This window comes from Coptis chinensis, chromosome 7, assembly GCF_015680905.1.
Source record: "Coptis chinensis isolate HL-2020 chromosome 7, ASM1568090v1, whole genome shotgun sequence".
Classification (NCBI taxonomy): domain Eukaryota; kingdom Viridiplantae; phylum Streptophyta; class Magnoliopsida; order Ranunculales; family Ranunculaceae; genus Coptis; species Coptis chinensis.
In genome coordinates this window covers 32,506,701-32,578,789 of record NC_141462.1, presented here as the reverse complement: position 1 = coordinate 32,578,789, position 72,089 = coordinate 32,506,701, and the positions used below count along the sequence as shown (strand labels likewise).

Below are 72,089 nucleotides of genomic sequence, written 5' to 3'. Positions count from 1 at the left end.
ATAGCCTACCACTGTAGAGGTACCAGTTACAACACAACTTAAGAAACAGAAAGCCACGGTTAAACATCCAGGTGATACCATTGCTAAATATAAACAAAAACCACCGTTTCCACAAAAATTAGCTGTGTTAACTAGGGATACAAATTATGAGGAGATTAGGGATGTTTTCAAGAATCTAACTATAAACATTCCCTTCCTCGAAGCTATAAAAAAGCTACCACACCATGCTAAATTTCTTAAGGAATTGTGTACTACTAGGCGTAAGACCAATATACCAAAAGACGCCTTTTTAACAGAACAATTCCCAAGTCTATCTGAACATAATGGAATTGTTAAGTACAAGGACCCTGGTCGTCCTACTGTACAATGCACCTTAGGAGATTCCTATACGACGACCGCGTTATTAGACTTGGGGGTTAGTGTTAACTTACTCCCATTTTATTTGTATAGACAAATAGGTCTAGACGAGATGCAACCCACAAAAATGACATTGCAATTAGCTGATCGGTCTATTAAGTATCCTAAGGGTGTAAAGTCGAAAATGTTCCGGTAAAAATTCAGGATTTTTACTATCAGAATTTTGATTTTGTCATCCTCGATCACGAAGTGGATTAACGACTCGTCCCGATCATCTTAGGGCGTCCTTTTACGGCGGCTGCGCCAATGCGCGGCCATTCATTGCCGCGATGGTTCAATGTCCATGTCTTTTGGCCATCTTGCTGTTGAAGTCAATGTTTTTAAAACAAAGAACCGCAGTTACCCGATTCGATCTATGGATGGAGAGGTTAGCATGATCGAGCTTTGCTCGAGATTATTTCAACAACACGTTCCACGATAATCATATGCCCAAATTTCTTTCCTTTGGAAGTTCAGACTCCAACATTTCCATCCCTACACTAGTCGATACACATATTACGGATGAGGAGGAGATAGATGACTTTCTCAAAGATATAGAGGACTATCATAGTAACGTGGATATGACCAATCTAGATGAGCAATTCGATGAGTTTCTTAGGGCAGGTGATGATTCACCCTATCAAGAACTACTTTGCACAACATCCACCTCGACTTCCCTCTTTCCACCCTTTCAAAGGAATCTCGAGTTTGCACTCGATCTTTTTTTGTTTCTTTGTGCTTCATAAGTTTTAAATCCACCTAGTAAACAAATACTTCAGAAGACAAAAGCGTTTGACACCTTCATTTTCAGACTTGAAACAGTCCCTACACACACCATGAATGAGTTTTGTGCTAAAAGCACATCCTCATTGTTTACATGCTGTCCTTCTACAACTTATCCATATCCACCATATTCTCCACAACCATTCACTCTTCCACACTTATTCACTAGGACACCCTCTCGTTCAAAATGAAAAATAAGGTGCATGCTAGGTTCGTAATAGGGTTATCCGACTTCGCTTTCATTTCACTAGGTTGCGTCATAGGAAATCTTGGTGCTTGATTATGTTTGGATATGTTTTCTGTGATATTTATTTATGGAATGATCCACAACTATTTCGGTTGTTGATATATGATAAACTGCATGTTCATACATATGTTTAGATAAAGTCTCGAGTATCTGACTATAAATGACTCAACTTTTGTGTTTGGTGCATTTCCTTTCATTTCCATATATTGGTGAGTGCACCATTAAGGTAACGGGCCCTCCTACGAGTGTGTGGCTATAAGTACGGATCCTAAGTCCACGTTTAAACATAATTCACGTTTTCCACTCTTGCATGTTTTCTCGGATTTTTGAGTCATGTTTCTCTATGGGGTGAATTATGTCTTTCTTGTTTATTGTTTTTCTTTTTAAAATTAAAAATATATATATACATATTAAAGAATAAACATAGTAATATAGGAAGTCTCGGGAATCTGACTTTAAAAGACCATTTGCTAAAACAAATTTTCTAAGCTTCGTTGTAAAAAATTTGTTTTGGGGTCAGTGTTCGTTCATTTCCGTCCTAGAATGTTTATGTCCCATTACAGTTGCTTAGGCCGTTTAATTGTATTATGATTCGGGTTGACATATTCTATGAATTTAGAGTTCAATTGTTCGCATAACGTAAGTCATGCACGCACTTCGAGGCATTTTCCACTATCTTATATGTCATCCACTGTCGGAATAGAGTATTTTATGGATCATTAGATTGGAAATTCTCTCCTGATAATTTCCATATCTCATTCACAAAAATTGGACCGGTAACGAAGTGGCAATTTTGATTTGAAGTTTCGCGAAAAATCGAAAAAAAATCACAAATTTCGAATTGGGCTTGGGCCCAACCCGCACCCACAGGCAGCGTACTCGCGCCCTTACCTTAGCCCAACAATTGCGATCATCTTCTCAAAACCGCCATTAACGCCACCAAAGCTCCAAAAACCTAAAACAAAATAAAATTAAAAAGAAAACGAAATTTACCCACGCCCACAATCCAAGACCCAACCCAAATCTACTCCAACTGCACCGTCCACAACCTCCACCAATTTACATCAACAAAAACCACTGAAAATTTCAAATTTTGGTGCTGCCGCGCCACCACTCCACCACCACCATCGTTCTTTTTAGTGAGGTTCCCCTCATTGCTTCCCCCTACCTTCTACAAACCTCAAACCGTATTCAAACTTCCAATGGCTCAACAACGCCGAATTTTGCCGGAGCAAGCTTTTACTGGCGACCACTTCGTGCCGTTTTACGGTGACGAAATGATTAGTCGAGACTGGAATAGCTTGTGGTACTCGCCTGAAGCCTATTACCACGAAGACTTAGTCCGACGGTTCTACAATACGAGGGAGTTGGAGGGGACTAGGATTTTTGTAATGGTGGCGAAGAGGAGGAAGGAAGTGACGACTAGGTTGTTGGCTGAGATTATAGGCATCCCGCCTAGAATCCATCTGGATGTCACGTTGCAGGAGTCCCAATATAATGGGGTAGAGCCATTAATGAACGAGACAGTTACTGAAGGGAACTACAATGCGAGATCGCATTGTGTTCGTCAGGCATCCCTTAGGACCAACCAGCTGGCTGCAGCTCAGTGGATTGGTCGGAACGTCCTGGGAAAGGAGAAGGTCAATGACATCGGCCTAAACTGCCTCCACATCTTATGGATACTCCAGGAGCAGAAGTACGAGTTCTGTATCTTGGAGTTTCTGCTTAGCATGATTAGGGGAGTAGGGAAGTCTGTTGCACCTCTCCCTGTGTTGATAACCAAGATCATGCTGAAGTTGAGAGCAGATCAGGTGACTGATAGGACTTACATCACCCTTCACCGTAACCCTCGCATCTATAAGGATTGTGTCCAACGAGTTTGGAGGTTGCCTGAGGATCGGGTAGAGGACGAGGAGGTTAGGGGAAATGAGAATGCCGAGGAGGTTGGGGGAAACGAGAATGCCTAGGAGGTTGGGGGAAACGAGAATGCCGAGGAGGATGAGGAGGACTTGACTTGTTTTGACGCGGATGCCTTGGAGAGGTGCTGGTCAAATGCAGAACGCATGGCTGTGATTCATCGTGGCATGCATTCGCTCAACACTATCTGCGAAGACCTCCGGACTCAACAGCCAACGATTCATCATAACTTCGAGATCCGTACACAGAGAGAGGATGAGAGGTGGGAACAGATTAGGGCCGAGCTAGAAGCTCAGTGCCAGTTTCGGGAAGAGATGCTTACACGATTCCCACCTCACGGGGACTCTCCTTCTGAGGGCACATCATCGAGGCACGAGCGTTGTCGCCGAAGGACGAATGGTGCTGGCCCATCAGGAGCCCAGGAGCCATCTCCGGACCGTGTGCCCTCCGCTACCAGTACCGGAGTTGTTAGGGATAGCATCGTTTGATGTTTCTATGTTTATTTGTAGTTTCATTATTGTTATTTATTTTAATGAAAGTTTTATTTCCGTAATTTGAATTTTGTAGTGAAATGTACTTCGAATGAAATTTTTAATATAATGCGGTTATTTTCATTATGCGTGGTTGTTTAATATTGATCCCACCTTCCCAAATTGTTTGGGGGTGGTTTTATCTATTCCAGCATGATTTTTATATTACCCTCGTCTTAGAATTTATTAAGGAGTCAAGGTGAAAATATGGCCGTTTAGGCATATCTATGAATAAGTATCATGGTAGGATGAAATATCAATTAAATGGGTAGATTCTATCATAAATTCAACCTAAAAGATACTAGGTTTGATTTAGAATCAAGAAAATGATTTGTTTCCGTTTTTGGGTTTGGAAATTTTAGGATTTCTGGAAACTGCCATAAATACTTTTTGGCAACTTCCCGATCCGTTTTAGCAACTTAAAACCTATATAAACTTCATACATTCTACACTCACAACTCACACTACCCCTAACCTCCATCACTCACCTTTCACTCCCGCGATTCCCACGTTTCGGCTCATTTTCCGAGTTTCAACAACTCCGGCGCTTTTCGCTTCTCTACAGCGCTTTCGCTCTACAACTTTTCTGAATTTTTGTCGGGCGCTCAGCAAAGCTGGCTGGCGACCGCGCTCAAACACTGGATTTCCAAAACTTTAAAAGCGCTTTTCGGCATACGACTTCCCTAGACCAGAAAAATTCCGGTTTTCTGCGGGTAGTTTCGGATCATTCGCGGCTATTCAGGCGTAATTTTGAGATGACATCTCCAACATTGTTACGAAACGATCTTTTCGAAGATTTGTTCCAAAGCACTACTTATGGTGCTTGGTTTTATGAGGCGATCACATCGTTGGCTGGGAGCGCTTATGGTAAGACCTGATGCACTTTATTCTCCAACACTAGCATCTTATTTTTATGATAACTGCATTTTCTTTGAAAGACCAGATGGAGAACAAGTATTCTCCATCAACATTGATAATGAACCAATGGAAATTACCAGGTTCTTGCTAGCATTTGTTCTTGGACTTGCTATGCCCGCTGAAATACAAGACCCATGGTGCTATTGGGTCGATAATATGTTATGTCTACACTTACGAGTTTTTGCATGAGTCGTATGGCGCAGGCATTTTCCGTATAGAGGACCAAGGGGAATATAACATCGCCTTTGGTAGCCTGTCCATGAACATAGGAACTGTTATGTTTTGGATCATGCTAAATATTTTAGGGAATGGCGTTTTTCTTACGTGAATGATGCCACTTGCGGCGTCTTCCTTGCTTTAGCCACGGGGCGTATGTGTCATGACCTTCCCGAACCTTGATGTCTAGTTTAGCTCGATCCCATAGCATGAGGCATAAGTACCTTCTTATGCCTGTTCTAATTCCCGTATTATGCTATGTTTCTTTCCTGTTTTTGTACCGTTTCCGCGGATTGGATTACGATGCGACCGCATGCGACCGACCAATAGTATTATTCAATCTTTCCGTGCAATGACTTGGCAAGGGTGGAGGATACAACCTCATCAGGTTGCACCCTACACCCCGTCAGACCAAGTGGCTCTTAATAGGTTAGCAATAATAGATGATAAATGGCGGGAAGCCTGGCAAATTGTCATGGCATGGCAGGACGCGAAGGAACCTCACTTCTTTATGGAAGAAGAGAATGAGGAAGATAATGAGTAATGCGGGAGATAAGGTAAGTTTCATTCTAGTTAGTGTCTGCTTATGTCCCAAGCAATTTCATTCTTGTTAACCCCAAAATGGGTGGAACTCTTATAGAGTTGAGTCAGTTTTTATTTCCTATATTAGTACGTTCTAACTTTGTTTTGCAGATATCCCTGAATTTCACGTGTTTCAATGGTATTTTTCCTGCCCTCTTTATTTAAATGCTTTGAGGACAAAGCTTGCTTCTTGTTTGGGGGGGGGGCATAGAAACACGTGTAATTAAGGCATCTGTTAGGATATAGATAGGTATAATATGCATTTCTTTTCTAGTTAAAATTTAAAAAAATTCAAAAATATAAATAAATAAGTTATGATATACACTTAGGAATATTGGTATTGTTTTCTTTCTCTATGCTCTTAACAATCTAGAAATCTCACGTAGCTTTTGCATCAGAATAATTTTTAGAAACTTGGATTAATATGTAGGTAATAATCTTTGCATCTATCTATAAATATATTACATGAGTATCGATGATTGTTAGCAGTAAGTTTCTGAAATCTAGGCTAAAGTACTTATTCTACAAATCCTGTGAGAATATAGCCTAAAGCCTTATATGAGCGAAACATTTGAGAAATGACACAAGGGAGAAGTAAAGTCCGGATAGAGAAATCACACGTCCACTTGCTTGATCACTATGTCATATCCTAAGCGAGAATTTAGGCTCTCTTTGGATCGATATAGCCAAAAATTCAAACCTATGAATTATTTTCCGCTAGTCGCCCCTCTGAACCTTTCTTTAGCCTTTCATAAACCACAAATCTTTAACCCTGTACAAAACAAAACAAAAAAAAAAAAAAAAAAAAAAAAAAAAAAAATCAACCTACCCAATTTAGATAAGTCTGAGAATAGAATAAGGAAGAAAGAAGATGAGAAAAACCTGTGTAAACAAAAGTTAGTTAATTGCTTCAGAAAATAAAGAAAAGAAGTTTCCATCCAAAGAAAAAAAAAAAAAAAAAAAAAACTCCAAAAAATAAAAAAAAAGGAAGTAAAAACCCAAAAAAAAAAAAAAAATATGGCTAAGGATGGAAACAAAGTGTAGAAGCGCAAAAGTAAATAACAAGGTTTTCTCTAGTTACATAATATGAAGACTCTATTATCTCAGACTTGTCCTTTTTGAATATCCATTTCCTTCCACCTTAAACCATCTCCTAATCCCCGTAACACCTAATAAAGACCTCTAGCTCAATTAGGAATAGGCTAGTGTGATAGTAAGTGGCAGATGTGTTTGATCGACTCCGGCTTCCTTGTTGTCATTGAGATTGTAAGGTAAAGTGTGCCCACCGCATTAATCGGAGATATGAAAACTTGAGTGGAAAAATCAGAGTGTTGTATCTTGACTATTATTGTGAGAACCTACTTAAGGACGCTATTCCGAGTTTCAAAAACGAACCTGCTAGACATTTCATAGTATTACTCATTGTATATATGTTTATTGTAGATGATTGATTATTATGCAAATATTAGCTTAGGTTTCGACTTGATTACTCTATATGCATTGCTAGTGAGAGGTATAGTTAATTTAGAGCATGAATAAGAAAACAATAGTTTTATTTCTTAGTTGTTGTAGTATAGATGAAGTTTGTGAGTACCTTCACTGGAAAACTCTCATGAGGCTATAACTCATCTACTAGGAAATTCCTAGTGGTTTAAGGCCTTGTTGCATATGGTCAATCAATCGCTTTCAGTAAAGAAAGCAGTAGTTAAAACTCCATTTTTGGTCACTTATTCTAATTTCTCATCTCTGCTTGAGGACAAGCAAAATGCTGTTTGGGGGTGGTTTGATAAGAGCCCAAAACTGTAGTTTTAACCCCATGAATGAGACATACTTTTAGACCCGATTATGTGAGTAATAATTAAGAGTTAACACCGACGTGTTTTATGCATTTCGGACTTCAAAGTCCATTATGTGCGAGAAATGTGCCACTTTAGCGAGATAAAGGAGCAAAGGTCGGTTACTAAGGAGTTCCGTGATTAAAGGCCAAGATTCAAGAAGACAAAGCCTTTCTAAAGCCCGGTCAAAACCTGAAAAGTCGACGCGGGCAGAAACAGCACACAAAGTCAGCAGAACTTCCGAATGCCATATCTTTGGACTTAAACCTCGGAATGGGGCCTACCTTATGTCAAAACGACCGGCTTGGAAAGAGCTTTCCAATGGTATAAGCCTTGATCCAATCAGAGGAGTAGAAATGGACAAAAAGTCTGTTGAAGCCAACTGCAGCTGAAGAGGCCTTTTTGGACTGAAAGAATTGGGTTTTGGGCCTGATTCTCTGGCCCAAAACATGGCTTCAAGCCCATGCACGATTTTTGGATCTGAAAGTATAAAAACCAAAGCTTAACTCTTTGTTAATGGTAGATAGGTTAGAGTAAAAAGTAGCCATTAAAATAGCTTAAGTAGCCATTAAAAAAGTAGCCATTAAAAAGTAGCCATTAATGGTAGATCTAGTTTTTATTTAATTGTTTTTAATTAAGTGTAATTTCAAATCCAATTCTTGTCTTAGATTAAACTCTTAGAATCATTGTTCTTCATTAGTATTAATAAATAAATAGCTATTTGTCAATTTCGATTCTTGTCATTTACATTTGTGTTAGATCTGATTTCATTTATTACTTGTTATTCAATTCTTAGTTATTAATTAGATTTTAATTATTGTTTAATTTAGATTAGTAACTTTCAATTCTTTATATTATGTTTAGTTTTAATTTAATCGGAAATGATTGCATAATGATTCTCGGCTAAACCTCCATTAGAGGGGGTTGAGAAGCCTTGATGAAAGCTTTATTCCGATTATCGTAGAGTCGTCGTAATTTCCTTTCCACTCTAGAAACGATTAGTTCACCATGAGAATGGGTTTAATCGTTCACATGCTAATTATTAATTGGTAGAAATGTCATGTGTAATTAGGGATTAGGAAGAACCAATTGTTCTGCGAAGCAGTTCAATTCGGATTACGACGATTCGTCGTTAATAGGATTAAGTCGAGTTAAGGTGGAATCAATCCCCCTCTAACTCCTTATCATCAAATCAACGTAGCATTCCCTTAGTTATTCCCATAGTCGACTAGTTGCATCTTGTGTGTAGTTGCATCGTAGTCTAGTTGCCTTTTCGTAAATCTCTCATTAGATTATAGAGTTAAGTTTACTTATACGTAGAGAACACAACATGCGGAAGGACTTGGAGTGGAACGAATCATCTACTCCACTATATCTCATAGGATTGAGAGTATAAATCTTTGATAATATAGGCATGTAAGATAGTTTTATAAAAGTCTGTTTTCGCATTGTTATCAAATAACTTGATGATAACTTGTTACTGGTACACGAGCACTAGGAGTGGAATGAATTTGTTACTCCACTCTATTTCGATAGAATTGAGAGTAGAAAACTTTGATAAGCAATATAGCATCATAAATAGTTTTAGTTTTCTTACGTTTTGAGTTCATCGTTCATTTCATAGGTAAACTATTCAATTTTATGTTTTATCAGCGGCATACATGATTTGCCAAAAGTTACTGGTGCCTTGACACAGTGGAATGTTAAAGTGGTTACAGAATTCAACATCTAACAAAGACAAGGGGAAGCGGAGGCCAGCCACTATTTGCCCCACGGTTGCTACCAAAAACCCAGGCCGTGGTGGTACTAGATGGGAAAAATGAGTGACCTCAGGCATATGTTCTAAGACCACGTCCTCAAGGATATACATAGCCTGCACGGCGGCCAGATTGGGTCTGCGATAGTGAGATGGAGGGGGAGGCAGCGCGGAGGATCTATCAGAGGTTGATGGAGCAGCGACCACATAGGTTGACTCGGTGGAAAGGGGCTCTGGTTGGTCTGCGGAGAGGCCGGAAGATCCAGATTCGGCGGAAGAGTCGGCTGATCGGGAGGTCAAGGACGCAAATCTGGTAGATCTGGTAGCGGAGGAACCACCAAAACCGAAGCCAGACATGGTACTAAAATGGAATGGATATGACAAGGAGGGGGAGAAAAGTGATGATGAGTACCTAATGAAGGAGAGAACGAAGGAAAGACGAAAGAAAAGAGATAGACAAAAAAGAAAAAGAAATTTAAACTTGACCAGTGAACTTACACTAAAAAGGAGACTAAGGGGTGGAGATGCAAACCTGAACAAGGAGAGCAATCGCCAAGTGGAGCGAAAGCAGGGTATAAGGGTAGCTTCACCGGTGAGAGTACGACAGGAGCAAGATGCTCGCAAGGAAGGACACGAAAGGAAAAGGGAGTGATAGAAAATGAGAAGGCAGGGCGTGAAAGGAAAAGTGAAGAGTTGTGAAAATGGAAGAGTGCATAATAAGGGCGTTTGGGCGGGATTTGATAAGTCAAAGGAAAAATAGTAAAAGGGAGCACGCAGGTCGCAAAAAGGGCCAACCAGGGATAAACACGTGGCATCGCAAGAATCGAAGAGACAGGGCTAGTTAGCCGTGTGCTGCAGGGCACGTGCCTAGGGACGCATGGCAAAGGGCCTGAAGGTCTAAGCAGGAAATAACGTGGTTGTCAGAAAGGTTTGAATGGTTGATGGATGACAAGACAACTCGGTAGGCTGCCAGCTGTTGAGTCTCGGACCGCGAATTCGTGTAGATCCGTGGCCCGAGAGGGGGCATTTGTATCAACCCTTTTCCGGATCAGTGAGAGGGGAGGTTGCCCGGCCCGGTGTAAGGTAAGTAGATGGGAGCACAGAGTACGGTAGCATGGCTGCGGATCCCTAATGACATGGCACCCGGCAAGACCCCTGAGTCATACAGGAGGGGAGTATAGGATCACGGCCGTGGAACCCTAGAGGGACAGATGTCTCGGTAGCTGTTGTGTGATGAAAAGGGGATCAATGGTGTGTAGAGAGGGGAGAGAGATATAAACGGGAATAGTAGACTAAGAAAAAGAAGGAAGAAAGGGGGGAGAAGAAAAGTGAGGAAAACAAAGAGTGAAAACCAAGACTTGGGATTTTGGAGGGGGTAATTTCTGTTCATACAAAAAGAAGTCAAAGAAAAGCAGCTTATTCACTATTCGAGCCATTGGTATATGAATATACATGCCACCTTAAAAGCAGTTAGCTTCATAACCAATTACGCATAACTTAAGCTTCTAAACCTTAATTTCTCCTTTCAAACTCAAACTACATATGCATGATGATGAGAATAAATCAGTACGGTAATATAGTATGCATTCACAAATATTAAGCCAGTAACCCAATGTATTTATTGTATTTTACCGCTTTTTCATCTCATTTGATTGAGGTATATCCAAATTCAAGTATATTTGAGTTGCAGATGTGACTGTTGCTTTCAAAAGATCTACGAACACATATATGAAGAAATAATAACATTAGATAATAGTTAGTAATAAATCATTTAAATGGATCAAAATGGATATAAAAATATTTGCATACTTCCGATTTTTTTCATATATAGTGATGATAAAATAACAATGACAATTCCATTAGAATTCTTTAGGTTTGCAAATCTTTTGGAGTCTTCACCCCATAAAGCAATTTTGATTTCATAGTTCCTGTAAAAATAGTTAGTAATTAGAATTCATAGTCATAGCAAAAGAAAAAAATAAAGTAATTATATTTAAAAATTATTTTTAAAATTCACAAACATTGTGTGTTACCTCTCATTCATTAGTGTGACTTCCCTGAAACCATACGGGCTTTGTGCTGAAACTTTTGTCAAAAGTCTGGTAAAATCTGGTTTTTTCATGTTAATATTAGTACAGAATTTATTTTTTTGGAAAAATAATATTATTCAATCAATAACATACCAACTATGTTGAATGCCTTGACGTAGACTTCTTTCTTCTCCATGAGTTCTTCAAAATCAACAAATGAAAACTTGCATTGTCTGAATTTTTTTTCCATCTTCCTTTGAAGCAGTTACAACTGTATCTTTTTTGAAGGAAATTGTGAAGTTGGTCCTCACCGGCTGATATTGAAATTTGGCTGCCTTAACCTCAAAATTTTCAAAACAATAAATTTCTCCTTGTTTTATTATTTTTTCAAAGACGTTTTGGAATTCCTTGTCGATTTTAGCATGAATTTGGTTTTCCTGTAATGACATGGCTTTAATGCAAATATGTTAGATGATACAGGGGAAAAAAAACATGCTATTAATGGAATATTTATGGATAAATTTAAGAAATATAGTAAACTGTTTATGTTCAAGAACACATGTAAAAATGACAATAAATTGCAAACAATAATATATTGAAAACATATCATGACTTGAATCTAATAATAAAATTAGATCAAATAACTTTTACCTTTTCATCAATCAATATCATCTCAATTCCAAAAACTTTTTCTTTATACCTTGTTATTCACATTCTGCTTACTCGTGTTATTATTTTGCAAGATGGTGATTAAAGGTTAAGCTCGTCCAAAGTCTTGCACTTCCTCGCCATATCATCTAATCTCTATAGCATAAAGAGTACTTCTATATTAGTCCTTCATCCATATGTTTTTTCAAACATAGCTCAGGTACAAAACAATATTGCAAAAAAAAAAAAAAAAACTACGTATAGTAGATTAGTTGAGAATTTACCTTTGAATTTGTAGTGTAGGTTTTTTTTTTTTTGTGTGCTTTATGTTGTGTGTTAAAGCTCAAAAGCATATAATGACAAATTATATAATCGTGACCTATTTATATAGGTTTAGTATTAAGTTGATTTAGAAGTTTCCTTGTTATCCAAATCTTATGTTAAAGTAATTGTATGTTTAATAAAAGACTTCATTAGGGATTAGATTAGTCTTTCTAGTAGCTATCCTTAATTTTCTCATCTATTGAACCGATTTAGTAGAAAAACAGATAAACATTAATAGTGATAGAGTCCTACTAAAAAACAACATTAACACTAATAGAGTCCTATTAAAATTGTAAGATTTAGTTAGAGATTCTGTTGGTTAATTCTTAAATATAATAATTTTGTGCCCGATTGTATCTTCAAACATATAAACATTAATAGTAATATAGTCCTACTAAAAAACAACATTACCATTAATAGATGTAAGAACCGTTATGGTTTCATGTCATCGACTACAAACCGTGAAAACCCATGCGCAGTAGAATAAGGGTGTTCACGATTTAGTTTAGGAATCATACCTTTAAACAGCTGTGATATCTCTGAGAATCCAAGCTCTACGAATCAGCAACCTCTTGATCTTCTGTTATATTCCTATCCTTGGAATGGACGTTATGTGCAACGATCTACCAACCCTTTCTTCTCTCTTTGCCTCTCTTACTCACAAGGTCAGAACCGAATTTTTGGAACTAATCTTGCTTGAGCAATCACTGAATATTTTGGCCAAGAGAAAAGGGTTTCTTTATATAGGCTACAACAGGGACCATGAGGAGAAATTAGGGTTAGGTCTCTTGACAGGCTTGGGCTTCCCATGTTTGCCCATAACACACGACCCAAGTCCGTCAACAAATGGCTTATTCCACTAAAGGCCATTGTTGCAGTACCGCCCTAATCCCAAATTACGTGTCTTACGGTTATGGGCTCCATATTATATGCTCGTTGATCTCCCCGTGTTAAGATATCGAATGCCCGTTAATTAAGTCAAGTTACTGACAACTACATTAATCAACTTCTTATGTCCTTGAGTAGTACCACTCAACCTCATTGTCATGTCGAATTAAATCCACCTGCAGGGTTTACATGACAATCCTTATGAGCCCCTCAAGGGGACATCATCAACCCGACTACCTGCGGGTCATGGATTCCTTCTATAATCAACAGCACACCTTACATACAATGGCATTACCCAATCCATCGAGTTTGTTGATTCACAAATGAATCTCACTCATTGATGATTTAAAGCAATGTACAAAGCACGTAAGTGCCCGTTATTTTATCCGGATTAAGAGGACAAGCATCCATAATAACAGAGGTGTTTGTTTTCTTATATAGTCAGTATAAAGAGAAACAACCTCACTTGGTCATGTTCAATACACACAAAGTGTACTAGTGTAATCATGTAGTCAAGATAGACTAATACCAGATTATACTACAACCGTACCAATGGTTTGTCCAAATCCATCTAGGTTGTGAACGTTTACTTATACTTTATAAGGTAATGATGATATGATCTTCTGTGTATCACCACATAGGGGTGATAAAAGGGCCGGGCCGGGCTAGCCCGGCCCTCAAACCATAAAAGCCATCATGATTGAGGGCCGGGTCAGCCCGCCCCTATTTGATATTGAGGGCTGGGTCGAGTAGGGTCAAGCATGAAAACTCAAGCCTTTAACCAGCCCCTCGGCCCTCATTTTTTAGGGCCAAATGAGGGCCGGGTCGGGCCCGGTCTAATTATACTTCACTAGTTTACTATTTTTTTTGTAATATTTTTTTTTTTTTTGTAATTGATTTAATGATATGTATATAAGTATACAAAACTAATTCTTATATCTTTAGAAAAAAATAGATAGAGATGGTGGAAGAGATGATATTCTTAAAATATCTACATTTTTAATATTTAACTATGTTGTTAGGTTGGATTTGCTTTATGTATGACTTATATACATATCATTAAATCAATTACAAAAGTGCATATATTATATTATGTTATAATTTATCCCCTATTGAAAACTAATTTAATAATTTTTTTTATACAATTTAGATAATTATAGTATAATACATAAATATAATGTAAAATAACAAGAAAATATGGTTTTCTTTTAGGGTTTATACAAATATATAGTATAATACATAAATTATCACCTCTATTTTGGGTTTACACAAAATAATCATAATTCACTTTTCTTTTTATATGTGAACTCTTTTACTCAAATTACAAAATACCTCATATGATATGTGGTAAACTACTATTATTAAACATCATTTGTAGTGAAAATATTTAGTTCAAATAGGGATAATTGTGGTACCTTACATATATAATGTAAAAAAATAAAATATATCTTATCGAAAAAAAAAATACTGAGGGCCAAGTGAGGGCTTGGAAGGGCCAAATGCGGGCCGGGCCTATACTCCAGAACCTAGACCCTAGCCCGCCCCTAACAAGCATGAGGGCCGGGCCAGCCCGCCCCTCAAATCTGTGAGGGCCAACTTTTGAGGGTTTTGATGCGCATTTTTGAGGGCCGGGTTGAGGGCCTGAGGGCCAAATTATCACCCCTATCACCACACACCATATCATCTACAATATAAAGTATTAGACGTATGCATATAACTAATAGCATATATAATATGCATAACATTTGCCTATATGATTCTCATTCAAAAAATAAGGAATTAGAGTTAATACAAAAGTAATGCTTTTAGTATATAACCCTATCAATCTCCCACTTATACTCAAAGCATTACTTTTTAGTATACTACTAACAAATCTCCCACTTATACTTAAAGCTATGTTACCAAGCATCTGATTCCCATCCCCTCAACATGCCTGTCAAAAGACTTAGCCGGTAAGCTCTTGGTAACAGTAACATGCCTGGCAAAAGATTTAGATGCCAGATTGATCATCATATCATAAGCCGTGGTCATGGCCTGATGCTGATGTTGTAGCACACCTGACATAGATGCCAGAATATAACACCGCGACATCTCATCTTCCTTGATCCACTTCTTATATGTTCCTTTCTCCTTTTCTCCAGCATTAGCTTTAGACTTAGGTGGGCATTCCTCATTGAGTACAAATTGGTACTCTTCAGCAGTCAACACGATATCCAAGTTGCGTTTCCAGTCTATGTAATTAAGGCCAAAGAGTTTGTTTTCCTTAATAATAGTTGCTAGTGGGTTAAAAGTAACCATTTTGAAAACCTGATAATCACATAAAATTAACTATTATGTAGGGCAAAAACTTTTTGAGTTAATAACTATTATGTAGGCTTTTGCTAGTATTCCTACACACATTCATCAGATACTTTCTCATCTATTTCTTGAGTCGTTCAGAAACTCCTTCTACCCTGTAGCAAAATGAACAATATCGATACTTTTAATTGCTCTCAGGGCCCAGCCAGTCCTATCCCACCCGGTTTTGTTGTATTTGCCTAAATGAATATGTAGCTCATGGAGCATGTCCTCAAGATTTATATACTTCTTAACTATTGCAGGCCTATCTATGCGAAGGTGATGCTTTCTTGGCCTTGGAGGAAGCCATTGCAGCTGAAAATTCATACACAGTAGCTTTGCAGATTGATCCATCTATTCGTCGATCTAAATCATTCAAGGTTATAGTCAATTTTTTTGCAGTAGATAAGTTCAGTTCAAGTGCATTTGTTGTTTAAGACATCTATCCAACAATATAGTTTGTATAATGGATAATCTAATTTTGGGAATTGATTATAATATGAAGTCATACACTTGTAGGGTGAATCTAGCCACATACTTTGCATCTTGCAAATACAATTTGTCTATTTGACAACTATCTTTTACCAAATAATTACTTGAAAGGTGATTTAGTTCTTATGACTATTTCTGCAAGCTCGGGTCACGAAGCTTCAAGATAAACTAACTACTGCAGATATGGCTTCTTAACTACGATATTAACTGAAACCTCTTTAAATACCTTTTAAGGATATTAGACAAAGGCAAGGCAAGATGCTGAATTTCCATTATCTAGGTATTTTTAGCTTTAATCTTGTTTAATTTTGGTATTCTTTTTTCTTGTAGACTAACTTGAGGCATATGCTGCTGTCTTAGTAATAACTTGTAAGTATATCATATTAGTGGTGCAGCCATGTGACCTATCCCAATATTTCGAAATGAAGCTAATTGGAGACATTGATGCATTTATTGAACTATTGCTAGAGTTTGGGTGTTTGCTAAGTCCATGGTTATTTATGTTGTTTTCTATGCTAAGTCGGGATAGTGCAGGAGCTTGACTAAATGTGTTTGAGTTAGGACATATTTATTGTTTAACTTTTCAAAAGTAGGGTCAAAGATAGAAAGGTGCTCATCTATGCTCAAGATGATTAGCTTATCAGATGCATCGTTAGATTGTCTTGAAGCATGCTTGATGAATAAGTTGAATGTCAATGTTGTTCACCATGTAGATCACATTTTAGAGTTTTTGCATTGTATTAAATGATAGCCTGCAAATTGAGTTTTTCAGTTTGCTTATTTTCCCAAAGTCTATTTTTCTTCTTTCTAGGTGTTTAACTGAGAGAGGTTCATTTTGATTTTTATTCTTTTCATTGTACGTTTCCTTAACCATAGTACGTCAGTAATTTGTACTCTACTGATCTATCACTTGAAGCCATTCACTTAGGTAGTCATCTTTCTTTTCAATTTAAGTTTATTTTTCACTTGAAGTGTCAGAGAGTTTTGACATAATAAAGATCCCTAATATGTCGCTTCCATTTTTTTCAATGACATAAGTAGACAACCTTACATATCAGGAAATCTCACAACTTTTAATTTTACAAAGGACGAAGCTGCCAACTCCAAGCAATCCTATAAATGGCAAAGGGTATTGCTTAAAGTGATCGGAGAAGCACTTGCAGGAGATCAAGCACAAAATATTGATCCTAAAGTGGTAATGTTCGTTATTGGGATTAATTGGGTACTCTTTTATGATTTAAGGATAGGAAATCTATTATGTGTAGATAACGATGTCCATTACAGGGGAGGTTGTAAATCTTTCCATGTTAAGGTTGAAAAGTTGATGAGTTATTATTTAGTGCAACTGGTATTCTGGTATGGGAACTGAAATAACATCTTCGGATCTTCCTAATATATGTTTTTCTAACAGGGCTTATACTTAAATCATCTTTCTAAGACATTTTAACTGGATGTAAGTTGAGAGCATCAAGGCAAAGGCAAATCATCAGTAAGTGCTCTTATTTATTTATTTATTTATTTGGTCATTCACTTCAATGTTTTAATAAAGCTGAACATATATCCTAAATAGCATATACACTAGAAAATAGACATGTATCATCAATTTTTTTCCAAAAGTTGTCTATTATGTTGTGCTGGATTAGGTGTAAGAAGGTTTTTATTTATTTATTATAATGTAGTAAGGCGATGTGTTTCACAAAAATAGAATACAACTGAACATGAATTAAGTATTTTTTTACTTTGACATTTAAAACTTATGAGAAAACATTTAAACATAAAGACTGACCTGCCCAAGCTTTACCAAAATGTTTAAGCCGTTGCAAATCAGTCATTAACTCATGCAGTTTTATTTCAAATACCCGAGCAATAATATCAGGGGCATCTTCAGGTTTTAGTCCCTTAGAAACCTTGTCCAATGCCATTTGAATTTCAGGCCACTTGGGGTTGCAAGTAAATGTGGTGAAAATGTCAGGAGTTCTAGCCAATTTGGAAATGGCTATGGCATCCTGATAATTTTATACCATATATCTTGGACCACCTGTAAAAGACAATGGTAAAACTAATCATTTGTCATTATAAATTAATTCTTAAAACTTGTAAGTAAATTTTGGGGATTTCAATAGACTTAATTACTTGTAAAAGATGATGGTAAAACTAATCGCCTACCAATAGATGCAGGTTTAGTGTCCCCAGAAACAACAGCATCAACCAAACCTTGGTACAATTATGCACGAATAGTATGTTGGTTATTTCTAACCCATGAAAGCCTCATCTCCTCAATAGCAGTGTATGCATCTACCCAAAACTGTAGCTTCAATCGTTTACTTTTGACTATTGTTAGCCATTCATTTCCTCTCATTTTCACTCTAAATGCATAGTACTCTCTCATGGTAACATGTTGTCTTTTACCCACTTTACTACCATTTCTGTATTTGGTTTCAGGCACATATCCATTAGCTCCATCAGAAAATAAGAGGGGGTATTGCATTGACATAAAACTTGGAAAAGTTTCATCAATTCTCTTTAAGTCGTATCCTTTCTTGTCAACAATAATGTCACGGTGACCTTGAGATTCATCTCTATTACCAACAATGAGAGCAGCTACCTCATTAGAAGTTGGTAAGTTGTAGAGCCTTCCATCAGTTCCTATTGTGCTAATGAGTCTTATACTAACATCAGCGGTTTCAAATTATTCAAAGCGATCTCTTGCCATTTTGTAAGTCTTAGCTATTCTGTTGTTTTCATTTAACATGCTAATGAGTCCTGCTATAATGTTTGGATCCAACGGTTTCTTCTTTTCAATCTTCTTACTAAAAGAGTTCAATCTGTTTTGCACTTCATTGCATATATCATATATGTATAACTGCCCAAATTTAGGAGTCTGGCATGGCACAAAGGGAAAAAACCAAATTAACTCGTAACGAACATGTAAAAACATAATTATTATGAAAATTCAAATGGCTAATTATTTGCTCCATTTTTCATTGAAGAAAATCATATCTACGAAAAAAAATATAATATCCTAGCCAATAAAAAAAAAATCTAATATCCTAATATCTAAGAATCTAATATTTTGAAACATTTTGAAGACGGTATTGTACTTCATTGGTTGTATCATATATGTATAACTGCCCAAATTTAGGAGGTGTACCTGGATATGGTAGTAGGGAACCAATTTTGTGGTGATTTTGTCTGCTGATCTTAAAAACATATGGTCCCCCACCATTGTTTATTTTTTTATCAACCACGTACTCCCCCAGTTGATGTGAAAGCAAACATCGTGTTATACGCCCTCATGTTTTCTCTGTAATTTGTAGACATTGAACCACCTTCAGAATCTAGTAGCTAGTTTAGGAATGGAGGTGCATCAGCTAAAAGAGGAAGCTGAACTTTTCCATGGAGGCAGCATATTCCAAACTTTGGTTTCTTGGTCTGCTTTGTTCTACTAACCCTATCTTCATACCAAAGTATTGCTCCACAAAACGAACACATAGACTTTGCCTCTCCAAAATTCCAGGCTTCTTGACAATTTCCTGTGTTAAACACAAACATATAAATTTGTTTAGGAATTTTTATCATAATACAAAATTAAAATATATTGAAAATCTTACTTTTATGTTCAGTTTCATTTGATATGTCTTCTTCATCACCATCTGATTCACTACTCGTCATTTGTGAATAATAATCTTCGTTTAATGATACAGACTCATTAAACTCAACAACAACAGATTTTTTCCTTTTCTTCTTCAGATCAGCTCTTTTTTGCTTGGAAATTGTTTTCATTAATTCATTTCTTTCCTGATTTTGCATACACTCAACACCAAGAGGCCTTTTCCTTTTTTCCGATAAATAACTCATTCGATTAGATCGATTAAGTTTACATTATATTCTGCTTTGCTTAAAATTGGATAAGTGCCTGCAAAATCAATCAATTAGTGTTTTTCTACCACAATATTTGTATAACATAACTCAACAAAGAGGAGAGGGTATATGAACTGATATCAGGTTGACTCATTTTCACGGTAGATTAGATTTAGAACAATAACCATCAGGATTCACTTAAGCAGGGTAGAGAGCATGAAGTTAAATCAAAAGCATGAAATTTCTTAAATGGAAACACTTTTAGTGTTTTCATCACATTCAATAAGCTCTTTTGACCCTTTACTTGTTATCCTGTAACTCATTAGGTTATTCTTTGAAATATTAACATTAGTGTTGGCCATAGTTAGAATTTATGTTTCGTTAGATTTGGAAAATAGAGATTCCATGACCATGTTCAGTACATAAAAAATGGTTGTTAATGCATGTTTCAGTTTTTATACACAAAGACAGTACATATGCATATGCAAAAATGTCAATAGAATGAGTTCGTTTGGGCTGGTTGCAAATAATGCTAGAATCATCATGAGGTATTGGGTACCATCAAAACTTCACAACCATAGAGAAAAGCCCAGATCAAAGAGTAGAGGTGTAGAGTCAAATAGAATAGTAGGTAAACATAGAGAAAGTTAGGGCTGGATCCAGAATATACCTCATAAAAACGCGAAGATGTGGTATACGGTATAGCGTAATAATTATTATAAACTCATTCCATTTCCAATTTAGTTGATTTAAAATTAAAACTTTCATACCGAAAACTAAAGAAAAATAAAATAAAACAATCTAATAGTTTATGCTGAAAAAATAGAGCATGCACTGTCTTTCTGACATTTACTTTCATAATATAAGGAATATGTGTAATTATTATTGTTATTATCAGTGTGTGTGCTTATCCAGCACTTCAAGGTTTTTTGCAGACTCAAGGGACAACAACATGTTAAATTCTAGGCATGTTTGTGCTTGAAATACCTTACCGCTGCATACCTTTCCCCGCATAGTGAATATAGGTATTAAAATTGAATCAATACCTATTTTTTCCTTTGATTTTATTCTTGTCCTTCTTGCTGCTCTAGGTTTTGCTCTATTTTTTTATGCTCTACCACTGGTTGAAGCACGCTTTGATGTTCCTTTTGATACCATTGAAGCTATATAGTTAAGAGTTTTAAGAAAGTTGCATGAGTTTGATATAAGAAGTTGAGTTTTTGGTTTAGTAGGTTTTAGGAATTCAAAATCTAACTCGGCTGCTAGGTTTGAGAGTTTTAAGAAATAAGAAGTGGAGTTTTTGGTTTAGTAGGTTTTAGGAATTTTGTTTTATTAGGATTCATAGAGTTTTAAGAAATTAGAAGTTGAGTTTGTACGTGTGTTTTGATATTTGAGGAGGCCCAAATAAATACAAAATAAACGAAGGAGTCTATGAGTCTATGAGAATGCCTAGTTAAGAAAACAAATGTTTTGATATTTGAGTGGATCTAATCATTAATAACTTTTTGTGAAAATCGTTCTGATACAATACTAATTTTATAGATGTATTAAATTAGTACACCCTCACCTTGACAAACTATGCATTATTTGCATGAGAGCATTCTTCTTTTGCGCAACTGTACAAAGTTTCATTTAGTAAAGATGGGAATATTACTTACTTTTTTGTGCCATAGCATAGGGATTCTAGAAACTACACTTACCAAGTCATTATTTATCAGACTCATGATTCTTGTGTATCAACTGGACCTTCAGTTATACCTTATGACTACCACATAAGTATGTTCCTGTTGACACTTTATGTTGATCAAGTTCTGAAAACTACTTAACCCACAACTCGCAAATTCTCCTAACTTTACTTTAATTAGCTGTTCAAAGGGTCATTTTTAGATTTTCTTAGGCCACAGCCAAGTTACTACATCAAGAAAAGTATCAGGAAGATAAAACTTTGCACATCTTGTTCATCGACATCGACATTTCATTTCCTTCTTGTTTTCAGCAATCATCAGTACATTATATGTTTCCATGATGTCAAGCATCTCACCCTTTCTTCTATAGCCTACCTATTGAATTAAGTCAGTGAGCAGGCGTACGAATAACCTTAGTCAATTAATCAGCCAGCAGGCGAGGAATCTAATTCCATAAGAATTGAATACGGAGCTTGGCGGGAGATTTCTTGTTTCTTTTCTTCTGTCTGTTAGCCATAGCTTGCAAGGGGCTTCCTGTGGGTTTAGTGAAGGCAGCATCCATACGGCCACTTGGTTCAGCCTAACTTCCTTCCGTGGTTAGGGCAGGGGAAAAGGAATACTTGGAGAGTGCAACCACTCGTTCTGAGCGAAATAAGGCATCAGCCGCTTAAGTACAGAAGGGCAAAAACTTCTCTGTTAGCATGGGCCTATCAGCTCTCCCTTAATACAATTGTTTCTTTTCTTCTATCTGTTAGCCATAGCTTGCAAAGGGCTTCCTGTGGGTTCAGTGGAGGCAGCATCCAAATCTTTCTGGATGGTGGCCAACTTCTGAGTGCTGGAGTTATCCCTCACATGAGGATAAGGAGAGAAATCAGTTCAGCTTGTGTGGAAAAGACAGAGCGCGCCCCGCGCCCTCCACAAGCCATTCTGAAGCGTGCCCCGCGCTAAAGTGCCAGGACATCGTCCAAGGCAATAGCACGCCCTGCGCCCTCCACAAGCCAATATAAAGCGCGCCACGCGCTCAAGCGCCTGGACATCCTCCAAGGCAAGAGCGCGCCCCGCGCCCATGCCTATTTTGGCAGGATTCTATTTTTGCATAACCGTGAGTTTTGCACTATATGTTTGGGTTTTTGGCAAAACCAAACACACGAGAGGCAGCACAAAAGTCAGAGAAAACCCAATCTTGAAAGCTATCAAGATTGAGAGATAACCTTTACAGAGATAAAACCCTATAAAGAGATAAGAGTGATCTAGTAAGGTGAGAGACTGAAAGGAGAGATTGTAATCTTCCTTCCCACTTTATATAAGGACTAGCTCTTGTGGAAGTAGGCACCATTGGCCGAACCACGGTATATCTTTGTGTTGTGGTTTGTTTTTACTGCTTTGCATTATTATCTGTTGTTAATAGTTGTTTAGCGAGTTTGGCATGTTAGCTTGGTTGTAGGGAATATTTAGATTGTTGATTGGAGTTGAATTGTGTTCAAATACAAGTTATCTGTGTAGTGGGAAATCGATTGGTATCGGTGATTAAACCCCAACAAGTGGTATCGGAGCCAAGTTAGATTAGCCTTGGGTGTTATCCAAATCTTGGTCGGAAGGTGTTTGACAAAATTCCTGAGAGAAGATTTGAGTTTAAATAACTTGTAGAAATGGACCATTCGATGAACACTCGCATGACGAGTCTGAATAGGAAGAACTACACCATTTGGAAAGCCAAGATGGAAGACTTGCTTTATTACAAGGACTTGGCACAACCCATTGAGAATGGAAGAGAAAAACCGGAAGCGATTGCTGCGGCTGAGTGGAGCAAGCTTGACAGAAAAGCAATTGGGTACATTCGACAGTGGATTGACGATAGTGTTTTTCACCATGTATCCCAAGAGACTACAGCATTTGGTTTGTGGAAGAAACTCGAAGACCTTTATGAGACGAAGTCGGGCAGAAACAAAGTGCTGGTCGTTAAGAAGTTTACTGACACGAAGTACCAAGAAGGTTCTTCAATGTCTGAGCATCTTAATGAATTACAGAATACCATCAATCAGATGCATTTGATGAAGAGTATTTTGGGAGACGAAGTTGAGGCTTTGTTTCTATTAGGCTCTCTACCCGAAAGTTGGGAGACATTAGCAGTCTCTCTACATGGAGCAGCCAAGGATGGAATCGTTATCATGGAGATGGCTACCGCGTCTTTCTTGAATGAGGAGACTAGAAGGAGTTCAAAAGGCAGCTCCTTTCGCTCAGAGATCCTTGTCATAGAGAAATGGGGAGAGGTAGATACAGAAAACCATCTCGTTCTAGAGGTGATGACAGAAGTAAATCTAGGGGTGAAGCTAGAACTCCTAAGGCAGAGAGGCAATGGTACTATTGTGCCACCAAGGGCCACTTCAGATATGAGTGTAGAACACTAAAGAGGGATGAGAAGAATAAATGTGTACATGAAGACATGGTGCAGAGGAACAGAAATATAGGTAGAGATACTACCGCACTAGTCGACGACCTAGTGGGAATTATGTCAGATTGTGTTGTGTGCTGTCTTAGTACCGCATGTCAGGATACATAGTGGGTGATAGATACAAGAGCATCCTATCACGTCACACCACACAGGGAATTCTTCACTACCTATAGCGGTGGTAAATATGGTGAAGTGGAGATAGGTAATAGTGGCGTCTCGAAGATTATAGGCATTGGTGATGTTTATGTAGAAACCAATGTCGGCTACACCTTGACACTCAAAGATGTAAGACATGTCCCTGACATTCGGCTAAGTCTAATTTTGGTTGGGAAGTTAGATGACGATGGCTTTGTAAACTCGTTTGGTAACGGGGTATGGAAACTGAGCAGAGGTTCCATTGTAGCAGCTAGAGGGAAGAAAACTTGCTCTCTTTACAAAACACAAGCTAGTTTATGTAAAGAAGAAGTGAATGCGGTAGAAGAAGAAGCTTCCTCCGAACTGTGGCACAAGAGACTGTGTCATATGGGCATAAAAGGGATGGAATTTTTTGCTAAGCAAAAGGCCTTGCCATACATCAAAGGTACACATTTAAATACATGTACTCACTGTTTGGTAGGAAAGCAACACATGGTGTCTTTCCAAAGATTCCCGTCTCACATAAAGGACAATGTCCTTGAACTAGTGCACACAGAGTTATGTGGTCCTATAAAAGTGAAGTCCCATGGGGGAGCTTCATACTTCATGACCTTCATTGATGATGCGTCAAGAAAGATATGGGCCTATAGTCTGAAGACCAAGGATGAAGTACTTGGCGTGTTTGGGAAATTTCATAGCATGGTGGAAAGAGAGACTGGAAAGTTGTTGAAGTGTATTCCCTCAGATAATGGGGGTGAGTACATTGGGCTGTTTGAAGAGTATTGCTAGAGTTATGGGATTCGTCATGAGAAGACTGTTCCCAAGATACCGCAACATAATGAAATAGCAGAGAGAATGAACCGTACCATTGTAGAGAGGATGAGATGCATGATATCTCACTCTAAGCTACCTAGAACCTACTGGGTAGAAGCAATGCGTACAGCCGTGCATGTGATCAACCTATTGCCGTCAAAGCCTCTGAATAGTGATTATCCAGAGAGAGTATGGTCAGGCAGAGATGTTGATTATGAATACTTAAGGGTATTTGGGTGTATGGCATTTGTGCATATTCCGAAGGATGAGAGATCCAAGCTTGATGATAAAGCCAAGCAGTGCATTTTTCTGGGTTATGGAGAAGAAAAGTTTGGTTACAAACTCTATGATCCGATTAACAAGAAGGTAATCCGAAGTCAAGATATTATGTTCCTAGAAGACCAAACCATAGAAAACTTTGAGGAGGGTCAAAAGCTACAGGCTTTCTCTAATGATCTTGTTAATTCAGAACCAAAAGTTCCTACTGTGGAACATGTAGAAGGCATTAAGAATGCAGAGAACCATGAGTTTGAAGCTCATGATGAGAATCCTATTGCTCATGATGGGATAGAACCTATTGATATAGAAGATGCATATGAAGTGCATGAACCACCACTAGAGCAAGCAGAAGTGCATCCTCCTGAGGCACCAGCAGATGGGGCAAGGAGATCAGACAGAGAGAGACTAGCTTCAACCAGATATCCACCACATACGTACGTTCTACTATCGGATGGTGGAGAACCTATGTACTACCAAGAGGCACTTGAAGGTACAGAAAAAGAAAAGTGGTTGAAGGCCATGCATGACGAGATGGATTCTTTGCATAAGAATCACACTTATGAGTTAGTTAAGAAACCGGAAGGAAGAAAAGTTCTCAATAATAAGTGGATTTACAAAGTCAAGCATGAGGAGAACAATCCACACCCAAGGCACAAAGCTTGCCTTGTTGTGAAGGGATTTAGTCAAAGAAAAGGTACTAACTTTGATGAGATTTTCTCTCCTGTAGTGAAGATGACTTCAATCTGGGTGGTATTGGGTATGACCGCAAGTATGAACCTAGAGGTTGAGCAGCTAGATATTAAGATGGCTTTTCTTCATGGAGACCTTGAAGAAGATGTCTACATGGACCAGCCAGAGGGGTTTAAGGTCAAAGGCAATGAGCAACTAGTATGCAAGCTGATAAAGAGCTTGTATAGGTTGAAGCAAGCACTGAAACAGTGGTACATAAAGTTTGATTCCTATATCGTGAAGCAAGGATACAAAAAGTCTGCTTCCGATCATTGTGTGTTTGTTCAGAGATTTCCAAATGGGGATTTCATAGTGTTATTGCTGTATGTGGATGATATGTTGATAGTTGGCCCAAACATCAACAAGATATCCAAGCTGAAGAAAGACTTGAGTAAGTCTTTTCAGATGAAGGATTTGGGTCAAACAAGGTAGATACTTGGGATACGGATTACTTGAGACAGAAAGAGTGGGAAGTTGTAGCTTTCTCAAGAAAGCTACATTGAGAAGGTGTTGAAGAGATTCAACATGGATCAAGTGAAGCAAGTCAGTTATCCGCTTGGTGGCCAGTTCCACATGACCAAAGAGATGTGTCCAAAGGGTGAGCATGAGCAGAGTCAGATGGAAAAGATTCCTTATGCATCCGCAGTGGGCAGCTTGATGTATGCAATGGTGTGTACAAGACCGGATATTGCTTTCACCGTTAGTGTTGTAAGCCGTTTTCTATCAAATCTGGGGAAGGAGCATTGGGAAGGTGTTAAGTGTGAGATATCTCAAGGGCACTTCCAAATCGTGTTTGTGCTTTGGTGGAAATAATCCCTTAGTTGAAGGCTACACTGATGTAGACATGGTAGGTGATGTTGACTCGATGAAGTCTACCTCCGGTTATCTGGTTACTTTTGCATGGGGAGCAGTTTCTTGGCAATCAAAGTTGCAAAAGTGTGTTGCCCTCTCCACTACAGAAGCCGAGTATATTGCAGCCACTGAGTGTTGCAAAGAGATGCTATGGATGAAGAGGTTCTTCGATGAACTAGGGCTAAAGCAGAAACAGTTTGTAGTTCTATGTGATAGTCAGAGCGCCATCCATTTGAGCAAGAATCCGAGTTTTCATTCTAGATCCAAGCACATACATGTGCGTTATCATTGGATTAGAGAAGTACTCGAAGACAAGCATTTGTGTATCGAGAAGATCCATACCGACAAGAACGGGTCGGATATGATGACCAAAGTCTTATTGACACTGCCTCTTTTTGTGTTTATTGGATGGTATATGGATTATATAGATAGATGATGGTTGTTGAATAAAATAGAAGCGTATCAAAACCTAATTATTCCTCAATAAGTAAAGGATGAGTAGGATATCGTTCCACTTTTAAGTGTATGTTTATATGAAGGACAGGACTAGAAAGGGGGTTTGAGGGATTAAAAACTATGATTATAGATATTGTAGATTCTAATGCTAAACTAAACTAAACTAACTAAACTATTGAGAATTTATAGGAGAGAGAATTCAAGAGATTAGAATCCACCAATACTTTTGATTCAATGACCTTTTGCTTCATGGTTGTTCTCACAAGTAGACTACAATTACGCAATCGAGCGAGTAGTGATGCCCTCTTGGACGAAACATCGTTAACAATTAACTCTACTTAAGGTTGTTCCTATGTTCATGTTACTCGTATCTTCTTTCCTTTTATGTGAGCTTGGGCAACTATTCAATGAATCACCATCTAAGACAAACACAAGGAATACTTCCCTTACTATAAAACACTACACAACTAGAAGAAAAATAGAGAATAATAGTATAATATTCAATTACAATAAATAAAATCCTATTCTAGCATTATATTCAATTGCAATAAATAAAAGCATGTCACTAGCAAATATTCAATTGCAATTAATAAAACCCTAAACTAGCATGATATTCGATTGCAATAAATAAAAACCTTAATCTATACTTCCATCCCCTGGTCTGGGTAATGAAACTAATAACTAAAAACATAAAGAACTAACCTGATTGAAGAACACTATGAACCAGAAGAATCATTAAATCTTAAGCACCGGCTTCATCTCCTCCCTTGAAGGAGAAGATTAGTCTTTCATAAAGAAAGAAGAACACGAAGAACGAGAAGAAGAAGAGTTGAAGAACATAAAACTAGAAAGACTAACTTATTAAGACTCGGCTAGTTAAAACCGAATCTTTTATTATTAATCTCTCTCTGCCTCAAGTTCTGGAGACAAGAGTATAAGTGAATTGGAAAATTACATGAGGCACTTAGGTCCTCTACTTATAGGGGTTACAATGAGTTCTAGAAGCATTCCAAACTTCCATTTGTTTTCTAATACAAATCAACTTCTTTCAGAGTCCAACTTCGTCTCCAAAACTGGAAAGTGGCTACAGTGTCGTTTCATGCGTCTGGACACACGATCGATCCTTGCGTCTCAGACGCGATCAATGCGTCTGGACGCACGATCGATCCTTGCATCTCAGACGCGATCAATGCATCTGGACGCACGATCCATGTGTCCCAAACGCAGAAGTCTATTTTCCCTCTTTTGCTCTATCCTTCTATCCTCTTTTGCGGGCTTTGGTCCAAGCAACGAATCCTTTGGCCTTGGGCTTCCAAATAGGCTTTAAAATAGGTCCAAGTCACATCTTTAATAGCTTCAATTTCTTTGCCTTCTCCATTATTGTCTACGGGTTTCCCATGTGATCCTTAATGCTCTGACTTGCTCCGTTTTACTCCTTTTTCTCTAATATTCCACAAAACTCTCTCTTTCACCTATAGAATCATAAAACATAACTTACAAACACTATTAGTCCACTAAGATGGCTAAACAAGAGGCATAATTGAGGGTTAAATTACACTTTTTGAGCACTTATCACTTACCGAAAGGTAAGTTTGATGTTTGTTGTGCTACCGCCGAAATGGTAGCAGACTCCTCCTGTTGATTTGGAAATTGTATGGAGGTATCCCCCCTCACTGTTTGGGAGGGGGATATTATTGGAGTTATCCCTCACATGAGGAGAAGGAGAGAAATCAGTTCAGCTTGTTTGGAGAAGACAGAGCGCTAAAGTGCCTGGACATCGTCCAAGGCAAGAGCGCTCCCCACGCTCTCCACAAGCTAATATGAAGCGCGCCACGCGCTCAAGCGCCTGGACATCGTCCAAGGCAAAAGTGCGCCCCGCACCCTCGATAGCACAATTCTAAGAGTGCTCCGTGCCCATGCCTATTTTAGCAGGATTCTATTTTTGCGGAACCGGGAGTTTTGCACTATATGTTTGGGTTTTTGGCAAAACCAAACACACTAGAGGCATCACAAAAGTTAGAGAAAACCCAATCTTAAAAGCTATCAAGATTGAGAGATAACATTTACAGAGATATAACCCTGTAAAGAGATAAGAGTGATCTAGTAAGGTGAGAGACTGAAAGGAGAGATTGTAATCGTCCTTCCCACTTTATATAAAGACTAGCTCTTGTGGAAGTAGGCACCATTGGCCAAACCACGGTATTTCTTTGTGTTATGGTTTGCTTTTACTGCTTTACATTATTATTTGTTATTAATAGTTGTTTAGCGAGTTGGGCATGTTAGTTTGGTTATAGGGAATATTTAGATTGTTGATTGGAGTTGAATTATGTTCAAATACAAGTTATCTATGTAGTGGGGAATCAATTGGTATCGTTGATTAAACCCCAACACTAAGAATCCAGATTCCAGGGCTTGCTTAAAGCTCGCCGATAGGCAGCAATAGTTTCATAAAAAAATCCGGCTTGCTTCCACATACTTAGGAGAAACTCTATAGATTTGTGAAGTATCTCCTGAAACTTGCAATCCTCAACAAAACTCTCTGGCAGACCATTGGGCAGTGCGGCTTCAACTGTGTCATCGGGAATTCCTTCACTTCTAACCTGAAAGAAAAACTTTTTCAACCAAACATAGTTCTTTGAGAACATCTTGAGTCTCCATTCTCTTAGTAATTAGTTCCTCTGAATATTTTACTCCGGTTCTAATTAATGTACTCAGGCATCCTTTGATTTGATTTCTTGGAAAGCCATCTTCAATATAACTTTCATTGGATAGCATGTGCATATCTGCGATGTCCAACACCCGTATCCAGAGATGATGTAGTTGGAAAAAGGGATTGTCAAAACCTTTATTCTGCTTGGTCGAGTGATGACGGATAAGGACAGCTTCAACTTGGATGTCCCAAAGAACATTAGCATTATCGTGCCTCTCTAGCTAACATATCTGGGACAGGCAACAACAGAGAATTCACCTATAAAACACCATCAGTAATGCATTTGTCTACCACTTATTTGGATAAGCTTCTCTATACTTTGTGTCTTCTCCTCCTGCGGGCGTCATGCGATTATTGCTACCGCTGTTCGAACCCTCTTCGTTTGGTGTTTCTTTCTTCCGCAACATGGAAGCCAGAGTACACTTCTTCTCTTTCATAAATGAAGCACTCTCAGTTGCTACTCCCAATGTTTCAGAATATGAGGTTGATGCTATAGCAGCTTCACACGGCACTGATTCATTGTGCACGTAAACTTTTGCAAGCTTTGTGTAGTTGGAGAAAGGGATTGTCATAACCTTTATTCTGCTTGGTCGAGTGATGACGGATAAGGACAGCTTCAAATTGGATGTCCCAAAGAACATTATGTTAGAAAAATGGATTTGCATAAATCCATTGAGATATGAATGAGTAATTTGTGTCCCAAGTTATCCCACATTGAGATGAAATGGGTTTCTCTTGAAACAGTACGTAAAGTGAGAAAAACCTTTTCAAAAGGATGCACTATTTCGAAACAGTGCATTATGCCTAAAAGGTGTGACCTTTTCGAAAAGTGCACTGGTTCGAAACAGTGCATTATGCCGAAAAGGTGTGACCTTTCGAAATAGGCACTGGTTCGAAACAGTGCTTTATGCTGAAATGGTGTGTCTTTTCGAAACATGTGACTTTTCAAAGAGTTGCTTACTTTTTCCCAAGAGTCACTGTGTTGTTTCGAAGAGGCATCACTCACCTATAAATAGTGGATGAATTTGGAGAGAAAGACACACCAGATCACATAGAGTTCTGATCTTTCTCTTCTCCCCCTGTTCTTAGTCAAATACTATGTTATGTTCGCTGATTCTATAGAATTGAAGTGCTAGCTTTCTATAGAAGGAAATCCGTTCTATCTTAGGAGATAGTTTCCCATCAACCTTTGATAAACATAAAATTGATTAGCTTACCTATGAAATGAACGATGAACTCAAAACGTAAGTAAACTAAAACTATTTATGATGTTATATGTTATCAAAGTTTCCTACTCTCAATTCTATCGAAATAGAGTGGAGTAACGAATTCATTCCACTCCTAGTGCTCTAGCATAGAATGTTTTCTAATCTAATTAATCAGTCTTAAGTCAATGAGAGCTTTACGAAGGGTGTTATACTACGATACTTACTAAAATTGAATATGTTGAATCTAAATACGAATGCTATGGAAATATGATTGTTTTGAATCTAGATAAAGGATTAGAGGGGAATTGAATCCACCTCGAATCCAACTTAATAGCCTAACATAGATTCTTGTATCTCGATTCTTACGTTCTTACGGCAAGAAATTCGAGTTCTAATCCCTAGTGTTCATGGCATTTCTACCGAGTACTAACTAGCATGTGAGGTCGTCCACCCATTCTCATGGCGAATCACGACCTTCTAGAATTGGAATAGATTCTACAATGTTTCTACACTATACCACCAAGTTTTCATCAAGGCTTCATCAACCCCTCTAATGGAGGTTTTAGCCTTGAATCATTCCGCAATCATTCCCATATGAATCTAAACTAAACATATTATCAAGATTCGAAATTTACTAATCTAAACTAAACAATGATTAAATTCTAATTAACAACTAAGAGATGGTAACCAACAATAATTAAAACTAGATCTAATAGATTGAAATATCACAATTCGAAATTGATAAAATAACTATTTTATTTATCTAATCAATCAAGAACAATGATTCAAAGACTTAATCTAAAACAAGAATTGAAAATGGAACTAAAGCTTAATTTAATTAATGAAAACAGATCTAGAATTATCTATATTATTTTAGGTCTAACTAGCTACCATTAACAAAGAGCTAAGCTTTGGTTTTTATACTTTAGATCCAAAAATTGTGCATGGGCTTGGATCCATGTTTCGGGCCAGAGAATCAGGCCCAAAACCCAATTCTTTCAGTCCAAAAGGGCCTCTTCAACTGCAGTTGGCTTCCACAGACTTTTTGTCCACTTCTGCTCCTCTGATTGGGTCAAGGCTTAGACCATTGGAAATCTCTTTCCGAGCCGGTCGTTTTGACATAAGGTAGGCCCAATTCCGAGGTCTGAGTCCAAAGATACGACTTTCGGAAGTTCTGAAGACTTGTGTGCTGGTTCAGCCCGCGTCGACTTTTCAGCTTTTGACCGGGCTTTAGTAAGGCTTTGTCTTCTTGAATCTTGGCCTTTAATCACAGAACTCCTTAGTAACCGACCTTAGCTCCTTTATCTCGCTAAAGTGGCACATTTCTGCACATAATGGACTTTGAAACCTGAAATGCATAAAAACACGTAATCAGTGTTAACTCTTACTTATTACTCACATAATTGGTCTAAAAGTATGACTGTTACAGGGTTAAAACTACAGTTTTGGGCTCTTATCAAACCACCCCCAAACAGCATTTTGCTTGTCCTCAAGCAAAGATGAGAAATTAGAATAAGTGACCAAAAATGGAGTTCTAACTACTCTCGTTTCGCTGAGTGCGATTGCATTGACCATATGCAACAAGGCCTTAAACCACTAGGAATTCCCTAGTGGACGAGTTATAGCCTCATGAAATTTTTCCAGTGAAGGTACTCACAAACTTCAACTATACTACAACGACTAAGAAATAAAACTATTGTTTCCTTATCCATGTCTCAACTATCTATACATCTTACAAGCAATTGAATAAGAATAACCAAGTCAAAAACCTAAACTAATATATGCATAATAATCAATCATCTATGATACAAATATATATACTATGAGTAATACTATGAAATGCCTAGCAGGTTCATTTTTGAAAACTCGGAATAGCGTCCTTAAGTAGGTCCTCACATAAATGTCAAGACAAAAACCACTCTGATTTTTCCGCTCAAGTTTCGCTACTCCAGTGTGCAGTGGGCACACTTTACTTTATAATCTCAATGACAAACAAGGAAGCTGGGATCGATCAAACACATCTGCCACTTACTATCACACTAACATATTCCTAATTGAGCTAGAGGTCTTTATTAGGTGTTGCGGGGATTAGGAGATGGTTTAAGAAGGAAGGAAATGGATATTCAAAAAGGACAAGTCTGAGATAAAAGAGTCTTCATATTATGTAACTTAGAGAAAACCTTGTTATTTTCTTTTGCTTCTATACTCTGTTTCCATCCTTAGCCATATTTTTTTTTTCTTTTCTTTGGATTTTGACTCCCTTTTATTCTATTTTTGGAGTTTTTATTTATGTCTATTTTTTTTTTTTTTTTTTTCCTTGGATGGAAACTTCTTTTCTTTTTCTGAAGCAACTAACTAATTTTTGTTTACACAGGTTTTTCTCTTCTTCTTTCTTCCTCATTCTATTCTCAGACTTATTCTAGATTGGGTAAGTTGAATTTTTTATTTTGTTTTATTTTTGTAACAGGGTAAAGGAATTGTGGTTTATGGAAGGCTAAAGAAAGGCTCAGAGGGGTGACTAGTGGAAAATAATTCATAGGTTTGAATTTCTGGCTATATCGATCCAAAGAGGGCCTAAATTCTCGCTTAGGATATGGCATAGTGATCAAGCAAGTGGACGTGTGATTTCTCTATCCGGATTTTACTTCTCCCTTGTGTCATTTCTCAAATGTTTCGCTCATATAAGGCTTTAGGCTATATTCTCAGAGGATTTGTAGAATAAGTACTCTATCCTAGATTTCAAAAACTTACTGCTAACAATCATAGATACTCATGTATATATTTATAGATAGATGCAAAGATTATTACCTACATATTAACCTAAGTTTCTAACAATTATTCTGATGCAAAAGCTACGTGAGACTTCTAGATTGTTAAGAGCATAGAGAAAGAAAACAATACCAATATTCCTAAGTGTATAGCATAAACTTATTTATTTATTTTTTTGAAAATATTTGAAATTTTAACTAGAAAACAAATACATATTATACATATCTATATCCTAACAGATGCCTTAATTACACGTGTTTCTATGCCCCCAAACAAGAAGCATGCTTTGTCCTCAAAGCATTTAAATAAATAGGGTAGAGAAATACCATGGAAACGCGTGAAATTCTGGGATATCTGCAAAACAAGGTTAGAACATACTAATAAAGGAAATCAAACTGACGCAACTCTATAAGAGTTCCACCCATTATGGGGTTAACAGAATTAAATTGCTTGGGACATAAGCAGACACTAACAAAACTACAAACTTACCTTATCTCCCGCTTAAGCATCCTCCTCCTCGTTAACGAGACGAGGTTCCTTCGCATCCTTCCAGTCCATTATAATTTGCCAAGCTTGCCGCCATTTATCATCGACTAATGCTAACCTGTTAAGTGTTATCATGTCTGATGGGATGTACGGGGCAACCAAATGAGGCTGCACCTGCCATCCCGGCCAAGTCATTATTCGCAATGAGCGAACCACCCAATTGGTGGGTCTCACGACTTCAACCCTTTTCCAATCTGTGAATCGTGCACATAATTCAGGTAAACAACTACGCATGATGCGGCTTACCAAAACAGGCATAAGAAGATACTTATGCCTCATGCTTTGGGCTCTCTTAAGACTAGCGACTAAAACTCGGGGGATGTCATATCGGCGACGTCCCTCAGCTAACGTGAGGAAAATGTCACCAGCAGTACTATTTGCAGAAATGAACTGCCATTCCCCCAAAATATTCATCAGGATTAATAACATGGTGGTGCCTACGTTTAGGGAAAGGCTACCAAGGGCAATGCTATATCGCCCCTGGTCCATTACTCGAAATACCCCTCCCCCATAATACTCATGGAAATATGTATAATCATAAAGGTATGCATTATCGGTCATATATGCCCATGTGTGAACAGGATCAGGTATTGATAATCCTAAAACTAAAGCGACCACATTTTTATTGAATTTATGTGTCGTGTCATCAACTACGACGGAGAATAATTGTTCTCCATCCTGATTACAATAGAATTTAACGTGGTCGTAGAAATAAGCAGTACGCTGTGGTGAATATGAATCGTCATCACTTACCAGTAGATGACGCCATCCTAACTGCAGGATCCTGTGTCTGAACCAATGTCTATAGGTCTGGGTGCCCAACACATCTTCGAAAGACTGTTCAGGTATGACTATAGGAGATGTCATCCGAACTACCCTTTGAACAGTTCCACCAAAATCCTGGAATGACCCTCTGAAAATGTGAAATATCCGCGTTCACAGAAGGCAAGGCGCGGGCACGCTCGTGTAGGGCGCGGTCGCGCTCGTGTGTAAATGATATTATAGTGTTATTGCGCGGGTCGCGCTCAAGGAGGGCGCGGGTGCGCTCTGACAAAATTCTTCAAAAATGTAAAGGTAAAGAAGAAGGGCCGTAAGTTTTAAAAACCGGAGTTTAGAGCAAAAAGAAGGTAAAACTTGGAATGGATGGTGCAGGATGATGGTGGGATGTATTGTGGTTTGTTAGTGTAGAAAGAAGGGAGTTTAAATAGGTTATGAGTTACCAAAACGAATCGGGAAGTTCTCTATTTGTTTGAAGGCAATTTCCGGAAATAGGAAAATTCCCAAAACCGAAAACGGAAACAAACCATTTTCATGATTTCCTAAAAATCCTGGTATCTTTCATACTGGATTTAGAATAGTAACTTCTAAACTCTCTTAGATTTCATGCTACCACCACACAAGTCATAAATATGCCGTTATCGGCCAAATTATCAACATTTCCTCCAAGACAACTTAACATATATATGATCATATAACGACTTATGCTCGGTCTAAATATTTCCACCCCCAAACAAGTCGGGAAGGTGGGATAAATGATAAAACAAGCAAGACTTTCGAAAATAACCAATTATATTAAAAATAAAATAAAATATAAATCCAAACAACATTAAATAAACACATTACTATTTAAATTTAACTACTGAATTAAAATCCTTCTAATAAAACGAAATTATGAAATAACAGCGAACTCCAACTGGGGTGAACACCTAGTTTTGTGATGATGATTGACCCTGAGATGGAGATTGGCTTGAACCATTTGTCCTTTGGCGACGACGCTCATGCCTGTCGGACTCGGCTGAAACAGAGTCCTCCACGGGTGGCATGCGTCGTAGCATCTCTATTCGGAACAAGCGCTGGGCTTCCATCTCAGTACCGAGTACTGCATACTGGGTTTGTTGATGCTGGTGGATAGTCTCCGTGTTGGACAAGATATCGTCCAGAACCCCTTTGAGCATTTCAAATCTCGTCTGAAGGTTCCCTTGCTTCTTTTGAACTACCATCTGTCTATCTCGGATATCTCCACAAATACCATAAACGCACCGCAAGGCAGTTTGCAACACTTGCATGCATTCTAAATTAGAATTACACTTATCTAATGCATCTTCATCCAGACATGTCATATCTTCCCTTTCATCCTCTGACTCAACCATTTTTTCTTCATACAACGGCCAAGTCTCTTGGATGCAATCCGTATAGATACTTGCATTAGAATGCAATTTGATCTTAATAGGAGCAGATCTTGCGACAGCTCTAAAGGAAAGCATGATCTTAGTGATCAATACGGGAAGAGGCGCTAAGCTCTTCCCCACTCCTCGAATTACATTAAACATTAAATCGAGGATGCATAAATTATACTTCTTTGTTTGCAAAATCCAGAGAACGTGCAGACATTGCAGGCCGATATCACTGACTTTGTCTTTCCCGAAGACGTTCCTACCAATCCACTGAGCTACAGCCAGTTGATTGGTTCTCAGGGTGGTCTGGCGGACGCAATGGGATGTCGGATTGTATTCACCCTCCACGACAGTATCATTCATCAAAGCAGGAACTCCAGTATACTGGGATTCCTAAATTGTCGTTACTAGGTTGCTTTCAAGCGTAATTCCTAACAGTTCAGCCAACAACTGTCTCGTTACTTCCCTCCTCGTTCCTCCTAACTTTATGAAAATCCTATCCCCTTCCAATTCTCGCTTTTTATAAAACTGTTCTACCAAATCATAGTGATAGAACTCCTTAGTTGAGTACCACAGTCCGTTCCAATGTCTCTTGAACATCTCCGCGTCGTAAAATGGCGCAAAACTGTCGGAAGAAAACGCGTGTTCCTGCAAAATTCTACGTCGTAGCGCCATTGAAATTTCTTAGACTACTAATGGTTTGTAGACTGTGGGGGTTTGAAGAAAACTACTAAAAACAATGTAGGTGGCGGTGGTGGTGGTGGTGGAAACTATAATTGGTGGCTGTTTTTCGGAGTTGGGGTGGCGGTGATGATGGTTTAGAGTAGATTTTAGGTGGATTTGATTTCCTTGGTGTGGGTGTAGTTAGGTTTTCTTCCCTCTCTCTATATTTATTTTTTTATTTTGGTTTCCAAAATTTATTTAACTTGTAACTGGCGGGATTGAAATGGAAACACTGTGCGTGCGGTTTGGGAAGGAAGGAGACGCACAACGTGCGTGCGGGTTGGGCCCAAGCCCAATTTGAATTCTGAAATTTTCTGATTTTTCGCGCAAATTCAAACTCAATTTGCCGCTTCGTTACTGGCCCGATTTTGGCGAATGAGTTATGGAAATGATCAGTAGAGAATTTCCAATCCAATGATCCATAAAACACTCAATTCCAACCATGGGTGACGTATAAAAGGATAGAAGAACGCCTCGAAGTGCGTGTGTGACGTAAGTTATGCGAACGAAGGAAATCTAAGTTTAGATTACGTCAACCCAATTGAAATACAATTAATGGGCCTAAGCAACACCAATGGAAAGTTCGAGCAATCCCGATGGAAAGATCGACTGCCCACCCCCAAACAAATTTTTAAACACAAAATTTGTTTTAAAACGTGGGTCGTTTAAAGTCAGATTCCCAAGACTTGTTGGATTGCTATTTCTATGATTTTAGAATTTTTATTTTATTTTTATTAATTTTTTATTTTTATTAGTTTATTATAAGCATCACGAAAAACAATAAATACATAATTCACTTTATAGAGGAACATGACTCAAAAACCGAGAAAACATGCGAAAGTGGAAAACATGAATTATGTTAACCGTGGAGTTAGGATCCGGTACTTACAGCCACACACTCCATAAGGAGGGCCCGGTTACCTGAATGTTGCACTTACCAGTATATGGGAGTGAAAGGAAGTACACCAACCGACAAGGTCAGTCCTCATAGACAGGGTCCTGTAAAAGGACTTCCTCTACATCAGGGGACAGAAGTTCGTGAAAATGTTTTAACCGTTGACCATTAACTTGAAAGGTACTGTTGTCATTTGGATTTATCAAGGTGATTGCCCCGTAAGGGTGACTTCAAGAACGAGAAAAGGGCCGTAACCAACGGGTTTTAGTTTTCCGGGAAAATATGTAGGCGGGGAGTTGTAAAGCAAAACCTTTTGACTAACTACTTAACTCTTTGCGCCAAGATATGCTTATCATGAACACGTTTCATGTTAGCTTTATAATCCTTCAGCGAGATCGCATTTAATCGCCACGGATTTCTTCAAGCTCATTCAATTGCAACTTGCGTTTGACACCGCCTCATCAATATTGAAGTTAAGGCTTTTTATAGCCCACGAGCACGGTGCTCTAATTCAATCGGGCAAATGACATGGTTTCCCAAAACAAGTCTAAAGGGAGACATACCTATAGGAGTTTTGAAAGCAGTTCTATCGCCCATAAGGCATCCGATAGACGCTTTGACCAGTCTTTCCTATCGTGGTTTACAGCTTGTTTCTAAAATCTTTTTGATTTCCTATTAGAAACTTCTACTTGTCCGCTAGTTTGTGGATGATAAGGAGTTGCTACTTTGTGTGTAACTCCATACTTTTTCACTAGGGATGCAACAACTCAAGTTGCAAAAATGTGTTCCACCATCACTAATGATGGCTTTCGAATGCCAAACCGATTAGTAAAAAATATATTCTTTAATAAAAATACAACGGTCTTATGGTCATTGCTACGGCAAGCTAGGGCCTCTATCCATTTAGACACGTAGTCCACGGCAACTAGAATATAAATGAAACCGTGAGAAATCGGGAAAGGACCCATGAAATCAATGCCCCAAACGTCGAAAATTTCTACGATCAAGATTGGATTTAATGGCATCATATTACGTTTCGTAATTCGCCCAAGTTGTTGGCAACGAATACACGTCTTGCAATGCACTTGGGCATCCTTAAAAAGGGTAGGCCAATAAAATCCACATTGAAGAACTTTAGCAACTGTTTTCATCCCACTAAAATGTCCACCACACTCTTTGTCATGGCAGAACGATAGAACTTCATTATATTCCCACTGGGGAATACAACGACGAATAATCTGATCCGCACAATACTTAAAAAGGTAGGGCTCATCCCAGTAGTACAACTTAGCTCTGGCCAAAAACTTCTTACGTTCATTTCTTGACCAATTATAAGGTATAACATCAGCCGCTAGGTAATTTACAATGTCAGCATACCATGGTGCTGAAAAAATGGCATACAGATGCTCATCAGGAAAAGAGTCCGGTATGGACTCAGAATCAGTCTAATCGTCGTTTGTGAGTCTAGATAAGTGGTCGGCAACTACGTTTTCGACCCCTCTTTTGTCCTTTATTTCTAATGTGAACTCTTGCAGGATAAGGATCCATCGGATTAATCTCTGCTTAGCATCCTTCTTTGCAAGAAGGTACTTAAGGGCTGCATGGTCCGTGTAAACTAAAGTTTTAGAACCAACCAAATAAGGACGAAACTTATCTAAAGCATAAATGACGGCTAAGAATTCTTTTTCTGTAGTTGAATAATTTCGTTGAGCATCGTTTAATGTTTTACTAGCATAATAAATGACAAAGTGGATTTATTATTTAGTTTTTGTCCCAAGATCGCACTAACCTGCATAGTCACTAGCATCACACATGAGTTCGAAAGGTTTAGACCAATCGGGAGGTTGTATAATTGGTGCAGAGGTTAGGGCGGCTTTTAAAGTTTCAAAAGCCTGCTTACAGTTAAAATTAAAATCAAAGATTGCATCTTCCAAAAGCAGATTAGTTAAAGGCCTAGCTATTTTCGAGAAGTCTTTAATAAATCGCCTATAAAAACCTGCATGGCCTAGAAAGGCTCTAATATCACGGACAGTCCGTGGTTTAGGTAGAGTCGCTATCTTATCTAGTTTGGCCTTATCTACTTCGATGCCATCACTAGATACAATGTGACCTAGTACTATGCCCTTTTTCACCATGAAATGACACTTTTCCTAGTTTAAAACGAGGCTCTTTTCTTCACACCTTGTCAAAACCCTTGGGTTAGACAAACAATCGTGAAGGAGTCTCCATAGATAGAAAAATCATCCATGAAAACTTCCATAAAGCGCTTTACCATGTCACTAAATATATGAAGCATACACCGCTGGAAGGTTCCAGGAGCATTACAAAAGCCAAAAGGCATCCGTTTATAGGCATACATTCCAAAGGGACATGTGAAGGTAGTCTTTTCTTGGTCATCAATATCAATAATAATCTGAAAATAGCCTGAGTAGCCATCCAGAAAACAATAAAAAGCATGACCAGCTAAGCGTTCGAGAATTTGATCTATAAAAGGTAAAGGAAAGTGATCATTTCATGTCATAGCATTTAAACGTCTGTAATCAATACAGATCCTCCATTTCATAGGACCTTGTGTGACAACATAGTCACCCTTTCCGCTTCTTAACCATGGTAACTCCCGATTTCTTAGGAACTACATGAATGGGGTGACCCATTCGCTATCGAGATTGGGTATATGATACCCGCGATCGAGTAATCGTGAAGACTTCTTCCCTAACCACCTCTTTCATGGCGGGGTTCAAGCGACGCCGAGGTTCGGCGAGAAGTCTTCGCGTTATCCTCCAAATGGATACGATGAGTGCAAACATTAGGGTCAATTCCTTAATGTCAGCTAGGGACCAACCAATCGCATCGACCGATGTTCCCTAATCACCCGGATTAAACGCGGTCTCTTCATCTTTAGATAACAGAGAAGATATAATTACCGGATGATTACCATCCGGATCAAGTTGTATATATTTTAACTCACGGGGAAGGGGTTTAAGACCGGGTGGAAGGAAAATCAATAGATGTTTCGTCGGGGTCCTCATTTTACATAATGAATACTTGCTTAGGTAGCAAGTCTTCATACTCAGTATAAGGAGCAACCGAAGGGTCTACAACTTGTGTGGACTCAAGGATGGTGTTGACTTCCTCTAAGTAGGAGTCATTTACAAAATCTGACTTTCCAAAAGAAAGGAATTTGTACATATTATTTTCAGGAAACGTGTTGTTAAAATAATCTTGAGCTAAGCTCTCGATCATGCTAACCTCCCCATCTATAGACGAATCTGGTAATTATTTCATCATTTTAAAAACATTTACCTCAACTGTGAGATGGCCAAAAGATAAGGACATCTTACCATCGTGGCAATTAATAAGTGCGTTAGCAGTTGCTAAAAAGGAGCACCCTAAGATGATCGATACAGAGTCATTAGCGACTTCTGTATCGAGGATAACAAAATCAGCAGGATAGTAGAAATCCTGAACCTTAACAAGCACGTTTTCCACTACACCCTTAGGATACTTAATAGACATGTCCGCTAATTGCAACGTTATTTTTGTAGGTTGCATTTCCTGTAGACCTATTTGTTTATACAAGGAATACGGGGAGTAAGTTAACACTTCCCGTGTCTAATAAAGCGGGTCGCCGCGGTGGGAATCTCCTAAGGTGCATTTTATAGTAGGGATCTACCAGTGGTCCTTGTACTTAACAATTCCATTATTTTCGGATAAAGTTGGGAATTGTTCAGTTAAAAAGGCGTCTTTAGGTATGTTGGTTTTACGCCTAGTAGTGCACAACTCTTTAAGAAACTTAGCGTGATTAGGTAGCTTTTAATAGCTTCGAAAAGGAAGGTTTATCATTAGATTCTTGAAAACGTTCCTAATCTCCTCAAAGTTTGTATCCCTGGTTAGCATGGCTAATTTTTGAGGGAACGGTGGTTTAGCTCTATATTTAGTGTATGGCTCGACTTGATGTGTAACCTTGGCTTTCTGTTTCTTAGGTTGTGGTTTAACCGGGTACCTCTACAAAGGGTGGTAGGCTCTTCAGTTTCTATTTCGGTATCTAGTTCGATATCCGGTGTAGAGTACTGATGGGGTAACTATAGGCATAGTTACTTTGTTATCAACCACTCTTCCAGAGCGGAGAGTGGTGATGGCATTTAGGTCACCTACTATTGTCGCTTTCGCATTACTAGTATTACCGTTTACCTCAAAGGCGTGTGTTTGTTGTTTTAGGGTTGGGTATCGTTTGTCCCGAAACACTTTTGGTTGGGCTTTCTCTTGGGCTAACTGTTGTATGCCCTGATTTATGGATTGTAAGATCTGTTGGTTTGATTGAGTCATTGATTGGAAAAGTTGTTGGGTTACCTGTATAAAGGCATCGATACGGTCCGGTTGTGTAGGTGTAGTAGTCACAGGTGGTGCGAGTGGAACTATCTCACGTTGATTATTTATGGGTGGGTTTTGATAGTTACTATTGTTAACCGGAACGATACCTCTATTGGTATTATAACTATTATAATTATTCTGACCTTGTGCTACACCTTGTCATGGGTCAGCGCTTTGGTTGTTATAATTATTATAATTTCCTCGACCTTGTCCCTGTCCTTGCCTAGGTGGAGCTTGATTATAGTTGTTTGTTTGCCTAACATTTTGGTTATTAAACCCTGGAGTTGTAACTTGTTGATTGTTTCGCCAACTAAAGTTGGGATGTTGTCTCCATGGGGCATTAGGAATAGGATAGTTATTAATGGAGCAAACATTATCTTGCTCTAATTGTTGTTGTTCATAAAGAGAGGACAATAGGAGTCAGGGTGCTCAGGACTCAAACAGAAATTACATGGGTTGGAGTTGACATTCATGACGGGGATAGGCTTTTGTTGAATAGAAATAGCCTCCACCTTTTTAGTTAGAGATTCGATTAAATTTTTAAGTTCTGGATCGGGTTTCATCTCAAACATTCCGGCGGCCTTAACTGTTGAAGAGGAACTAGCATAGCGGGGGATATCATCACCCCCCAATTGTTATTGCGTTTAGTTTGTTCTTCTAAAAATTTGTAAGCCTCCGAGGCTCCTTTACTTAGGAAACTACCCCCATTCATTATGTCAAGGACTTCTTTATGGTGATGTTGAAGTCCTTTGAAAAAGGCACGAACTAACGTGTCTTTTGCTAGGTTATGGTGTGGACACTCTATAAGCAGATCGGTGAAACGATTCCAAGCCTCAGAAAATGATTCATGAGGGTTCTTTCGGAAGAAATGAATCTTGGAAAGCATCTCATCGGTCTTTAGGGGTGGGTAAAAATGTTCCATAAATAGCTGAACAAGTTTAGCCTACGAGTCCACAGAGTTAGGCGCTTGGGCAGTTAACCAAGACGCTACCTTATCGGCTAAGGTGAAGGGAAATACCCTCAGTTTAATTTGTTCCGCACCAACCGTAGGATGATGGAATGTTGTAAGGACTTGTTCAATCCTACACATGTGTTGGTAAGGTTTTTCATGGCCTAAACCATGGAAAACGGGTAACAAATTAAATATGTTTGGGGGGATTCGAAAATCCCCCACTGGGTCTGCTAGAACGATGCAAGATTTAGGGCTATCGCTCAAAACTTTGTAGAAGTCGGAGAGAGGAGTCTCTCTTTCTTCAGCCATTATGTCAGGTATGGTTGGTGGGATAGTAGTTAGAGGTGTTGTGATTGGTATACTCGATATGTTTGTTTGTTGACGGTTAATTACGTTCGGTATTTTTCTCCGACCAGACCTTAATCTCATGCAAGTCTAAGTCTAAACACGAAAACAATCCAAACAATCTTGATATATTAGTATGAACCTCTAACTGGAGATGCGAGGTATGGAAGAAAGGAATACCCGATAAGCGTCCTTGCTTCGCTTTATGAATAGCGCCTTGTTTACGCGTGTTCAGTGTAAATAACAAGTTAGAACACCGAAAAACAAAAAATCGGGTTCAAAACAAACCGTAGAAATCCGCAAAATTTTTTGCTTAGCGCCACATAGGGCGGCTCCTAGTCTAGTAAGTGAGTGTGGGTCGCGCTTGGTATGAGGGCGGGTCGCGCTCGAAGTCCGGCACACGAGCGTGACCCACCCTCAGCATTGTTTTCATAGTAGAATTAGTCATTTTTAAGTCCCATTAAACCCACCCACCCTTGTTTGATTCATACTGTGGTTATTCGTTTCAGCGTTGAAAAATTCGGGACAAAATTACACTGAGCGCGATCGCGCCTATAAGGAGCGCGCCTGCGCCCTATAGTCCGGCAGCCATTTGATAAACATAAAATTGATTAGCTTACCTACGAAATGAACGATGAACTCAAAACGTAAGTAAACTAAAACTATTTATGATGCTATATGTTATCAAAGTTTCCTACTCTAAATTCTATCGAAATAGAGTGGAGTAACGAATTCGTTCCACTCCTAGTGCTCTAGCATGGAATGTTTTCTAATATAATTAATCAGTCTTAAGTCAATGAGAGCTTTACGAAGGGTGTTATACTACGATACTTACTGAAATTGAATATGTTGAATCTAACTACGAATGCTATGGAAATATGATTGTTTTGTATCTAGATAAAGGATTAGAGGGGAATTGAATCCACCTCGAATCCAACTTAATAGCCTAACATAGATTCTTGTATCTCGATTCTTACGTTCTTACGGCAAGAAATTCGAGTTCTAATCCCTAGTGTTCATGGCGTTTCTACCGAGTACTAACTAGCATGTGAGGTCGTCCACCCATTCTCATGGCGAATCACGACCTTCTAGATTGGAATAGATTCTACAATGCTTCTACACTATACCACCAAGTTTTCATCAAGGCTTCATCAACCCCTCTAATGGAGGTTTTAGCCTTGAATCATTCATAATCATTCCCATATGAATCTAAACTAAACATATTATCAAGATTCGAAATTTACTAATCTAAACTAAACAATGATTAAATTCTAATTAACAACTAAGAGATGGTAACCAACAATAGTTAAAACTAGATCTAATAGATTGAAATATCACAATTCAAAATGATAAAATAACTATTTTATTTATCTAATCAATCAAGAACAATGATTCAAAGACTTAATCTAAAACAAGAATTGAAAATGGAACTAAAGCTTAATTTAATTAATGAAAACAGATCTAGAATTATCTATATTATTTTAGGTCTAACTAGCTACCATTAACAAAGAGCTAAGCTTTGGTTTTTATACTTTCAGATCCAAAAATCGTGCATGGGCTTGGATCCATGTTTCGGGCCAGAGAATCAGGCCCAAAACCCAATTCTTTCAGTCCGGAAGGGCCTCTTCAGCTGCAGTTGTCTTCCACAGACTTTTGGTCCACTTCTGCTCCTCTGATTGGGTCAAGTCTTAGACCATTGGAAAGATCTTTCCGAGCCGGTCGTTTTGACATAAGGTAGGCCCAATTCCGAGGTCTGAGTCCAAAGATACGGCTTTCGGAAGTTCTGGAGACTTGTGTGCTGGTTCAGCCCGCGTCGACTTTTCAGCTTTTGACCGGGCTTTAGTAAGGCTTTGTCTTCTTGAATCTTGGCCTTTAATCATGGAACTCCTTAGTAACCGACCTTAGCTCCTTTATCTCGCTAAAGTGGCACATTTCAACACATAATGGACTTTGAAACCTGAAATGCATAAAAACACGTAATCGGTGTTAACTTTTACTTATTACTCACATAATTGGTCTAAAAGTATGACTGTTACAGGGTTAAAACTACAGTTTTGGGCTCTTATCAACCTTCAAGCACCGTGAGGGGGAAAATCTATCTTAAGGACATAGTGTATCTACACTAGGCTCGGATTTAACTAAGAAGTACAAGACAAAAGGTTTGTATAGTTTGGTAATTGGTAAAGAATAAGTACAATTAAGTTGTATATTCCTAACAACTTAAGACAAATTTCTTTTTCTTCTTTTTCTTTACCTAACAGAATTTGTTTCTATTTTCTTTTCTTTTTTGGTTTAAAGGAATAACAAAGTGTGGTTGTATTTCAGAATATGGCAACACCACCAGTTACACCTGCTGTTATTGTTCCTACTACTGTTCCCCATTATGTTCCTCATGGGGAGAAGCCTGAAAAGTTCAATGTAACTGATTTCAAGCGCTGGCAACAGAAGATGCTCTTTTATCTGACCACCCTTAACTTGGCAAGGTTTCTGTGGGATAAGGCTCCTGATGTAAGCCCTAATGAAACCAACAAGGAGAAGGTTTTGGCCAAGGATACTTGGTTTCATGCTGATTTCTTGTGTAGAAATTATGTCCTTAGTGGGTTGGCTGACTCATTATACAATGTGTATAGTGTGTTCAAGACTACCAAGGAACTTTGGGATTCGTTGGACAAGAAATACAATAGTGAAGATCCTGGCATGAAGAAATTCATAGTTGGCAGATTTCTTGATTTCAAAATGATGGATAGTAAGACCGTCATAAGCCAAGTCCAAGAACTTCAAGTAATCCTCCATGATGTCATTGCTGAAGGAATGACCCTAGGAGAATCTTTCCAAGTGGCTGCTATGATTGAGAAATTACCACCATCTTGGAAGGATTTTAAGAACTATCTTAAGCATAAATGCAAAGATATGAATCTTGAATAACTGATTGTCCGTCTAAGGATAGAGGAAGATAACCGCCTATCTGAGAAGAAGGGCAAGGATCCCATGGTGGAAAAGGTGAAGAGAGTAATACGCCTACTAAGTTCAAGGGCAAGTGTTACAACTGTGGGAAGGCTGGACATACGACAAGTGAATGTCGCAAGCCAAAGAAGTACAATAAGCAAAAGACTGAAGCAAATATGACAATGGACATGCTTTCTAATAATGTTAATGGCATGAACCTATCTGCTGTGGTTTTTGAATGTCTCATGATTGGAAATGAAAAGGAATGGTGGGTGGATACTGGTGCTACTCGCCACATATGCTCCAACAAGTCGATGTTCACCACTTATCATGCTGTGGAAAAGGAAGAACAACTCTTTATGGGAAACTCTTCTACGTCCAAGGTTGAAGGCAAAGGAAAGGTGGTGATGAGGTTGACTTCTGGGAAGGAACTAACTCTGAATGAGGTGCTCTATGTGCCTGACATTCGCAAGAACTTGGTTTTTGGGTCGTTGCTGAGCAAGAATGGCTTTAAATTTGTCTTTGTTTATGATAAATTTGTACTAACTAAGAATGATGTATTCATGGGAAAGGGCTATCTTCAGGATGGACTCTTTAGGATGTCTTGTTTTATTATTACGCCAAAGAGCGCCAATAAAGTTGAATCTTCTGTTTACTTGATTGAGTCTTCACATGTATGGCATGGTAGATTAGGACATGTTAATTATGATACTTTACGTAGATTAATTAATTTGGACTATATACGAAAGATAAAAATAGACCCACACCATAAATGTGAAACTTGTGTAGAATCCAAGTTGACTAGGTCATCCTTTCATTCCATTGAAAGAAGTACTTAACCTCTAGACTTAATACATACAGATATATGTGATCTTAAGTACGTGCAAACTAGAGGTGGTAAAAAGTATTTCATTACTTTTATTGATGATATCACTAGATATAGTTATGTTTACTTGTTGAGAAGTAAAGATGAGGCAATTGAAGTGTTCAAACACTATAAAAATGAAGTTGAAAATCAACTGAGCAAACAGATTAAGGTTATAAGGAGTGATAGAGGAGGTGAATATGAATCACCTTTTGAAGGTTTCTGTTCTGAACATGGAATCATTCACCAAACTACGGCTCCTTATTCACCTCAATCAAACAGTATTGCAGAACATAAAAACCGAACTCTAAAAGAGATGATGAATGTTATGTTGTTAAGTTCTGGTTTACTCCAGAATTTGTGGGGAGAAGCTTTGCTTTCTGCCAATTACATTCTCAACAAGATTCCTAACAAGAAGACGCTTAAAACACCATACAAATTGTGGAAAGGTCATCAGACTTCCTATGAATTCTTAAAAGTGTGGGGGTGTCTTGCTAAAGTGGAAGTCCCTAAACCTAAGAAGGTGAAGATAGGACCCCAAGATTATTGATTGTGTATTCATTGGATATGCAAACAATAGTAGTACTAGCATATCGTTTTCTGGTTCATAAATCAGAGATTCAAGATATACATGTTAATACAATTATTGAGTCAAGGAATGCTTCATTCTTTGAAAATACGTTTCCGTATAATATGTGTATAGAGCCAAGTTCAACAAAGAGAACTTTAGATTCTACAACTAGTAACCATCCTACACAAAGTGAAATTGAGGATGAACCTAGACGTAGCAAAAGGTCAAGGACGTCAACGTCTTTTAGACCAAATTTTCTAACATACTTGTTGGAAAATAATCCTCAAACGTTCAAGGAGGCAATGTCATCTCCAGAAGCTACTTATTGGAAAGAAGCAATAAATAGCGAGATTAAATCCATAATGCAAAATCATACATGGGAATTGATGGATTTACCACCAGGTTCCAAGACTTTGGGATATAAGTGGATATTCACAAAGAAATTTAAGACTGATGGATCAATCGACAAGTATAAAGCTAGACTTGTGGTCAAAGGCTTTAGACAAAAGAAAGAGTTGGATTATTTTGACACTTACTCTCCAGTTACAAGAATAACTTTCATAAGGATGCTAATAGCAATAGCATCAATACATGGATTTGAGATACATCAAATGGATGTAAAGACGGCATTTTTGAATGGTGAGTTAGATGAAGAAATATACATGGAACAACCCGAAGGATTTATTGCTCCTGGACAAGAAAGGAAAGTTTGCAAGCTTGTTAAATCCTTATATGGATTAAAGCAAGCACCTAAGCAATGGCATGAGAAATTTGATAATGCAATGTTGTCGAATAGTTTCAAAATAAACGAGTGTGACAAGTGTGTCTATGTCAAAAGCACTCAAAAGGGATGTGTCATTGTTTGTCTCTATGTAGACGATATGCTAATTTTGGGTAGTAATATGGATGTCATAAAATCTACCAAACAAATGTTGTCTAGTAAGTTTGACATGAAAGATTTAGGTGTTGCTGATGTTATCCTAGGAATTAAGATCTCTAGGACAAAGGATGGACTTGTTCTATCACAATCTCATTACATTGAGACGATTCTTAAAAAGTTCAAGAAATATAACATCACACCAAAAAGGTCACCAGTTGACGTAAATCTTCATTTAGCCAAAAATACTAGAGATAGCATATCTCAACTAGAGTACTCTCATATACTTGGTAGTTTAATGTATGTCATGAACTGTACAAGGCCTGACATAACATACTCTATGAGAAAGCTAAGTCGATATACGAGTAATCCTGGCAAAGATCATTGGACTGCCATACTAAGAGTTTTGGGATACTTAAAGTATACTCAGAATTTTGATCTGCACTATACAAGATATCCAACTATTCCAGAAGGGTACTGTGATGTTAATTGGATATCTGACACTAAAGACTCAAAGTCCACAAGTGGATATGTCTTTACACTTGGAGGTGCAACTGTTTCTTGGAAATCCTCAAAACAAACGTGCATAGCGAGGTCCACTATGGAATCAGAATTCATTGCATTAGACAAGGCTGGAAAAGAAGCAGAGTGGCTTCGAAATTTCTTAGAGGATATTCCAAACTAGGCTAAACATGTGTCAGCAATGTGTATATACTGTGACAGCCAATCTGCTATTGGTAGAGCACAGAGTAGCATGTATAACGGGAAGTCTCGACACATACGTCGTAGACATAACACCGTTAGACAATTGCTTTCAAATGGAGTTATCTCAATCGACTATGTAAGGTCAAAAGATAACATTGCGGATCCGCTTACAAAAGGTTTAACAAGAGAGCAAGTGGAAAGATTATCAAGGGGAATGGGCTTAAAGCCTTTGAGATAATCAACTAAGAGTCCTCATAATAGAAAAACCAACCTAGTTGACTGGAGATCCCAAGATCTAGGTTCAATGGGCCAACTGAATTATGTTTGTGACTCAGTTAGCACTGGAGAGTAATATTATACTCTAATCCATTCCTACATAAGACAGTGCATATCTGCCGTGAGAACCAGGATAAGTCAAGCTTTTAATGATTTACTATATCTTGGAAAGTTATGTTATCCAAGTGGAGTATTGCAGGATACTCTTTATAGAAATCACCTATGTGAGTGTGAAGTGGGGCCACTTCTATAAAAATTTTAAGGCAAATGTCTCAAAAGCACTCTCTGAAACCAAGAAGTGTTTAAGGCCAAAATGAACACAAACGTGAGAACCAATAGTATTCAAGAAGGTACTACGTGAAGATGAATGTCTAGGTTTATACAAACGGCTGACAAATCAAGGACATTAATTGAAGTCTACTGATCGTCCAATTAAATTTGATCGTCTTTCACTAAGGCAAGTTCAAGGCCTCCCATGCTACTTGACCTAATGCGGTATCTTTTCATTTGTAAAAGAACAGACATCCGATGTTTATGATAGAATAAGCCAAATTTTCATTCATGTGGGGGATTGTTAGAAAAATGGATTTGCACAAATCTATTGAGATATGAATGAGTAATTTGTCTCCCAAGTTATCCCACATTGAGATGAAATGGGTTTCTCTTAAAACATTACATAAAGTGAGAAAAACATTTTCAAAATGATGCACTAGTTTGAAACAGTGCATTATGCGACCTTTCGAAAAGTGCACTGGTTCGAAACAGTGCATCATGCCGAAAAGGTGTGACCTTTCGAAATAGGCACTGGTTCGAAACAGTGCTTTATGCCGAAATGGTGTGTTTTTTCGAAACATGTGGCTTTTCAAAAAGTTGCTTACTTTTTCCCAAGAGTCACTGTGTTTTTTGAAGAGACACCACTCACCTATAAATAGTGGATGAATTTGGAGAGAAAGACACACCAAATCACACAGAGTTTTGATCTTTCTCTTCTCCCCCTGTTCTTAGTCAAATACTATGTTGTGTTCGCTGATTCTATAGAATTGAAATACTAGCTTTCTATAGAAGGAAATCCGTTTTATCTTGGGAGACAGTTTCCCATTAACCTTCAAGCACCGTGAGGGGGAAAATCTATCTTAAGGACATAGTGTATCTACACTAGGCTCGGATTTAACTAAGAAGTACAAGACACATGCAAGACAAAAAGGTTTGTATAGTTTGGTAATTGGTAAAGAATAAGTACAATTAAGTTGTATATTTCTAACACATTAGCATTATCGTGCCTCTGTAGCTAACATATCTGGGACAGGCAACAACAGAGAATTCACTTATAAAACACCATCAGTAATGCATTTGTCTACCACTGATTTGGATAAGCTTCTCTATACTTTGTTTCTTCTCCCATCAAGCACTGTCGTGCAGCAGCTTACGCACCTGTTCTTAACCCTCTTCGTTTGGTGTTTCTTTCTTCCACAGCTTGGAAGCCAGAGTATGCTTCTTCTCTTTCAGAAATGAAGCACTCTCAGTTGTTGCTCCCAATGTTTCAGAATATGAGGTTGATGTTATAGCAGCTTCATGCAACACTGATTCATTGTGCTCACAAACTTTTGCAACCATTGCACGTTTGGATGTATTCTTATCACTTTTCCTCTTTGCTTCATCTCTGTGTCTCTCCCGCACATTCTTTACAGCCTATTTTGGGAACACCGGGATGATCAATGAGAGAACCATTCTTGACTAAAATAGAAAAAATAATACAAATTATCAATTCTTCTGCAACATGGAAGCCAGAGTATGCTTCTTCTCTTTCAGAAATGAAGCTCTCTCAGTTGCTACTCCCAATGTTTTAGAATATGAGGTTGATGTTATAGCAGTTTCACGCAACACTGATTCATTGTGCTCGCAAACTTTTGCAAGTTTTGTGTAGTTGGAGAAAGGGACTGTCATAACCTTTATTCTGCTTGCTCAAGTGATGACAGATAAAGACAGCTTCAACTTGGATGTCCCAAAGCCAACATGCCTGGTTGAATATCTATTATGTAACCCTTCATACAGTATGTTATATGGCATAATAAGTTGAAGTTCGTAAATGATAGGGCCTGGCACACGGCCTAACCTCGAGCCTCCATGCCCATGGGATAACTTAGTACCAATATTGTCCCCTACTTAACCACCCATTGGGCTTGGGCCACATCTTGGCCATGGGTGTGGGGTTTTATCAGAAAAGGCCTCGGTACTATTTAGTGAGCTTCCCACTTTATCAAACCATGATGAACTCATTTCTTCTCCCATGTGGGACTATAAGATTTCAGGTTCACAATACCCAACAATCTCCACCTTGAACCAAAATCCAAGGATCTTCATTTGTTCATCACCATTGCATGATATCATGCTAAACTTTGTAGGTGTCGAGAGGACAAGCTCCACCTCGAAGATCACTCCATGTCGTTGGACACCTCGAAGATCACTCCATGTCGTTGGATTCCACTCGGGGTACACTCTCTCAAGCATCCACGACTTCCAAGAGCGCCATAGTGTACAGGGAAGCAACTCCATCAGAGTTGCGCCATCGTTTGGCAGCTCCACCTTGAATCTCTTCGTCTTCAAATTCTACATGATCTATGCTGTTTGTCCCAGCCGAACCATCGGTTCTAATACCATTTAATAGGGCCTGGCACACAGCCTGACCTCGGGCCTTCATGCCCATGGGATAACTTAGTACCGATATTGTCCCTCACTTAACCACCCATTGGACTTGGGCCACATCTTGGCCATAGGTGTGGGGTTTTATCCGAAAAGGCATCGGTACTAGTTAGTGAGCTTCCCACTTTATCAACCCATGATGAACTCATTTCTTCTCCCATGTGGGACTATAAGATTTCAGGTTCACAATACCCAACAGTAAAGAAACCAATTAATTGCATTAAAATATCATGTGTTGATGTACTTCATAGTTTATGATGTAAATGGCCATGTACAGTCCAAAAAAAAATCAAAGATAACTGATGCCTTATGGAAATTGAAGTTCTTTTAAAACTTTGTCTTGGGTCTATCGCACACTAACTTTACATTAGTGTATCGATGTATTCAGGCAATCAATCGACATGTATTCGACCTTGACCCCTCCCACAATTAGCTTCTTAGCTGGATCGAGTTTGGGAATAAGCAGTTCGTTCTTGTCAATATCATCACCTCATAGAAGACATCAGATATCTGAATCTGATTCTGGCCTAAACAAACCATCCCCAGTACTGCAACCTTGGACAAAGAAGAGTCGTCTCTTCCACCATCAAAGCATGTGTCGGATCAAGAGTTCTTTTATCCCGAACTACCACCAACTCAGCAATGCTCATACACTCAAGCAATCATCAATGGTAACACCATGCATACTCCAGATGTTAATCTTTTTTCCCTTAATTATCTCTAGATGAATTTTGTGGTATTGTGGTTGGATCTCTCTATTAGCTGCTTGGAAACTACATAGAAAGTTTGTAGTTTTCTTGTTAATTATTCCGTCTTAAGCATGAGCTCTGGAAGTTGTTTAAAAATGTACCATTGTATTTGCTTTAGCCAAAAGGTTTACATTAAATTTCCTTTTGGTGTAGGTGTTAATGTTCTATGTGGAATGGGACTACTTTCAACGCCCTACGCAGTCAAAGAAGGGGGTTGGACGAGCCTATGGATACTACTTATAAAACCCTATAAACAAATTCACCTATAAAACACCATCAGTAATTCATCTCTATCTCTCTCCCGCACATTCTTTACAGCCTGTTTTGTTAATTTCTCAACTACTTCTTTTTCCAAATCAAGAATTTTACATGTCTTTTCTCTGGCAGAGTCCACCTACTTTCAATGGAGCAAGACATAGGCGGACTTCAACGGGTTCTCTGGCAAAGTCTTCCTTGTATAGAGATGCCTGATATTTCAACTCGGCAATCATTTTTGGTGGAATAACCGCGTCAAAGTCTACCCTACCCCAATGGCCTTCTAGTTCCAATCCTCTCTGATTAGCCAAGACATCCCGTTTTCCACCCCAATCATCCAGGAAAGACCCCCAAGGCATAACCAGGGCTTCAGCCATAAGACTTCTCTTTACAGAGATAAAACTAGACCAAACCCCTTCTCCATCCAACTTTTTACTATCATTGGACTTTGTAGTGTTCACAGAAATTCTATTCTTTTCCTCGTTAGCCTTAGGAATATTTGTTGGACTTGAAACCCCACCATTAACTGCTTCTATCTTAACCTCTTCCCATATATCTTCATCCTCGTATTTTAAGAATTTGGTTTAGTAGTTTTTAGGAATTTTATTTTATTAGGATTCGTATGAAAGGCTAGAAGGGTTTTTTTAAGAAATTTGTTTGTATGTGTGTTTTGATATTTGAGGAGGACCAAATAAATAAAGAATAAAAGAAGGAGAAAGTAGCAAATTTAGGGAAGTCTAACTAATTTATAAAGTTGTCTTTTTTTTAGGAGTGTATGAGAATGCACGGTTTGGAAAATAAAGACATAAGATGAGGAGAGAGGTCAGGTGCGAGCTTTTATATACACTAGCAAGATGCACGTGCTATGCACGCGTGATGTCAAACAAAACTTATCGAAGAGTGTAAACATAATTTGGGTGAGCACACTTACAATTAACATTATGCCTGAGCAGACACACTGGCAGCCATTTAAAATTTGAATTGAATGGAACTCCATTCTTCTTTGATTTCCAAACATACATAAGCAATAAACTTTTAAGTAAAGCTCCAAATCACATGTACTTTAAACTTCTCATCCTAGCAAGTGCACGTTGCAAACAACAAATATAAAAGGTTAGTGCATCAAAAGCATCTATGTAACTTTATTCACTGAAATCAGTATCCAAACCTTAGGTAAATAGCTAATATGCAACCGTAGGTATTAAATTGGAATAATGGGACAAACCCTCCATAGCCGAGTCATTTGGTTTGTTAATCAATCATCCAAAATGGAGTTACAATGGCATACTCAGTCTACATAGGATATTACATCAATATAAGAATTAAAGTACACCAATAACAAAAAGAAGTAGGTCGCTCTGACTTGTCCTCCACTATAATAGCTGATATGTTGTAACCATCTACTCGCAAGCAACTACTCGTAGATAGAGGGAAACGGATGAGGAATCGATGGAAGTACGTTCTTCTTATGAGTGTTCATGCATTGGGCGTTATTTTGAACCGGGTCCCGTGATCTGACTATAAACTTAGCAATTGTCAAAGGGAATGATTCTCGTATACTAACTGCATTATGAAATGGAATGCATCATACTCACATATATGCAAGAAATCATCAAGAATACAACCCATTGAATCATATCCATTGATACTCTAATATTAACCGAGTATCTTTGGGATGAACTTAATTCAGTTAGAAAATATTTCTTTACTCATTTATAGAGATTAAATTTCAGATTGTTATAGTTATCTAGAATTATAATTGGATGGCCTTTTTATAATTCATTGAATTAGATATTTCCTATTCTAACATGGATATTTTAGGTGTTGGATTTATCACCAACTATCTCTAATAAGCACCACCAAATATAGTAATATACCATAATTATGTTTTTTTATTGTACATTATTCATGAAGATTATAAATGAAGATTAGTTAAGGGAGGTGAAAAACGATATATACAAAAGAGTTAATTAAATGATATATATATATAACAAAACAGTAGTGTGTAAAGAACACATAAATTTACTCTAAAAATGTATAAGTTTCTTTGAGAAATATTATTGACATAATCATATTGCTATACAGACATCATTCCTGACCTTTTCCCCAAGGCATATTTTACCAACTACCAACTTGGTTTATAACTGATTTAGCATTTATTCTCATTCCAAATGAACTAAAGAAGAAAAATATCAAAAAATTGAAACCGCCAACGCAGTTCCAGATTGACCCCTATAATTCCATAAAGGATGGACTCTCACAGGGTTAAACCCTTTGCTTGCTTTACCCAAAAAAAACCCTTTGCTTGCCATTAAGTGATAAACGTAAAATGACTAGCTTTACCTACGAGATAAACGATGAATTCACAACGTAAGTAAAACTAAACTTAATGATGCTATAAGTTTATCAAATCTTTCTACTCTCAATCCTATGAGATATAGTGGAGTAGATAAGTTCGTTCCACTCCTAGTGCTCTAGCATGGATGTTTCCTAATCTAACTAGTCGTTTTTAAGTCTATGAGAGTTTTACTTAAGGGAATTATACTAATTATGCAACTACCCACAAGATGCAACTAGTCGGTTATCGTAATACTAAAGGAATGCTACGTTGATTCTATGATAAGGAGTTAGAGGGGATTGATTCCACCATAACTCAACTTAATCCACTAACGATTTAATCGTCAGAATCCGAATGAATCGCTTTGCATAACAATTGGTTATTCCTAATCCCTAATTATACATGGCATTTCTACCAATTCATAACTAGCATGTGAACAATTAAACCCATTCTCATGGTGAACTAATCATTTCTAGAGTGGAATAGAAAATACTTAATTTCATTCTACGATAATCGAATCAAGCTTTCATCAAGGCTTCACAACCCCCTAATGGAGGTTTAGCCTTGAATCATTCCGCAATCATTTCCATTTATATTAAAACTAAACATAATATAAAGCATTGAAATTTATTTAATTAAACAATAATGAAATCTAATTTAATGACTAAATTGAACTAAGGACATGAATTGAAATTAGATCTAGAATTGGAAATGACAAAATCGAAAATGGATAAAGAATACTACTTTATTGATCTAATCAAATGAAGAACAAGATTCAAAGGTTTAATCTAAAATGAAAGGATTTGAAACTAATTAAATAAAACAATTAAATCTAAGAGATCTAGAAACTATTTTAATGGCTACTTTCTATTCTAAGCTATGAACCCTAATTTCTACTAATTAATCTAATTAATCTACCATTAACAAAGACTTAAGCTTTTGTTCTTATACATTCAGATCCAAAATTCGTGCATGGGCTTGGAGCCATGGTTTGGGCCGAGAATCGTGCCCAAAACCCCATTCTTTCAAATTCAAAAGGCCTCTTCAGCTGCAGTTGACTTCCACAGACTTTTCGTCCACTTCTGCTCCTCTGATTGGGTCAAGGCTTGGACCATTGCAAAGCTCTTTCCGAGCCGGTCGTTTTGACATAAGGTATGCCCAAACCGAGGTCCTGAGTCCAAAGATACGGCTTTCGAAGTTCTAATCGACTTTTGCTCCTTTATCTCGCTAAAGTGGTACATTTCAAGCACATAATGGACTTTGAAGCCTGAAATGCAAAAACGCGTGAATCAGTGTTAACTCTTACTTATTATTCACATAATTGGTCTAACAAGATGATTATTAAGGGGTTAAAACTACAGTTTTGGGCTCTTATCAAACCACCCCCCAAACAAAGATTTTGCTTGTCCTCAAGCAAATATGAGAAATTAGAATAAGTGACCAAAATGGAGTTCTAACTAATCTCGTTTCAGCTGAGCTGATTGCATTGACCATATGCAACAAGGCCTTAAACCACTAGGAATTCCCTAGTGGACGAAGTTATAGCCTCGCGGAGAGTTTTTTCCAGTGAAGGTACTCACAAACTTCATCTATACTACAACGACTAAGAAAATAAAACTATTGTTTCCTTTATTCATGCTCAACTATCTATACATCTCTAGCAATTACATAAGAATAACCAGTCAAAACCCTAAGTTAATATATGCATAATAATCAATCATCTACAATAAACATATATACAATGAGTAGTACTATCAAATGTTTAGTGTGTTTGTTTTCAGAACCTCGGAATAGCGCCCTTAAATAGGTTCTCACAATAATAGTCAAGAAACAACACTGATTTTTTTGCACTCAAGTTTCGCTATCCAAAGGTACAAGTGGGCACACTTTACCTTACAATCTCAATGACAACAAGGAAGCCGGGTCAATCAAACACATCCGCCACTTACTATCACACTAACCTATTCCTAATCGAGCTAGAGGTCTTTATTAGGTGTTACGGGATTAGGAGATGGTTTAAGAAGGAAGGAAATGGATATTCAAAAGAACAAGTCCGAGATAATAGAGTCTTCATATTATGTAACTTAGAGAAAACCTTGTTATTTTCTTTGCTTTCTACACTTTGTTTCCATCCTTAGCCATATTTTTTTTTTTTTTTCTTTGGCTTTTTTTTGACTCTATTTTTTATTCTTTTTTTTTCGAGTTTTTATTTTATTTCTATTTTTTTTCTTTGGATGGAAACTTCTTTCTTTATTTTCCTCAAGCAACTAACAATTTTTTTGTTTACATACTGTTTTTTTCTTCTTTTCTTCACTCATTCTATTCTCGACTTATTCTAAATCGGGTAGGTCGATTTATTTTTTTTTTTTTTTTTTTGTTTTTGTTTTGTAAACAGATAAAGGAATTGTGGTTTATGGAAGGGCTAATGAAAAGGCGTGAGTGGTGACTAGCGGAAAATAATTCATAGGTTTGAATTTCTGGCTATATCGATCCAAAGAGCGCCTAAATTCTCACTTAGATATGGTTTAGTGATCAAGCAAGTGGACGGTGATTTCTATCCGGATTTTACTTCTCCCTTTGTGTCATTTCTCAAATGTTTCGGCTTCATATAAGTTTTTTAGGCTATATTCTCACAGGATTTGTAGAATAAGTACTCTAGCCTAGATTTTAAACTTATCGCTAACAATCATAGATACTCATGTAATATATTTATAGATAGATGCAAAGATTATTACCTACGATAACCTAAGTTTCTAACAATTATTCCGATGCAACAACTATGTGAGACTTCTAGATTGTTAAGAGCATGGAGAAAGAAAACAATACCAATATTCCTAAGTGTATAGCATAAACTTATTTATTTATATTTTTAAATTTTGAAATTTTAACTAGAAAACAAATGCATATTATATATATCTATATCCTAACAGATGTCTTAATTACACGCGGATTCTATGCCCCCAAACAAGAAACATGCTTTGTCCTCAAAGCATTGTAAATAAAGAGGGTAGGAAAAAATACCATTGAAACGCTGCGGAAATTCGTAAAACATCCGCAAAACAATGTTAGAACGCATCTAATATAGGAAATAAAAACCGACGAACTCTATAAGAGTTCCACCCATTATGGGGTTAACCTAATTAAATTGCTTGGGACATAAGCGCACACTCAACGTAAACTAAAACTTACCTCCACTCCCGCTTGTTATTATTCGCCATCTTCGCCATCCTCTACTTCTATAAAGAAGTGAGGTTCCTTCAAGGCCCCGCCATGCTATGATAATTTGCCGTGCTTCACGCCATTTATCATCTATGGTTGCTAACCTATTAAGTGCCACTTGGTCCGATGGGGTGTAGGGTGCAACCCGGGTGAGGTTGTATCCGCCACCCATGCCAAGTCATTGCACGGAAAGATCGGATAATACTATTGGTGGGTCGCGACCGCGGTCTACCTTTAATCCAATCCGCGGAAACGGTACAAAAAAGGAAAGAAACATAGCATAATACGGAATTAAAACAGGCATAAGAAGGTACTTATGCCCTCATGGTATAGGCTCGCGGCTAAACTAGACATCAAAGTCCCGGGAAGGTCATAGAACCGGGCGCCCATTGGCTAAAGCAAGGAAAACGCCGCAAGTGGCGCCATTCACGTAAGAAAAACGCCATTCCCTAAAATGTTTAGCATAATCCAAAACATAACAGTTCCTATGTTCATGGACAAAGCTACCAAGGGCAACGCTATAGTCCCCTTTGGTCCTCAATACACGAAAATGCCCGCCCCATAAGCCTCGCGGCAAAGACTCATAGGTGTAGACATGCATATTATCGAATCTAATAGCACCATGGGTCTTGTATCTCAGCGGCATAGCAAGTCCAAGAACAAATGCTAGCAAGAACCCGTAATCTCCATTGGTTCATCGTTAATGTTGATGGAGAACACTTGTTCTCCATCCGTCTCTCAAAGAAAATGCAGTTATTATAAAAATAAGATGCAAGTGCCGGAGAATAAAGTTCAGCCGGTCTTACCATAAGAGGTTCCTACCAACATATGTGATCACTCACAAACCAAGCACCGTAAGTAGTGCTTTGGAACAAATCTTCGAAAAGACGTTCCCAGATCAATATTGAGATGTCATCTCAAAATTACGCTTTGGAATAGCTACTTAATGATCCGAAACTACGCCAAAAACCGGAAAATTTCTGGTCCAGAAGCCATTAGCGCTGGCGCCATTTTAATTTTAGCTGGGCGCCGCTTCTTTTGTATTTTTGATTTCCAAGAACTTAGCTGGTCGCTCGACTAGGGCGGGCGCCCGCCTCGACCAAATTTTTTCGACAGAATTGTAGGCGCTGAAGCGCAACTAACTATACGCTGGCGCCCCCGAAGTTGCGAATTTGTAAAATGAAGTCAAAACGGGAATCGCGGGTTTGAAGGGTGAGTGATGGAGTTTAGGTGTAAGTGAGTTGTGAGGATAGATTGTATCAAGTTTATATAGGCTTAAAGTTGCTAGAATGGATCGGAAAGTTGCCAAAACTAATTTCGGCAGTTTCCGGAAATCCTAAAATTTCCAAACTCGAAAACGGAAACAACTCATATCCTGGATTCTAATTCAAACCCAGTATCTCTTATTTGGATTTTATGACTGAATGTACCTATTTAATCTAGATTTCATCCTACAATGATTCTCAATCACAGATATGCCTAAACTACCATATTTTCACCTTACTCCGCAGTAAATTCTAACACTAGGGTTTTTTATAAAAAATAAACTTGAAATAATCAAACCACCCCCAAACAAGTTGGGAAGGTGGGGTCAATATGAAACAAGCACACAAACTGAAAATAAACCCTTATATTATTAAAATTTTCATTCGAGGTTTCACTACAAAATTCAAATTACAAAATAAAAATTACATTACAATAAAGACAACAAAAGTAAATAAAACAACAACTACTAAAACATAAATAATGTGACTATCACTCCTCATCCTTCTAAACACCTCGCCATCGGTGGCGGAGGGCATGACTCGAAAGTGGTGGCTCCCTGGCTCCGTGAAGGTCCAGAAGCAGTTAGCCGCCCTTCGCCGACGACGCCATGCCTAGTAGCCGCGGTCCTCGTGAGGCAGAGTCGTCAGATGAGGTGGGAAGCGTGCTAGCATGTCCACTTAAACCGGCTACTGGCTTCTATCTCAGCTACCTCCTCCCATCTCTCATCCTCCGGTGCGGCGGATCTCGGTTGTGGTGAATGGTCGCCTCGTCGAGTCCGGAGGTCGCAGACAGAGTGTTGAGTGAACGATGCCCCTATGAAGCATAGCCATGCGCCAAAGATCAGACCAACACCTCCGAAGGCATCCGTGACAAAGCACGTGCCATCCTCCTCATCCTCCTCCGACTCATCCTCATCTACCCCCTCCCTCCTCCTCCCGTTCCCTATCCTCGGCAATTTCCAGACTTGTGGACACACTCCCTATAGATACGCTGGTTCCCCAAGTGTGGTAATGTAAATCCTCCTCGTAGCCGGAGTTGCCTTCATCTTCAACATGATCTTAGTGATAAGCATGTGAAGAGGTGCCAACGACCGTCCAACCCTCCCGATCATGTTCAAGAAAAACTCCGTGATACGTAAATCGACTTCCGCCCCTCGAGTATCCATAGACGGAGGCAGTCGACCGATGTCACCGACCTTTGTCCTTGTCTAGGACATTCCGACTAATCCATCGGGTCAGAGCTTTGGTTGGTCCTCGTGGATGCTCGGGCGCACACAATGGGAGTTTGATTGTAGTTCCCATTGATGACAAGAATTTCATCAACGGCTCAACCTCGCCAAACCGGGGATCCCGTGAAAACGGATTCAGATTGATTCTAGGCGAATGCCTAGAATCTCACCAACAAATCCCCAGAGTCAACTCCCTCCCTTCTTCTTCCTCACCAACACAAAAATCTTACTCCCCTCCAACTCCCCGGGTGTTATAGAACCGCCCCACCAAGTCTTCGCGGATAGAAGTCCTCGGTCGAAAGTACCACAGACTACTCCAGCCTTTACTAGCCATTTCGCCACCGTGAAAACGGCTTTAAATGGTCGGCAAGTGAACACTTGTTCGAATAATTCGCGCTGAGCCATCTGAAGTTTGGAATAAGAATTGGGGTTTAAATAAGATGTGGTGGTGGTGGTTTAACTTGACCGAATTTGAAGAAAAGTGGTGGTGGTGGAGTGGTGGCGCTAAAGCACCAATTGGTTTGATTTTTGGTGGTTTTTCGAGTTTTAAATTGGTGGAGTTTGTTTTGATTGGTGTTTGCAAACAAAAATGGGGGTCGATATGATTTTCGCTGGGTTTATGGTATTTATTTTTTAAATTTTTTTTTTTTTTAGGTTTTGGAGCTTTGGTTAATGGCGTGGAAGATGAAGAAAGATGAACTGTTCGTGAGAAGGTAAGAGCGAAGGCCTCCATGGGCTGGTGGGCTGAAGTTGGGCCTAAGCCCAAAATCGAAATTTTCGATTTTTCGATTTTTTTTCGCTTAATTTCAAATCAAAATTCCCGCCGCTACTGGGTCCGATTTTTATGTAATGAGATATGGAAATGATCAGGAGAGAATTTCCTATCCAATGATCCATAAAACACTCTATTCCGACTTTGGATGACATACGAGATAGTGGAAAACGCCTCGAAGCGTGCATGACGAAGTTATGCTTAACGAATGAAATCTAAATGAATAGATCATGTCAATCCAAATCGTAATACAATAAAACGCCTAAGCAACTCTAATGGGACATAAAACATTTTAGTACAGAAACACAAACACCCCACCCCCAAACAAATTTTTACAAGAATTTTAGAAAATTTGTTTTTAGCAGTGGGTCTTTTAAAGTCAGATTCCCGAGACTTCATAGATTACTATGTTTATTTTATTTTTTTATTTTTTTATTTTAGTTTTAGAAGGAAAAACAATAAGCAATAAAGACATAATTCACACCATAGAGAAACATGACTCAAAAATCCGAGAAAACATGCAAGAGTGGAAAACGTGAACTATGTGAACCGTGGACTTAGGATCCGCATTTACAGCCACACACTCCATGTGGGAGGGCCTTGTTACCTTAATGGTGCACTCACCAATATATTGGAATGAAAGGAAATGCACCAACACAGAAATTTGAGTCGCTTATAGTCGATACTCAAGACTTTATCTAAAACATATGTATGAACATGCAGCTTGATCATATATCAACAACCTAAATAGTTGTGGATCATTCCATAAATAAATATCAAAGAAACATATCCAAACACAATGAAACACCAAGATTTCCTACGATACGTTCTAGTGGAATCCAAAACGAAGTCGGATAACCTTATTGTGTAACCTATCATGCACCTTTTTTTCATTTTGAATGAGTGGGTGTACTAGTAAATAAGTGTGGAAAAGTGAATGGTTGTGAAGGATATGGTGGATATGGATAAGTTTTAGAAAGGCAGCCTGCATAATGAATGAGGTTGTTGGTTTAGCATCGAACTCATTCATTGTGTGTGTAGTGGACGCCTCAATTTCAAAATGAAGGTGTCAAAAAGGTTGTCCTTCCCAAGTATCCGCTTTGCTAGAGGATTTAAAAAATTATGAAGCATGTAAGAAAAACAAGAGAATCGAAAGTGCAAACTCGGGTTCCTTTGAAAGGGTGGAAGGAGGGGAATCGAGGTGGTTGTTGTGCAAGTTAGTTCTTGATAGGGTGAATTGTCACCTACTCAAGAAACTCATCAAATTCCCCATCTAGATTGGTCATATCCACATTACTATGGTAGTCCTCACATCTTTGAGAAAGTCATCTATCCCATCCTCGCCAATAACATGTGTATCGACTCAGTGTAGGAATGAAAATATTGAGTCCGACTTTCCAAAGGAAAGAATTTTGGGCATATGACTATCGTGGAACGTGGTTGTTGAAATAATCTCGAAAGCAAAGCTCGATCATGCTAACCTCTCCATCCATAGACTAATCGGGTAACTCGTGGTCCTTGTTTTAAAAACATTGACTTCAACAAACAAGATGGCCAAAAGACATGGACATTGAACCATCACGGCAATTAATGAGCGATTGGCATTTGCCAAGAAAGGACGCCTCTAAAATGATCGGACAGAGTCGTTAGCTTAATTTCTCAGACGAGGACTACAAAATCAGCCGGATAGTAGAAATCCTGAACTTTTACCAACACATTTTCGACTACACCCTTAGGATACTTAATAGACCGATCGCCTAATTGCAACGCCATTTTAGTGGGTTGCATCTTGTCTAGACCTATTTGTCTATACAAATAAAATGGGAGTAAGTTAACACTAGCCCCCGTGTCTAATAAAGCCGGTCGTCAGATAGGAATCTCCTAAGGTGCATCAGACAAGAGGGATCTACCAGGGTCCTTGTACTTAACAATTCCATTATGTTCAGATAAGGTTGGGAATTGTTCGCTAGCGCTACGCCTTTTGGTATATTTGTCTTACGCCTAGTAGTACACAATTCCTTAAGAAACTTAGCATGATGTGGTAGCTTTTAATAGCTTCGAGGAAGGGAAGGTTTATAGTTAGATTCTTAAAACATCCCTAATCTCCTCATAATTTGTATCCTTAGTTAACATGGCTAATTTTTGTGGAAACGGTGGTTTCGGCTTCTATATTTAGCAATGGTATCACCGGATGTTTTACCGTAGCTTTTGTTTCTTTGGTTGTGGTTCAGAATCGGTACCTCTACAAAGGGTAGGCTCTTCAGTTTCTATTTCAAGATCTAGTAATATAAAGTGTAGGGTTATCTTGGTGGGGTAACTATAGGCATAGTTACTTTTTGTTATCAACCACTCTGCCTAACGGAGAGTGGTGATGGCATTTATCTCACCTACATTTTCAAATTCATTACTAGTATTATCCGCTACCTCAAAGGTCGTGGTTTGTTGTTTTAGGATTAGGTATCGCTACCTGGAAACACACCTTTGGTTTGGGCTTTATCTTGAGCCAACCGTTGGGTTAAATTAGTTACGGATTGTAGAAGCCGCTTGGTTGGATTGAGCCATGGTTTGAAAAAGTTTTGGCTCACTTGTATAAAGGTGTCAAGACGATCCGGTTGTGTGGGTGTAGTAGTCACGTGGTGTTATCGAACTATTTCCCGTGAATTATTTATTGGTGGATTTTGATAGTTATTATTTACCGAACGATACCTCTATTAGCATTATAATTATTATAATTACCTTGACCTTGTGCTTGACCTTGTCGAGGTTGCACTTGGTTGTTATAATTATTAAAATTACCCCGACTGCCTTGTCGAGTGGAGCTTGGTTAAAGTTCTCATGCGCCTAACATATTGATGATTGTACCCTCGAGGTGTGACGCTTTGGTTATTTCTCCAACCTAAATTGGGATTTTGTCTCCAAGGGGCTTAGGTTCACTATTAATGGAACAAGCCCTGTTCATAGGCTATAGGGATAATGGGATTCGGGATGCTCGGGGCTCCAAATGTAAACTACATGGATTTGAATTTACATTCATAACGGGATTGGCTTTTGTTGTACGAAATGGCATCTACCTTTTTGTGAGGGATTCAATTAGAGTTTTAAGCTCGGATCTGATTTAACCTCAAACATACCGGTAGCCTTAATCGCGGGAAGAAGAACTAGCGGAGCGGGGAGTAATCGCCACTACCCCCATTATTATTACGCTTTAGTTTGGTCCTCTAAAAATTTATAAGCCTCCGAGGCTCCTTTACTTAAGAAACTACCCCCATTCATTATGTCAAGGACTTCTTTATGGTGATGTTGAAGTCCTTTGAAAAGGCATTTAACTAACGGTCTTTCGCTAAGTTATGATGTGGACACTCTATAAGCAGATCGGTGAACGATTCCAAGCCTCTAAAAATGTTTCATGAGGATTTTGTCGAAAAGAAATGAATCTTAGAAAGCATCTCATCCGTTTTAGGGGTGGGTAAAATGTTCCATAAACAATTTGAACAAGTTTAGCCCACGAAGTCCACGTAATTAGGCGCTTTGGGCGTTAACAAGACGCCCTTTATCGGCTAAGGTGAAAGGGAATACCCTTAATTTAATTTGTTCAACCAACCGTAGGATGGTGGAATGTTGTTAGGACTTGTTCAATCCTAACGCGTGTAGCCGATAGGTTTTTCATGGTCTAAACCATGAAAACGGGTAACAAATTAAAAATATTTGGGGATTCAAAATCCCACCGGGTTTGCTAGAACGATGCAAGATTTGGGGCTATCGCCAAGGCTTTGTAGAAGTCCGAGAGAGGAGTCTCTTTTCTTCCCCATTATATCGTGGTGTGTGTGGAATAGTAGCTAGAGGTGTAGTGTGTGGTATACTAGATAGACTTGATTGTTGATGTTGTTGTGTATTTACGCTCGGTGTTTTGTACCACTGCACCTTAATCTCATGCAAGACTAAGTCGAGCTTAACTACACATGCAACACTCCAAACAATTCTCGATATACTAGTATAAACCTCTAACAGAGATGCGAGGTGTGGAAGAAAGGAATACCCGACAAGGCCCTTGCTTCGCTTTATGAATAGCGCCTTTGTTTACGCTGTTCAGTGTATATAAGAGAATAGAACACTGAAAAAACTTGACAACTCAAGTTCAAATCAAACCGTGGAAATCCCGGAATTTCAGAGAAGGCGCTGGCGCCATTTATCTTGGCGCTGGCCGCTGGCCAAGGCAAAGTCGAAGCTCCAAGAAGATAGCTGGTCGCTCTCTTTGAAGCTTGGGCTGGGCCAAGGCAAAGTCGAGCTCAAGAAGATAGCTGGTATGTATAAACGAAGTCCAAGAAGATAGCGCTGGTCGCTCTCTTCTTTGGCTGGCGCTCGCGCGCGTTTTCGAATTTTTCCAAAACTGAAACGGCAACCACAAAGATGAATCAAACAAGGGTGGGTGGGTGAAATGGGACTTAAAAATTACTAATTCTATTATGAAAACAATGATAAAGTGCAACTAAGATGGTGCGCCCATTTGATAAACGTGAAAATGACTAGCTTTTACCTACTTAAATAAACGATGAATTCACAACGTAAGTAAAACTAAACTTAATGATGCTATAAGTTTATCAAATCTTTCTACTCTCAATCCCTATGAGATATAGTGGAGTAGATAAGTTCGCTCCAATTCTAGTGCTCTAGCATGGATGTTTTCTAATCTAACTAGTCGCTTTTAAGTCTATGAGAGTTTTTATTTAAGGGAATTATACTACTTATGCAACTACCCACAAGATGCAACTAGTCGGTTATCGAATACTAAGGGAATGCTACGTTGATTCTATGATAAGGAGTTAGAGGGGATTGATTCCACCATAACTCAACTTAATCCACTAACGACATTTAATCGTCAGAATCCGAATTGAACCGCTTTGCGTAACAATTGGTTATTCCTAATCCCTAATTATACATGGCATTTCTACCAATTCATAACTAGCATGTGAACAATTAAACCCATTCTCATGGTGAACTAATCATTTCTAGAGTGGAATAGAAAATAATTAAGACGACTCTACGATAATCGAATCAAGCTTTCATCAAGGCTTCACAACCCCTCTAATGGAGGTTTAGCCTTGAATCATTCCAATCATTTCCATTTATATTAAAACTAAACATAATATAAAGCATTGAAATTTATTTAATTAAACAATAATGAAATCTAATTTAATGACTAAATTGAACTAAGGACATGAATTGAAATTAGATCTAGAATTGGAAATGACAAAACTAAAATGGAATAATACTACTTTATTGATCTAATCAAATGAAGAACAAGATTCAAAGGTTTAATCTAATAAAATGAATTAGATTTGAAACTAATTAATCAAAAACAATTAAATCTAACTAGATCTAGAAACTATTTTAATGGCTACTTTCTATTCTAAGCTATGAACCCCTACTAATTAATCTACCATTATCTATCTACCATTAACAAAGACTTAAGCTTTTGTTCTTATACATTCAGATCCAAAATTCGTGCATGGGCTTTGAGCCGGGGTTTGGGCCAGAGAATCGTGCCCAAAACCCCATTTTCAATCACCAAAAGGCCTCTTCAGCTGCAGTTGACTTCCACAGACTTTTCGTCCACTTCTGCTCCTCTGATTGGGTCAAGGCTTGGACCATTGCAAAGCTCTTTCCGAGCCGGTCGTTTTGACATAAGGTATGCCCAATTCCGAGGTCTGAGTCCAAAGATACGGCTTTCGGAAGTTCTACTAACTTTTGCTCCTCAGATTTCGCTAAAGTGGTACATTTCTCGCACATAATGGACTTTGAATGAAATGCATAAAAACGCGTAATGTTAACTCTTACTTATTATTCACATAATTGGTCTAACAGTATGATTATTAAGGGGTTAAAACTACAGTTTTGGGCTCTTATCATTAAGTCTCTTAGCTTGGATCCACTTTCTTTCACGTATATTGCAGCCTTTACTTCAATAAAAAGGTTAACAACAACTCCTGCCCGGAGGAAAAGAAAATTTTGGGCTAAACTTGGGGCTTGATAACTTTTTTACAAAATTCGCACCTAATTAGTGGAAGTCCTCATTCATTGATCTTGGTTCGAATAAACTCAATGGTTCCCTTCTTGATAGTCTCTCCTCTTGTCTAGCACTGAGATGCACGTGCTATGCAAGCACTGTCTAGTCTAGGAAGTGTCCATGCTAGCAAGATGCACGTGCTATGCACGTGATGTTAAACAAAACTTGTCGAAAAGTGTAAACATAATTTTACTTTGCCATTTTTTATTAATTTTCAAATTGGAGTGTTTGGAAGCTAGCATATTTTGAGAGAAAGCACACAATAAATTGTTATAGGAGAGTGTGTACGTACGTGTGTTGTGTCTTGAACTCACAATTATTAGACCACCTAATTAAACGGGAAACCTGATTCTACTCACGTGTTGTGACAATATATGAAACTCCAGGAACTCTTGATTAACAGCATGCTAATTGATTTAGATGAAGTATAGTAAATAAAAAACAGTTATAGAAAGGCATAAAGCAAGGTATGTACAGATTCAAGTATGAATGAGATTCACATATGAGTATCTGAATAAATGTTCATACATGTGGTTCGTTCTGTAGCGCAGAGGCCCCACTCTCTAGTTGCAGTGTGCTAACTCTATCCCACCGATGGGGGACTTCAGACTGAGAGTTCGCAAATGTGTTATTGTTTTCAATAAGTTATCCCTCGTTACATTGGCTCTCCATGTGAGTTTTAATAGCAGAAGGGAAACCTCTTCCAATAGACGCATCTTTTGTTGGTGCTAGAAACCAACTGAGGTTCAGTGCACTGAACTGGTACAATTTCATCTCTAGTTTGAACACGACTCAAACAAGGATACCCTTGCGAAGGCATCAAGGCAGACTCCACATCAACGAACCAATAAAGTGTACTACATGTACACATGATTACACAAGATTAGCAAAGGCATGAAGAACTTGAACGTCCTTGAATGTTCCTTCCATTAGATAGAATGCGAGCGAGTAAACTTTAACAGAATGTCCTTAAGAAGGAATGATTTGTAGCGAGGCAATTTTCTTGGTTCTTGAACCATTAATCATGTAAATGTAAACCAAGAGCAATCTAAGCGCTGTTAAATGAGCTACTGATCGAATAAGATCAAAAGTCATTATAATTAAGTGGCTGCAAATAGGCTTAGTTCATGGTGACCAAATAAGGCCTACCAGTGCTAGAATTTAGTGTTTCCATGTCATGAATTTAGTGTCAAGGTTCTAGGCTGCCCGGAAGGATCTAGGCATCTTTTAGGAGCAGAGGCTCTACGTCTAAAAAGTTTTACAGAAGCTCAAGCAAATCTAATTTAATAACTGAATAGCGTGACACACAGAATATTACATTGATTTTCAAACAGAACTGCTAATGATGAAGCTATATTGGAGCCATCAATAAAAAGATGGGACTACATAACATATTATTCCAAGGATATACCTCTTACAGAAGGGCACAAGTGACGATCAAACAAAACAAAAATTTATAATGCACACTACACAGTTGAATAAATTGGTAGGTTAATACACAGGGTATTTATGAAACTCCCCGATTTAGAACTTCTAGAATGCAAATTTAAGATAGTGCACTTATCTTTAATTTCTTCAGCCTCATTCCCATACTCTTTGAAGCTACACCCAACCGACTTGATGGCAGACGGCACCTTCCCTTCACTGTAGCATTTACTACATAGATTGAAGTGAGATTTTGTTTCCTTGAAGCAGGACCCAGTAATAAGGTAGTGGCACACAGAGCAAGAAAAGTTGCAGTAATGGATTGTGTCTCCAATTTCAAGATTCACCAGGGTGTCAATGATCCCAAATCCACAATCCGGATTATCAAACATCTACAGGAACTTGGGAAAAGAAACTGTTGAAACATCAACTTCTCCATAAAATTCCGACGTTCTATGGGTCGACTGAGAAGGAAGGTAAACTGCTCTAAGCAATTCGATATATATCATGGCATCTACTTTCTTAACCACTGAACTACCTTCACCAACATATCGCCACAGGAGAGCATCAGAGGCGTAAAAAGCTTGCGGTTGCTCTGGGGGACCACTGCAAATGGGAGCAAGAAGAGCACATAACATGCCCAAGTCCACCTTACTTGATTCCCAACTATTCAATACAGATAGAATTCTCTTGTTAATAGCTTTTTACAGCCCCTTGGAACGCGTTCGGGCTTCAAAAATGAAGCGATTGGAGGATTGCCTCCGGTCACGGACTCGGACATATTTCTCAAGGCCAACGGTACCCCTAGAATAAACTTACGATCTTAGTTTCTAAATTCCTTCTTAACCATGTTAATTTTTTCTAAGAAACTCCTTCCCATAAAAAATGAACAACTAACAAAACCACTTCGATATCCGACACAGACTAACAACTAGCTATGAACATGTTGAAAGCCTTCACCACTACACTATCACCAAATACCTAAACTGACCCCATAGATATCAATAAATCACACTTCAACAATGTTCACCTAAAAACAACATAAATCCTAACCAAAACAACTGACCTCCACAGATTTGAGAAACATACACAAAAATAAAAATAATGAAAAAAACACCCAAAAGAATCCCGGGAGTTCGGTTATCAAAAATTAAAATTCGATAAGGAAATATTCACGGTGATTTGAGTAGTCCTCCACGATGATTGTGTTAGGTGGGAGTAGGATTTAATGTGCGTATTTTCTCCTCTTTCTTAATGCAACCGATTCACCAACTCATCCACATCCAAATCTACAACCCTGTCGAGGAAAAAGACATTAATCCAAAACGATGGAAGTTTGAAATCAATTAGCGATTCGAAATCCATTTGCACCTAGATGTCGATTAGGCATTAATTAATCAATGCTACTTTAGAGGCTTCACTCAAACTCACAGAATGGACTAAATCCATTATCTCCAAATAACACTGCATAAGCTCGAGTCCGGTAAGTCTTGAACATTGTGCGAAGAGAACTATGGCAACATGAAATGCCCGATTGAACAACTCATGCTTTGGTTAAAACGCGCAACTTCAATCATCGTAAACTGAAATCCAATGATTATAGGGATACAACAACAAATTCATAACAAAATGTATAGAATTTTGCTTAGATTGCTTATACATACATTTTGTTTTTTTATTAGCAAATGTATTTTAGTAGATAGTTGGAACTAAAAGCAGCTAGCTACCAGCTGACACACTCAAAAACAATAAGAGTTGCAATTATTATCAACCTAATTTAAATTAAGTTTCTGTAAAGAACTGGCATGTATATGCACAAAAGAAGGGACACTAAGAAAGCAATAACACTTTTTGTTATCACTCTTAGTAAATTGTATAATAACATAATGTTAAGATATGAGCTACTAAAGCAATGACGACAAAGCTATTCAGCTTTGATTCACTTGATGGTATTGACCTGCCTTCTTCTAAAGGCTTGA

General features: G+C 38.3%; 1 protein-coding gene and 1 pseudogene across 1 annotated transcript; one reads left to right on the top strand and one right to left on the bottom strand.

Annotated features, from left to right (window-relative positions):
• Window positions 1–46,182: 46,182 nt before the first annotated feature.
• On the top strand, window positions 46,183–51,439 carry LOC147487164 (uncharacterized; annotated as a pseudogene).
• Window positions 51,440–51,531: 92 nt separating this feature from the next.
• On the bottom strand, window positions 51,532–54,175 carry LOC147487163 (UV-stimulated scaffold protein A homolog). Its single transcript, XM_086573958.1, has 3 exons — window positions 53,913–54,175; window positions 51,928–52,048; window positions 51,532–51,783 (listed from the first exon to the last, which is right to left on the bottom strand). Exons 1-3 carry the CDS (start codon window positions 54,173–54,175, stop codon window positions 51,532–51,534), a joined length of 636 nt encoding a protein of 211 aa, XP_086430084.1.
• Between the last annotated feature and the right edge of the window lie 17,914 nt (window positions 54,176–72,089).

Bases quoted from the DNA above. Each gene is read 5' to 3' on its own strand.
- LOC147487163 (XM_086573958.1), bottom strand. From the start codon at position 54,175: ATGGCTGAAGCCCTGGTTATGCCTTGGGGGTCTTTCCTGGATGATTGG. The intron at 52,049-53,912 runs GTAAAATTCTTG...TTGAGCAAGCAG, and splicing joins CTCTGCCAGAGAAAAGACAT to AATAAAGGTTATGACAGTCC. The intron at 51,784-51,927 runs GTAGCAACTGAG...TTCCCAAAATAG, and splicing joins CATATTCTAAAACATTGGGA to GCTGTAAAGAATGTGCGGGA.